This window comes from Salarias fasciatus, chromosome 5 (assembly GCF_902148845.1).
Source record: "Salarias fasciatus chromosome 5, fSalaFa1.1, whole genome shotgun sequence".
Taxonomy (NCBI): Eukaryota; Metazoa; Chordata; class Actinopteri; order Blenniiformes; family Blenniidae; genus Salarias; species Salarias fasciatus.
This window is the reverse complement of record NC_043749.1, coordinates 27,248,250-27,319,651: the sequence shown is the minus strand read 5'-3', so window position 1 is coordinate 27,319,651 and position 71,402 is coordinate 27,248,250. Positions and strand designations below refer to the sequence as shown.

The window sequence follows — 71,402 nt, the reverse complement described above, 5'->3', positions numbered from 1 at the left end:
TTCTCTCCAAATTCCAGGAAAATCATCCGTAATACGGTTAAGGTGGCTCACATGAAGGAGCCCACTGTTAAAACTTTCAAGTAGTTTTTCAGTAAAATACAGAGGTGATGGCTTTTCCTGGTTTCTTTTAGAGCTATGTGAAGGAATCCTCGAGTGGCACAAGAAAAACAACATTTCAGTGAGGATGAAAAAAGCTACTTCAACCATTCACAACATGCAGTTTCTGATTTGAAAGGAGAAAAGGCTGCGATGACTTGATGAAGACTGAGATCTGAAAAGAAAACTATTTCTGCTGAAAACACTGAAGAGGCTCTTGTACTCTACACATGAGCACACGGAGTAAAAGACGAAAAAGGCACAACTGAATCTTGCATTTCATATGTTGTACGTTTGTCTTTGAAAGTTTGGTTCTTGGAGAAAAACAAAGTATTTCCTTTGGTTTAAAATTACCTGATGAACACAGAAATGTAAACCTGATCTACATGAAGTTTCGAGACCTTTGACATGTTGGTTTTCCCTTTTGTTGGCTGCTGACTCGAAGACACTAACTCAACTCCTTTCCAGCATGAATCCTCCTGAAAACACGTCTACGTTTTACAAAGTGGCATAGAGGGACTAAACAATCAAACATTAGAAGATAATAAAAAGAAGCACTTGGTGGACTGGAAAGGCAGCTGGACCACTGAGGCCAGTTTCAGTCACTTTATGGGAATAAAGAGGTCTGGAAGGTTGAGAGGAGGATATTAAAGGCATACAAGTTGGCTTCATGGCGCGTTTAGAAGGCTGAGAAATGACAGAGCACTTTTCATGACTGAAATAAAGTCAATAAGAAGCTCCAGATGACAGAAAGAAGACCACATCAGCTGGTCTGTGGAAATGATCTGTCCATGCAATACAGGCTGGAAGGTGTCGACATGTTTCCACTCAGCTTCAGGTGTGCTGCTGCTGCAGGAACATCATGTTTTACCTCAAAAGCAAAAACAAACTACTGATCGAGACAATCTGGAATTTCTCATCTTGAGTCCAAAAGCAGATTTCCAGTTTTGCCAAGTTGAAAAATGCGGCAGCACGTCTGAAGCGGAGAGCAGCTCCTCCGTCCTCTATCCGGTCTGGTGTGGCGGAGCCACGTAGTCCGGGTTGTAGGCGGGCTGAGCCAGGAAGTCCGGGCCGGCGGGGGGAGCGTTGGCCTGCGGCTTGGCGGCGGGCTGTAAGGGGTAGGGAGGCTGCCCGGGGCCGAACGCCGCCTGGCTGTAAGGCGCCGGATGGGAGGGATACATAGGACCGACTGCCAAGAGACAGACAACATCCGGGGTCAAAGGTCTCAGAGGGTTTCACTGGGGCATGAAGGAGACACAACACAACTAATTGTGGAGAACGGAGCAGTGAAGCTCCACACTCACTGGCTTCCTGGTACGTTGGTGGAGGTCCTGCTCCGTACGGCTGGCCGTGGTAGGCTGAAGGCTGGGCTGGGTAGCCGGGCTGCACCGGGATGGACTGGTAGGGAGGCTGGTACTGCCCCCCCGGGTACTGCTGGGGGGGCGCGTGCACCGCCACAGGCTGCTGGGGGTACTGCTGAGGGGTGGAGGTCACCACTGTGGTGTGGGTGGTGGTGGCAATCACAGCTGGAAGGAAGAATGAGATGAAAAGAAGGTGTTCACTTTCATTTTTGAGGAAGAGGAAATATCTGTTCTCACGAAACAACTCAGTTTTAATTTTGACAAGCTGAGAGCAGGAAAAGTTTCAACACAACAACTCGACAGGGAGTTCCAGCAGGGGGCTCCAGTGTGGCCTCACCACCGAGCCAATTATCGAACTTTCACAGGAAATTTTGATTTTTGAACAAGTTTCTTAACAATAGTGGACACAACACCAAGACCTCCAGCATCACAAGGTTTCATTAAAATTTGCCTCATCTTGAGATTCTCGTCATTTTCTACTGTAACTGTTTGGGTATGTGAAAAGTTCAACATTTTCCTCATGAGTGCTCTGCACCACAACAAAGAAAATGTTCAAATTTAAAAGTTATTTTGGCACCATCGAACTGCTCTGGTCCAATTCGCATGAAATCAAGCTGTATGGGGCTCCTGAATTCAAATGTGTTTGACAACTAACGTGTTTGTGTTGTTTGAAGTGAGAAAGGTTAATGTGTTAAAAGACTTCCTTGAGGGAGGCAGGAGAATAAATCTGTACCAAATAATGAGAGCAGCACGTCAACAATTTCACCAGCATGACCACAACCACAATGTGTGCAAGGAAATGGAACATCACACAGACACAGAGTTTTCACCACCAGCAACAAACCTGAATTTATCCAGCAGGAGGATCTGAATGTGAGACGCAGCAGAGAAATGCTCCAATAAAGTTTATTTAAAGTAACTGTGATGGGAACAGGAACTTTCCAGTTTCCTCCTTCAGTCTGAAACATTTCAGGGTCAAGTGGTGACTCTGCGTACGTGCGTGTGTGTTCAACTGTTTGGATCAACTTCATTTAGTGTAGCAACAACACAAAAATCTTCACATTTTACCACAATAACACTGTCTCTTATGGAAATTAGCCAAACTGAAAGACAGGATGTGGAGGCGACAGTTTTAAAAGCCCTCAGATGTGTGTCAGTCATTATCTGACTGGACGTGATGGCGGCCCACCACTTCCTGTCAGTCATGTGGGAGCGCCTCTGGTTTTCCCCCTGCGTGGTTGAAACAGTGAGTCATGCGAGGTGGAGCTCCCACATTCCTGGATGTGATCCTAGCGAGCGGCGGCCCAACTGGAGAAGTCGCATTACGCAACGCGCCGGCGTCTCAGCCTCACGGTGAACCGGCAGACTGGCATCGAGGCCAGGAGGCCACCAGCTACTGGTGGTTTTCTAATATAAACCAGAAGGGCCAGCTGGGTGTCAAACGTGAGGCCTGTGGGCCAAAACTGGTCCGCAAAAGGTATCAATTCAGTCACCAAGCCACATTCTAAAAAAAAAAAAAAAAAAATGTTGACGAAACCAACAATACATTTCTTAAGCGTAGCGGAAACAACAGAGCCACAAAGATGCTCGCATTAGCCTCAAAGTCAGGCTGCCAGGGTGAGTTTATAAAAACATGCATAAAACAACAGCTATAGTTAAAGCTTTATGGACATTTCACTGTATTTTGCACCAGATTGAATGGTTAAATCTGTCATTTCCCAAAGTAATCATTTGATTCTGTTACGCCACTAATGTGTGGAAACACAACTAACGGCAGTTTACCGTTCTCACTTGTTGTGTAAACACTGCCTGCATCTCTCCCCCCCCCCCCCCCCCCCCCCCCCCCCCCCCCCCCCCCCTTGGATAATCAGAACCCAGTTGTCACTCCCAGTACTGAATAAAATGTCTCTGTCAGAGGTCGGAGATTTAATGTGAGACCCTCACAGGAAATGTTGCGAGGTGTGACGGATGACAGGCAGGGTAACAACCCCCACCGCTCCATCAACTCTGCTGCTCAGACGCACATCTGCAGATGCGTGTCGTCCGCAGCTTGGCAGAAACAGCATTTCAAAAGAGGAAGCAGCGAAACAAAAGGGAAGCAGAGGTGGTTTTTCTCTTGTGGGACTGATTTGGTTCCGACATATGACGTATTCACAGAGAACCTCTGCAACACATAATGCTCACTTAAATGAAGATTTGCATTGTTACAGCTGGATCTCAGCTCTGATTCGCAAATGGGAAATGGTTCTCAACGGGTTTACTTTGTTTCAAATAGTTTAAAATGTTCATTAAAATGTAGCAAAAAAGTCGATTTTCTGAAAACGCTCCAGCTCCAACTGCGTGTCGAAAGCAGAAATGCTGCATCATCGACATAAATCTTTCTTCCGCACATGCTCATTACATGGAAAATTAACTTCTCCCAGTCCATAACTTCCTGGACTTGGTAGTTTTAGGGTTGACAGGCACCTGGAACAGTAAACCATCTCGGTCCTCCGTCCATACGAATGTCCGTGCACTCCCATTGTGTGTTTATAGCGTACTGCGCCTGCTGGTCTCTGTCTTGTTGTTCCTTTGCCGTTATGTGTGAGGCTGCTGAATACTTAGAATATTAAAGTCTCTATCTTTCGATCAGGTTTGCAATCCTAAAAATGGCAGAATTGTGTCGTGAAAACAGGAAACAAGTTAGAGCATGTTCTTCTCAATAAAGGACGCACAATAGCATTTAGGTTTGACAAAAACGCCAAACGGCCAATTATGTGTGCTGATTTGAGGGAGTCATCAGGCTGCGGGCGGCACGGCTCGCCACAGAGGATCAGTGAAGAGAGGAAACTCTGCACAAACACCAAAGTCATGAGAAGAACTGCTCAGGTCTGGAGAGCGCTGGTGAAACGTTACAGCGATCAGGGAACATTACATCAGCCGGAGCTTTGTCTGTGTTATTAGCAAAACCACTTCAGTAATGAAAGTCATGTGGTGGGTGGGCCGACACTCCTCGGAGGAGTCCGTCAAAAATCAGACTGGCTGTCCGTGCTGGGAGAACGCTGCTCAGTTCACAAATGTTTCAAAGAAATCCACAACGTCGTCAACAATCAGATGGAATATCCATCTACGTGTATGGAGACGGGGCTTCTACATTCAGACTTATGTATTCGAGTATTATAAGCCAAGAGAATCCAGATTCATGATTTAGGAGGGCTGCTGCTTTTTGAGTTGCATAAAGTTAAAACTAATCTATAATCCAGATGTTTCTCTTCTGCCAGTTCAACTCTCAGGGATGAACTTAAATCCAAAGTCCAAACAAAAAAAAAAAATCAAGTGTTTTCATTGAAATTTTCACTGCTTGCTTGGTGGTTTGACGGGCCATTCTGGAGTCTTTGGTGGGTCAGTTTTGGACCCACGGTCTTTATGTTTGACACCCCTATTCTAGATAATTCCATAGAATTTATTGGACAGGCATGAATAATCCACTGGCTTCAGTCTATTCTTTCTCTTGGTCAGTTAAAGTAAACAGTGTTTTGATGTTTTATTATTTTGTATTTTTTGAACTCTGACCAGAAATAAATCATTCATCCAAATGTGACTAAAACAGAACTACTGTTCATATCTGTGTTAGCTTGACACTTCATCTGAATTTGTCTCAATTTGCTCTAATCTAATTTTAAAAAATGTTATAAATGTAAAGTAAATGTTGTCTCCATTTCACTTCAAACCAGTTCAATTTTAATAAATAGTTCAATGATAAATTGATTTACCCTTTACTTGCATTTTTTTCATGATTTCTTCTCAAAAACTCATGAGAAGGCACCCACTCTCACAAACCAGAGAAATTATTTCCTATAAACAACTGAACTAAGTGTTGCATCTTTGAATGAAAGAATGTGTTATTTTCTGTATTTTTCAAAGAGAAGACATGAAAATAAAACATTGCAGATATGATGGTGAAATCCTTCTTGATACAATATTGAGGGGAAAGAACATGAAACAATAAGCTGAAATGTCAAACAATTATGAGGAACTCATTAGTTGCGGGGAAGTCCGCAGAATGCACGATGTCTTAATCCATATCAGGCAGCTTCAGTGACGTCTGCATTTTCATGTTAAAAAACTTCACTAGACAATTCTATTATTGGCTGATAAGCTGCTTCATGACAGTTTTCACAGACGTTAAATCTCTTCCTCTCATCCACATGGAGCCTGAAGTGTTATTGTACTCACGTCGTGGCTTGTGGCAAATCTTGTAGAGGCAGCAGCAGGGACAGACGCAGCAGCAGATGAAGATGAGCAAAAGCACAATAACAAACGCCACTCCAAAGATCATAGGCAACGTTTCACCCATGTCTGACAGGGATTCGCTGAAAGAGAGAACGAGAAACAAAAAGGAACTTCCTTTATACCGATATTGTTTGGCTGGTTTGTAAAAATGCAAAAACGTCTGATCAAGGTTGATGAAAAGGATTTTTAGGAATAAATCTATGAAAACAAAAACCTGGGGATCATGGTTTCTCATGCGATAGTTTGACGCTGATGGTCGTGCACAGGAAGACACTGCTTCCTGTCTGACTGCATAATCACTGTGCAGACTGCCTAAACCACATGGTTCTGTTGTAATGAGACTCTGTTGCTCTCGATATGGAAATATTCCGCAGGGGTGACTGAAAGTGTTCCATTATCAGATTTAAGAAAAAGAAAAAAAAAAACCATACCATTCGTCTTGCCGATCCTCTGAAAGTCGCCAGGCTGAGTCGGTGCAGCAGTATCGATTATTGCAGGTGCCACAGCAGAAGCCTATGTAGCATCGTCTGGAGTAATGGTAGGTGCTGGAGAGGTCTCTGTATGCCTGGCAGTCCTTGTCATCGGCTGGGACAGAACAGAGACAGCACAGGAAAACATCAGTCTGACTCTTCAGGAGACAAAGACAATACAGGGCACCCGGAAAGAATTCACAAGGCCTCAATTTTTCCACATTTTGTTTTGTCTTTTCGAATATGATGCCACTATCCTGACCAGCACCTATCCCAACCACCTCTAAGAGGAGTCCTGCTGGTTCTGAATTTCCTCTACTTCCACATGATGGAGGCTCAGCCTACTAGGCTCAGTCAGAACTTAAAAAGAGCACAAACTTTTCTGAATCCTCCTCCAGATTTGTGGCTGAGGACAATCCTGTCTTGTAGGTCTACAGACAGTCCCTGACTTCATGACATGTACTGTGATCCACTGTGAGATCCAACACAGGTGTGTGTCTGTCCAAAACATTTAGAAATATCACAGCTGGCCTCCAAAGAAGCTGTAGAAACGGCTTGAAGACCATCAGCGGAAGCATGAAGAACCTGAGCTCAAATTAGTTGTGAATAGTTATGTACATGTGATTTGTAGGTTCTCATTAAATTCCAATACTTTTCCCACATTGTCATTTTGCTGTATTGAGTGAATATAATAATACCAGACCGCGGCTGTGGTTTCAATGTCTGAGAAGTTAAAGAATCAAAGTCTAGTGCTTCACAAAAAATGAAACATTAACCTAAAAACCGATCGTACATTGGTAATATTAATAATAACAATAATTACAGCAGAGAGTATACGTTTTTAACTGCTAATCTCACCAGTGTTGTATTTCTTAATTATTATTAGTTATTTTTACAGTTTTTGCAATAATAATCTCTCTTATCTTGCATCTTTGTAAACACATTCAGAGAAATTCAACGCCTCAATTTCAATTCCATTTACAAGCATTTCTCTCCGGGATTATCGAAGTACTCATTACTATACTATTTTACATATTAATTTCTTTTCCCTTTAGCCTGCAATAAAATGGGAATGAACTGATGATAGTAAGTACACGGATTAAAGTGAATTTGGGAAAGTTTGGGACATGTGAGTAGAAACAAACGGGCCATCTCAAATCGTGCAACAATGAATCACCAGTTTGGACCCACCACAGTTCCCCCAAACAGAAATAACCTCAGAGGTTTTGTCAATACTTGTTTCACCTTACAACATCTAATGTCTAAACAATACAATGCTGTCTTGCTTTCCCACATTATTTCTGCTGAAAGTCATTAGATTGACATAAATGACTCATAAAAACCGAAACGTTTCATTCTAAACCAGGCTGTTAGAAGCAAGCGAAGCCTGAAATCAACCCAATTTGAAATGGAGATATCTTTAAAGTGTTGAAAAACTAGTTATGTTCGGTTAATTCGTTTATTTGGAGCTATTTAAATGTGTTTTCTGACTGTGTGTAGCTTGTTGTTGGTCGCTTGACGTCACTGCTTTCGCCCTTTTTTCAGGCTAACGCCAGCCGCCGAGCTATAGCTAAAAACTATTTAATTTAAAAGAAAATCGAGGACACGAGAAAGAGACAGGTAAAATAAATTAATCGTGACTTACCTGACGCGTACGAGCAGAAAATTACACATAAAGCCAAGACGACAACACCGGAGAGGCCCGACGACATGGCTTCTTCCAGTCCAGGAATCAGGGGCGGAGTGGGGAGGGTTAGTTCTGCTCCGGGTGATGACGACCGGGGTTGCCGGGCCTGGAGACAGGGTTTGCGTCAGGGGTTGCCAGGTTTTAAAAGAATGGTGCCACAAGGATTGCCAGGTCGGAAGAGAAGGTTGCCACAGGGTTTGCCAGGTCTGAAGAGAGGATTGCCACACGGATTGCCAGGTTTGAAAAGAGGGTTGCCACAGGGGTTGCCAGGCTGAACGAGTGATTGTGGGTTGTCATGGGTTCAAATACCACCCCGGCTTCCTCCTCCAGTCTCAAAACATACATGTGAGGTTAATGTATCACTCTAAATTGCACCCAGTTGTGAGTGTCAGTTGTGAGTCTTTGCCTGTTTGCACTGTCATGCAGTGGAGACCTGTCCAGGATGTATCCTGCCCTCGCCCATAGTAAACTGGGATTTGTTCCAGCATCCTGCAACCCTGCAGAGGAAAAGCAGTACAGAACATAAAATGATGCCATTGACATCCACTTCAAAACTACTTTGTAACCTGTTTTTAAAAGCAAGGACAGACATACATGCAAATATTCAATGACATGTTTAAAAATTCAAAGCCTGACCAAAACCACATTCTAAATGTTCTCTGATGAGTTATATATGCATCCAAAATGCTAAACCCTGACCTACTCATACAGCTTTTAAAACTCATCTTAAAAGCTACTTTTAACTATCTTTCAACCTAGCAGGACACATTGATCTGATTTTAATTCATTTCACTGTTTTTCTGCTTTTCTCTGTTTTTCATTTCATTTTCGTTGTACTTTAAATAGTTTTCTTTCCTCATTTTGTCTTAAGTCTCATGTTTTAAAGGGGGAGGTTGTTTCAGCTGTGGTTTGGACTGTTGTAGGTACAAAAAGACCACACACACACACACACACACACACACACACACACACACACACACACACACACACACACACACACACACACACGCTCAGTCTTGTATTTCTATCCTTGTGGGGACCGTCCATTGACTCCCATTCATGTCTAGCCCCTAACCCTAACCCTTACCCTAACCCTAACCCACACCACAACAAAGCCTAACCCTAAAGAAATGTTTTTGCACTTTTACTTTTTTCAGTAACAACAACATGGTCAAGAAAACACTGTTTCTCCTACTTAGGACCGGAAAAAGGTCCCCACAAGGCACGTCGTTCCACGTTTTGCTATCCTTGTGGGGACATTTGGCCCCGACAAGGATAGAAATACAAGAACACACACACACACACACACAAACTCAGTTCTGACTTTTCTTTCTCAGAATTCTGACTTTATAGGTACATGCAGAGGCCCTAATCCACTGCCGCGGGGCTCTGAGGAGAAATGGACGAGTTTCACTGGGTCCACATCATCCAGGGCATCCGATCTCACACAGCTGTGTTAATGTCACAGCAGCCAGGCGTCTATCTGTCTGAAGAGTTTACTTTTCATTTTGCCTTGGTAGTGATGGCGGTCAAAGAAAAGCTTTGTTTGTTGAGATGGTAGTGGGTGTTGTTGGTGTGGAGAGCAGAAGTGTTCACATGATACCCGATTATCCTCACACAACCCAGTCTCCCCACCTGGATAATCACCAAAAAGAACGATCAGCTTTCTTACAGTGGGCATAATTTTAATCTTATAAGGTTTAAATATTCATGGTAACACAATGAAAATCAACGATTAATGTCTGACTTCCAGCAGACTTTGTTCAAGAAGTCAGCAGAGGGCAGCAGAACACAAGAAAAGCAAACAAGCACATTTTAGCTTAGGGGTCATAACCTTTAAACTTAAACTTTGCAGAGAATAATGAAAGTGAGACTAATGACTAAATAAATAAATAATAATAATAAATAAATAATAACTAAAGAAAGACTAATGAAAGTGTCAATTTTTCCTGAAAACCAAAACACAAAGTGCAATATACAGTGAAATGTCCAAAAATCTTCTTCTGCGGCTGTTGAATTGTGCATGTTTTTTGAAACTCGCCCTGGCAGTGTGTCTTTGAGGCTGATTGTTCCAGCAGTAAGGAAGCTATTCTTCTCCAGCAGCATCACTGACATCTCAGCTCACTGTGTGCATGGATAGGGACTTTCTCAGTAACAGACTGCAGCATGTCAGGATGGGAGGCCGCACATCCTCCACCCTCATCCTGAACAAAGGGATACCACAGGGATGTGTCCTCAGCCCCCTCCTGTACTCCCTCTTCACCCACGACTGCATTCCCATCCTCTCCACCAACACCATCGTCAAGTTCGCCGATGACACCACTGTTGTGGGACTCATTGCAGACAGCGACGAGACGGCCTCCAGGGAGGAGATCCAGCTTCTGGTACTGTGGTGTCACAATAACAATCTAGACCTGAACACCAGCAGAACCAGGGAACTGATTGTGGATTTTAGGAGAACCATGGAGCACTCGGCCCTCTGCATCAATGGAGAGGAAGTAGAGACGGTGCAGAGCTTCAGATTCCCTGGTTAGCACATCGCGGCTGACCTCACCTGGGCTGTTAACACTTCCTGTCAGGTGGGGAAAGCACAACAGAGACTTGACTTCCTCAAGAAGCTGAAGCAGGCTCGCCTGACCAACAACTGCTCATCCACTTCTACAGAGCCACCATCGAGAGCCTCCTGTCGTACTGCTGCACAGCATCTGTACAGCGGTGGACAGAAGCAGAAGGAACCTTCAGTCAGGGCAGCCGAGAAGACCATCGGGACCGCACTACCCCCCCCCCCCCCCCCCCCCCCCCCAATGCCTCCAACATTGCAGGGGAACCCACACACCCAGGCCACCTCCTGTTCTCCCCTCTCCCCTCAAGAAAAAGATACTGGACTATTAAGTGCCACACAAACAGACTCAGAAACAGCTTCTACCCCCAAGCTGTGAAAGCCATTTCCCCACCACCACCCCTCTCCCAGCCTGTTTATCCTACTAACAATTAATGCATCAGATTCAATGCTTTCAGTTAGAAAAAGATCAACCGTGAATATCTGCAGCACATTATTTCATCATTCACACATTACGGGCCTCTTTGGGGCAGCCTGGGTTGAAGAGAAGTTATTTCATTTTGATAATGAATGAGATTTTTTAACCTCTCACATAAACACACTGCAAAACATTTGCCCTACAGAAGCATGAGTGACCTGCAAATCATGATAGACATGACATAAGGTGTCCTCACTGAGGACAAGTCCTTCATCCAGGAGCTAATTTAGTACACTTTTAATGTGACAAACTAGAGCTGTTGTTTCTTGGCTGGTAAAATCAACAAATTTATTTTGGAAGTTATACAGAAAAGTAATTTTCTTCAAATAAGGAGTATCATTGATTGGGATTAGTGTGTGTTATGGGTTTTAATCCTTCGTAATCATGTTCACCTTCAGACCCAGTTAAGTTATATAAATGCCTATTTTTGGACTTCTCTACAGTACAAATATGTGTACAAAGTTGACTTCTTCATGGACAGATTTTCTGTATGTGCCTCTTTTTTAACACCAGGGGTCACTTGAACACACAAAATTTCATCAAAGCTTGAAGTCCAAACAAGCTGAAGAGTTCTTTATGTCAGTACTTTCATCCATAAATATCATCTTAAAGCATAACCCTGACAGAGACATGCTGCAGAAGAGATGGTGGGACCTTCTATGTCTTTCTGCTCAAGAGTGTCAGTCGAGGTTACAAGTAATATTCCCGAGGAAAGACTTGTTTCTTGGCCAGACAGTAATAAGACCTGAAGAGTTTGTAATCACAACACAAAAGAAAAGTAATAAGTTAATAATGGGGCAGGATTGATTGAAAAGAACTGGGAGAGTTGTGTTCTTACAGAAATGGTTAATCGCTCTGTGTCATGTTTTCAGTCATGTCAGGTCAGGTCTCTGGTTTCATGCCCTTGATCGTCTCCTTGAGTTAGAAAGGTTCCGTAATCAGAACAATGTCAGCTACGTTTTGTAAAGTATAAATAGCCAGTGAAGGCCTTTATTTCAACACCATACAAAGTTAAAAATGATAGTTAATAAAGTAAGGAATACCAAATACACCACTGTAGGTAAACTTTATGAATTTTTATTTAAGTATGTAATTGTACTCGTATCTACACAGTGTAATATAATTTACAAATGTGACTATGCCCACAATATTAATCATTCTGATTTGTGTGATCATTTTGTCATTTTGTTTATTCCTAACAATGCAAATCTATAGCTATTCATTAAACAGATTACTGTAGTTTAACCAATTACAATTTCTTCTTTGTCTTCAAAATGTGTTTCAGAAACAGACATTTTACTAATGTTAAATCAGTCTTATGTCTACTATTGAATAATGTGGCTTAGAGGTCAGTAATAGTTGAAGTAGTTTTCTGTTTCTGTCTATCTAACAATCTATCTATTTGTACACACATACACACATGTATAAGCCAGGTGAAATACATATACACAAAATAATCTCCTTCCAAGTTTACACCCACTCATCTAGAAAAACTTTAATTCAAAATGTCTAAATCGCAGCAGGAAGAATCAACTGTTTATGATTTACCGGTATTACATTTTACAGTAGCAGTAAGGCTTCACTGCACAGCCTCAGTACTGGTTCCACCTCCAGGGCTCCTCTGGCCTCCTCTCACTCTTTTCTCTGCCTCCTTCACTACTTCCATTGCTCTTCTCTGATGTCTTCCTCACCTCTTTTCTCTTCTCCTCAGCACACCAGACCTGAGGATGGACTCTCATCAGCTCCTCTGCTCTGTTTAAACTCATCCATCCTGGTCCAGTTCAACACCCATATTCTCAAAGAAAGTGCATAAACAGAGAGTTTTCTTTTCACAAGTTTTGGATCACGTTACAAAGCGCTTCTCATCAGAAGTTTGAAGCTTACAAACAATCCTCTTTTCTTTCCTCGTTCATCTCAGACTGAGCAGGATTACTGTTTCTCGTCGTCAGAATGATGTGTGAATTACATAAAGATATTAAAAGGAATTACAGGATTTCTCAACCTTCTTGGGAAGTATACAGAAAATATATTCCACATATCTGAATCAGTGCTTCCCTGATCCTGTGATTGCTTTAAATCTCCAAATGTGTTGATGAGCTTATAACTGTGTCTTAATTTGCTTAAAGTTTTTAATATTTAATTAATTGTTTTGTATTGTTTTTTTTCAATCAATGCAGGAACAGCCAGTAGAATCTTTCAGTATCACCATATAGGATATTATAGTTTTGTGAGTTAAATTTCAAGCATTTAATTGGATGATCAGTGAATATCTTGGCTCTGTGACTGTATATTCAGTTTTGTTTCTCATGGCATGCTTTTGGAGAATGGAGAATTTGTATTTTCCCATATTTCAACACAGTAGTTGAGGTATAAGGAACATTAGTGGGTGCGTAATAATATATGAATAACCTTTGGGAATGTACACTAGAGAAACAGGTTACTGGAGGAGGATGAGTGTTTGATGATTCATAGTTTAAACAAGCATTGTCAACAACTGAAGAACATACAAAGATTCAGGAAGTAGGAAACCAAACAGGACCAACAATAAAAAAGGTCAGAAAATGAAAACAAAAACATTTATCATCATAATAACAATGGCAAAGATAACACTGCAATAATAATTTAATTGTATTTATTTTTCCTTCATTTAACCAGAAAAAGAAAACTGACTGAGATCGAGAGCTCTTTTACAAGGGTAACCTGGCCAAGAGGTTCATAACACCAACTTCCACCAGCTGGTTTTATTTAAAAACCAACAAATTTAAGAGTATACATCAGTTAAAAATGATAACACTCAGATTCAGACTAATTATTATATTATATTATATTATATTATATTATATTATATTATATTATATATTATTATAATTATTATTTTATATGTAAAAAATGAGAATATTATACAGAATTAAAAGAAATTAAGCCTAACTGTGAGGGACAGAAAAGAAACCCAAGGGAGGTTACTCATCAAGAAACATTACTAAAATGAATATGAAGATAAAAAGGATCAAACAATAACAAGAGGAGAAGGAGTTAATAAAAAAAAGCAATCACAACACAGCAGCTTAGAGTGGATTTGTTGACTAAAGATAACTCAATCATTTTGTCCAAAAGGTCAATGTGCTACACATGTACAGCTCCATTACTTCCTGAAGTTCAGACAGCACCTTTATTTCCTGTGTTTCATGATAGGATGAACTGATTAATCCAGGTGTTTCTGACCTCATTAAATGGCCAGACACACCTGGATTAATCAGTTCATCCTATCGTGAAAGACAGGAAATAAATGTGCTGTCTGAACTTCAGGAAGTAATGGAGCTGTGCATAAGGAAAAAAATTTAAATAACTTGCCCATAGAATCCCAGAGTTGATGAAAAGTTTATGCTTGCTGCTTTGGAGGTGGGAAAAGTGGTAAATGAAAGTCTTTAGGATTGGGTAGGAATGAATATCTGGTGATAAGTGGAAATATCAGTGAAATGTGTCTTGAAGGTTTTGTCTAACTTTTCACTGTATTTACTTTCCTTTTATGTCTTTATCACCTTTTGCTTCTGAGCCATGCTATGAATTTGCCTTTGCCTTTTGGCCAAGGTGGGGGCACATCTTATTTCGTGTCTATTAGTCGTTATCGCACTGACCGGATATCGCATGTGCCGCGGACTGACTTCACATCGCGTGACAGCTCATGAAGACGCGGACTCGCGCGGACTGAGCTGACCCTTGACGTCATCTCGTGAAGTCTCGCGAGAGTTCAGCGTGCCGTGTGTCATATAAGCGCCGGGCTCGTCCTCGTCCTCTCCGTTCGTCCTCAGTGCAGGATAACGACGCGACGCGCTGCTCGTCTCCGCACACAACACCCGAAAAGAGGGATTTCACCATCAAAACTCGTCTCAGGTTTTCGTCTCCGCGACTCATCCAGACCCTTTCGCCTTCGGAAAGACATTATTTTCAAATCGGTGAGTGTCATCTTCACCGAGCATCTTCCACTCCTGTTAGCACGGATGCTAATGCTAGGGCCGGCAAAAAAGTGGCCTGGGAAGGTAAAAAAAAGATAAATATTTAGATTTGTTGGAATAGGTTATTATTTTGTAATAGTAACGTTATAATTAACAGTGAATGCAGTCAAGTCGTGACCTCTTGTCAAACTGAGCTAACAGCTCGGAGATGAAGCGGCTGAAAGCAGCTTAAAATGTTGAGCTTTTAACCGCAAGCTGTCAAAAAGGCTCAAGTCAACGTGCTTCTATATTTTTTCTACACATGGTTTTGTTTACGTTAATTCTGCTTCCTCTAGATATTTTAGTGGAGTAAATTCTGATTTTGATAACATTTACTATTAAGTAACGCGCCTTGATCACCACGCGACCATAATCCTTATATAACATTAGTAAATATGGACTTGGTCATGTGCAACATGGCTTTTTTTTTAATTAGGTGAGAGGTTGAGAGTATTTACTTAATCGAGGAATTCATGAACGTGATACAAGCGTGGGCAGATCATGTCACGGAAATTTGGTGAATGTGGTTGACCACACCTACAAAATAAAAGTTTAATCAGAGACGTGATTGCCTTGTAGATTGATGAAAATATCCGAGTAACCAACTTTTGAAACCATTTTATAATAGGTGTTACATTTTATTTTAAGTAAAATCCCCATTAATAGGCTTTCATGCCACATGTGGATTGTTTAAATGTGCCCAGAACAGTTCAATTGAATAAAAAAAAATCAAATTGAAAGATATGAAGAAGTTTTGTTTAGGCGATAATGTCTTTAAAACATCACCTCAAGCCACTATTACTGCCACATGTCTTCTATTGTCACTCACTGTTCCTCTTCTTTAAATCCATTACATATTTGTAATAGATTAATATTAAGATTTTTTTTGTTTGCAACAACATTAAAGGTACAACTTAATCAGCAAATCTCTTTTTATTACTCTCTAGTTGTCCAGTCGGCACTGTAGGTTTTTGGTAACACAGAAAAAGCCTTATCTGACCACTGTGTGTTTAACTGAAATTTTTTATTTTTTTTTCCAACAGAAGTTTGGACAATCATCATTACCACTGCTGACTATGGATGTGATAGTGCGTCGCTGTCCTTTCCTGACCCGTGTGCCTCAGGCCTTCTTGCAGCAGCCCAAAAAGTCTCTGGTGGCGTACGCGCAGCGATGCCCCATCATGATGGAGCTGGCAGCCAAGCCCATGGCCCCCTCAATGGCACGGGCACTCTGCTCCTCCTCCTCCTCCTCTTCGTCCTCTCACCAGACAACCGAGGACATCATGTCCCCCACCGAAGGTGAGACTCAACACGTTTGTAAATTTTTTTTTTAACATAAAAGTTGGAATAAATCCTATAAATGAATTCCAGTGCATTTGACATGTTGAAATAACTGATAATACTGTTTTTGTCCACCTGTAGCTCCTAACCAGAAGGTGGAGTCCAAGCTGCCAGTTGGGCACCCTCTGCCTCCTCAGGGCCAAGCAGTGGCCTCCAAATGCCCCTTCCTGGCTGCAGAAATGGGCCAGAAGAACAGCGGCGTGGTCCGTCAGGTTGGCATGGAGTTCCAGGAGGACGTGCAGGAGGTCCGCACCGTCCAGAAAGGTGGGATTCATTAAATATCTGCCACAGTTTTCCACATTGTTTTTATATTTTCATACTAATGTGTTTTTGCCTGACCGTTTACAGAAGTGCTGAAACAGCCACCCATGGCCAGCGCCCCCAAAGCAGAGGAGAAACCTAGTTTGATCAAGACGCTCCTGAAGCAGCAGCCGAAGAGAGTCACTCACTTGCTGCAGGACAACCTGCACGGAAGAAGTAGGTCTTCATTAGCAGTGTCGTGTGTGTGTGTGTGTGTGTGTGTGTGTTTGTTTTTTAAATGTAAACTAGGTATCTGAGTTAGTTTAGACCTCAGAAATGGACTGAGTCTGTTCCGTTGAAAAGTTGCTCCATTCATTACATAACTGCCACAACGGTGAGTCGCGTTAAGCAAGTGTCGTCTTCCTGTTCTGCAACAGTGTCCCACTTCCAGTACGATAAGTTTTTCGAGAAGAAGATCGAAGAGAAGAAGAGCGACCACACATACCGCGTGTTTAAAACGGTGAATCGGCTCGCCAGCGACTTTCCGATGGCCGACGACTTCACCGGCTCTCTGGATGAGAAGAGGGAGGTCTCCGTTTGGTGCAGCAATGACTACCTGGGCATGAGCCGACACCCTCGGGTCGTGCAGTCCATAATGTGAGTGACAGGAGGTGTTTACTACATTCATTCTCTGTCGGGGCATTCTGGGTTCAGTATATTCTTTTCCCCATCTGCTCACTTCACTGATTGTTTTTGACCTTTAACTCAGCAAGAGCTGAGCATAACCTGACACCCATGGGTGATCCAGGTGATTGTTTGTGTGGGAGTGCAGGGTTACCAAGCCCTAGTTAACACCTAAGCTCATTTGTCTCTGGAAGGTGTGTTTCCTTTATGTATTTTTTTACTCAGCCTGTTTGAGCTTGCCCTCACTCGTCCCTCAGCTGTAACACCGCCCTCAGCTTCCTCAAACATTCCTGATTTTATTCTTTTATTTTGTGGTATCGCCTCTTTTTCATACTCTCATCATATTTGTTCAATATTATTAACTCGATCTGCCCTTGTGTTTCCAGAGACAACATTAAAAAGCACGGTTCAGGAGCCGGAGGCACCAGGAACATCTCTGGAACCAGCAAGTTCCACGTGGAGCTGGAGCACGAACTGGCCGACCTGCACAAGAAGGACGCGGCGCTGCTGTTCAGCTCCTGCTTCGTCGCTAATGACTCCACCCTCTTCACTCTGGCCAAGATGCTGCCAGGTAAACAAAACGTACCGAACTAAGCAAGACAAGCGGCTCCACTGCAGAAGTTTCCTCGATCTCACCTGCCTCCTTTCTCCGCTGACTGATTCCAGGTTGTGAGATCTACTCCGACGCTGGCAACCACGCCTCAATGATCCAGGGGATCAGGAACAGCGGCGCCAAGAAGTTTATTTTCCGTCACAATGACGTGGCTCACCTCCGAGAGCTGCTGGGAAAGGGAGACCCCACAAAGCCGAAGATCGTGGCCTTCGAGACGGTTCACTCCATGGACGGTCGGTTTGAACTCTGTCTTTAATGCAGATTTGGACTCGTCTTCTTCCAGTTTGCAGTGAATTAAACAGCAGCTGTGCTGAAACAGGTGCCGTGTGTCCACTGGAGGAGATGTGCGACGTGGCCCACGAGTTCGGTGCCATCACCTTCGTGGACGAGGTGCACGCCGTGGGTCTGTACGGCGCCAGAGGCGGGGGCATCGGAGACCGGGACGGCATCATGCACAAGATGGACATCATCTCAGGGACTCTAGGTAAGAAACGAATCTCTGGCGGCATGCTGGGACTGTTGGCTCATGTGAAAACGTGAAGACGGGCGGCCGGCTGCGGCGAGACGCGCCACATTGCCGTATTTTCCATTTCAGACAAATCCTTCCAGGTGTCGTGACTCTTTTAGACCATGTTTTGCTGTTGCGCTGAGGATCAGGCCTCAGCTGTGTCACCCAATACGCCGGAGGGCTGAAAGAAGCTGGAGCAGCTCTGCTGTTGCTAGGCGACCGTAGGCTCTCGCAGCGCTCTTATTGAATTACTCTTGTCGCTGTCAAGCTGAGCGAACAATTATTTCTGACTCGCAGCTCTGCAGCTCCCGTACAGCGGCCATTTCAGTCAGACCTGTTTGGTCTTCTGTTGACAGTGTTCGGATGTTTCCCAGTAGATAACAGGTTTTTTTGTTTGTTTGTTTTTTCCCCCCCAGGCAAGGCCTTTGGGTGTGTCGGCGGCTACATCGCCAGTACCTCATACCTGGTGGACACGGTGCGCTCCTACGCCGCCGGCTTCATCTTCACCACCTCGCTGCCTCCGATGCTGCTGGCCGGAGCCCGGCAGTCCATCCAGGTCCTGAAGGACGAGGAGGGCCGGGCGCTGAGGCGGAAACACCAGCGCAACGTCAAGCTGCTGCGGCAGATGCTGATGGACTCGGGCCTGCCGGTCGTTCACTGCCCCAGCCACATCATCCCCGTCCGGGTGAGAGCACGTCTCGGTCGCATGGTTTCATTCAAACCGGCGCTTCTTCCTCTTCCTCCAGCTCTCATCACGTCTGTGTTTGGTTATTTTTAGGTGTCGAACGCCGAGAAAAACACGGAGGTGTGCGACCTCATGATGAGCCGCCACAACATCTACGTGCAGGCCATCAACTACCCCACTGTAGCGAGAGGAGAGGAGCTGCTGCGGATCGCTCCCACCCCTCACCACACCCCCGAGATGATGAAATACTTTGTTGGTAAGCGAGCGTTGATGATGATGATAATGATGATGATAGTGCTTAATGGGCATCGTGTTGGAACAGTCTTGACGTTGTTCTTGCGCCGGTATGAAAGTGACCCTCCTTCTCTCCGTTCGCCCTCCCCAGAGAGGCTGGTGCACACCTGGAAGGAGGTGGGCCTCCCTCTGAAGCCCCACTCGTCCGCAGAGTGCACCTTCTGCCAGCAGCCGCTGCACTTCGAGGTGATGAGCGAGCGGGAAAAGTCTTACTTCAGCGGCCTGAGCCACCCGATCTCCGCCCGCGCGTAGCGACGCTCAGCATCGCCGGCCGCCGATGGCACATACACACTTAACCCCCATTCCTCTATCACTGTCATAGAATGTATTAACTATCTTTGATAAGTCCACACAAACATTATTTAAAATTATCTATGTCCAGATGTTCTATATGCTCCAAATAAAATGTGTTATAAAGACGTTTGTGTCGGTCTGCTCTGTATCAAACAGCTGATTCACATTATTAGATTATTACTGACATCTAAGTTTTAATTTCACTGCATGCCGACAGGAAGTCGACTCCACTCTCAGCCTTCTAGGAGGCGGGGCGGGGGGGGGGGGGGGGGGGGGGGGGGGGGGGGGGGGTCAGCGGAATGTAAAGCAGAGCTTCCACTTCTCAAGTAATGAAAATGAAACGATTAAACTGACACTGTACACATCTGAGTCACTATGAAGTAAATCTTGGTCGGATTATCCAAATAAAGATGTTATGTTTTGAAGCTACAGGAGAACTGAGCACAACTGTGGAGAACAGAGACAGAAGTCAGTTCTGTTTTACTTTATAGCAGAATTACCTGTTGATGAAAAACTTTTTATCTTTCTCATAAACCTTTTACCTAAAGTTCAAATTCAGTATATAAAAATATAATTATTCATTTACTTCACTGTGAGCCACCAAAACTGCAAGGTAACAACTATCTGTTCTGCCAGACTCCATATAGCAAATAATGGTGTAAAAACGGCCAACAAACTCACTCATTTTGACCATTTTAAATGTTGTAAAGCTGATCATAACGAGGCAATATTACATGCACCATGTACAGTAATTCAGCTGATTCAGATCCCCGGGCCTTATGATGCCCACATCTGGTCTGAATGCCATCTGCTCGCTGGTTAAAAGCTTCATGTCAAAAATGAGAAAGTATCTCTGTCATCGGTGACAAACATAAGGCCCGTGGGTCAAAACAGGCCTGCAACAGGCTTCAATCTGCTCCACAAGGAAATTGTAAAAGGCTTTTTAAATTCATTTCTTCAGGTCATGGTCTCACATTTCATTTTGTCTGCCTCACATCATAACATTCCACTTTTAACAAGCACAAAGCACAAAAAACATTCCTTTTAAGATAAATGGCGCTCATTTAAATGGGGTGTGTTGCCGAACCTGCTCACCCGACACGTATCGTGAAAGAGCAGACGAGTGACCTTCAGTCACGTGCGCTGGACACTCAGAGGTGTAGCATGCACTGGATACTTTAGGTGGAGCACAAAACTGGGTCACAACAAATGGTGTTGTGTGCCGATGACGACGACTTCAGCTATTTCGATCTCCTGCTCGACCTCATGAAAAGGGTTGTTCTATTCATTTGGTGTTTGTCAGAAAATACAGAAGACTAATTGAAAAAGAGCTCTTAATCTGACAAACTGATGATTCATGCACCGATCAGTCATGAGCACGCACGACACAAGCTGCACGGATGAGCACCGGCTTAGCACAATTCATGGTCTCATTCACCACTTTTCATTCTTTGGATCAATTTTGATCAGTACTGTAGTTTTAATGATGCTCTAACAGAGTCACCACAATCAAATCACTTTATTGTTTTTGTTTTTTTCTGTGCTCTAACCATTAGGACGCGCGATGTGCGTCCTGCCGCTCTGGAGCCACACGTGGCTCTTCAGCAGTCCCACAGTGGCTCCTTGAGCCTTTCACCAAATGATATGTGTATTTCCAGATTATTCCTATTTAGATTTCATTCATGAAGCTCATGTATTTACAGATAACTCAGAAAAGGTAAAAGGGTAAAACAAGCAAGCAGCTGAAAAAAATAAATAAAATTTCTGTGCAAAATGATTTTTTGTAAGTTAAATTCCATCCAACCAGAATTGCATCAATCATGATTGAATGGTTTCGGTAAACAAAAAAAAAAAAAAAAAAAACCACAGCAGCAAAAATCCCCTAAAAAGTCAACGAGATGACCGATTGTGGTTTTAGACTGAACCAATCATTCTGATTGGCTGAGAAGAACACATCAGTGACAGGAAAGGCACATGTCACATTTGGCCAAAAAAAAAAAAAAAAAAAGACTTCAGAAATGATACTATAAGGCCGCATAAGGATACGTTTTAATGCTCCACTCAAGTTTTATTTGGTGGAAAATGTCAAAAGTGACCTTGTTATCAGTGACGGTTATATTGTTATGGCTGATGTGTTTGTTTATCAGCTGTGGTGCTTTGAATGGTGGCGGGTTCACTTTGAACACGGGAATCTGGCATATGAAGTCCTATTTTTATGCATTTTATTCTTGGACAGAGCCGCTGGTGTGACACTGAACACTAATCCACACACACAGATTCTCACTGCAAACAAGAGCCGAAGCGTCACGCTGTGCCGCGTTATCAGGTGAAACCTTACGTATTGTGGTTACCTACTAACCCACTACCCTGTGAATCGGGATGACATAAATGTTGCTATGCGATGGAGGTCAGGTAATCACACACACACGCACACACACGCACACACACACACACACTCGTCCACCACAGTCTGTGTCACTTCACCACAAAAGGCTCTTGTGATTTACAGTCACTACTGACCAACAGATCACACCAGAGTTCTAGGAATCATTGCTCTAAATGCTCTAATTCCTTATTGCTTAGAAACGTCAAATGATCCAGATTACTTCATATCCTGCTCCGTTAACTTGCCTCGGACAGTTTCTCACAATCTGCAGAAGGACTTTTGGAATGGAAGTGAAAATCCTCTCAGCTCGTCAGAGTCGACGGTGACGCTGCTATTCGTCAACACTTCCACTTTCACACTGATTGTTCAGCTGTGCATCTCGTCACAAACACACACACACACGTACACACACACCCAAAGGGAATTTTTATCCCGACCTTTCTGTTTTATACGCTAGCTTCACTTGCACAGGGAGAACATGCAAACCCCACGCAGTCAGGCAGCGTCTTTGGCCCGTTTCAAGTGAAAACACGTCATTTTAGTGTTTTTGTTTCAGAAAAGTTGCACATTTACAAGGAAACGTTTCCAAAAATGTTTGTTTCAGTGGAAACAGAAGAAATTCTGAAAACATCAACAATGGCGAGATCCTGACGTTCGTTTGGACAGACGACCAAGTGGGATTGTCATTCCAAGGTGACTCTCAACTATTAAACTGCAATGTATTGAAATAGTTCTTGAAATGCTGCGTTTTCAGTGTCTCCCTGTGAACAGACACATCTAGTGAGTGATATTTAGCCGTCTTTGTTGTAAATAAATAGGACTTAATAATGTGAAGGCAATCTTTCACAGACGCGCACGAGAGAAATTCATAGTTTTCTTTGCCAGAAACAGTGAAACGTGTCTGATCAGTTTTATACTTTCTGTTAGGCTATTTCATTTAACAAAAATAAAAATAAGATACAGATATGTTGATTTGAGTCTTAAAAGTTTCTAAAAAGTCTAAGGATCTGTTGATGATGGGTAGTTTTAAGTCTACAGGACTGACATAAATTTTCCAGGAGATGACAGATAGGATTCTGCAGTATTTCCAGAATTGCAAAATCAACTTGTCCGTCAAAATCCCCAAGATTTCCTGCCACAGATCAAAACCATGTGTTTTATGATGGGTGTGTCACTTTCTGGACTTTCTGCGGAAGCAGGAACTACAATGATCAGTTCCAGCTACCTATTGATAAAGCAGTGAAGAGTGTGAATGGACCTTATAGAAATAACTAAAAGCCAGTTCAAAATGTGACCTTGTAAATCAGTCTGCATTTGCACTTTTCGTTTCCCATCAGCTGGCTTTTGCCTCAAACGAACTGAATAGCTAACAGGCCTGGACGCGTACATGCCTCAGTCCTCATAAACATCACTTCAAATAGAACGCTATTTTGATTGCATGAGTGTGAACACAACAAATGAGCAACAGTGGCAACCAAGCTGACTGTAGATAAAAAAGAAAAAAAAATCACACTGACCTCGATAAAAGGTAAAAAGAAACAACCCAGTTTTTGATCATCGACCTTTTGGGGTTTTTTTCTGAGATAGAACTGCTACTTGTCCTCCTCCTGACTCGTGATTACTACGATCAGAAAAACCAGATAATCACACAGCTGTGTTATTACACTTTTACACACATGTGTATTGATCGCACATGTCTGTGCTTTCGGTCCGAGGCTTGACTTGCCCCCAAATAACACAGTATCTTCTGGTTAATTGACTCCCCGGCTATTTTAATACTCTGAGCTATGTCAGCGAGGCCCCTCATAAGCATATAAATAAACACACGTGTGTACGAGCCTCCGTTACAGGATCGGCTGGGCCGGGCTCTCAGTGCGTTCACATGATCGGTGAGTTACTGTGAGGCAAAATCCAAATGTCTCCCTGGAGGGGCGATTCGATCAAAATATGCAACGAAAATACAGCAAATATAAGAAACAGAATAACCAAACAAACATGCAAACTGTAAACTCTGTTTACAATGAACATAAACCATATCCAGAGAAAGATTCCAGATTAGCTTCACTGTGTAGTTGCATGTTCTACCTGAGCCCATGACATTTCACGTGAAAAGAAATCATTTTTGCTTTTGCGGTTTACATTTCCACGGCGACATTTTGAAAATGATCGGTTTCTACTCGTCTCTTCCATTCTATTCTATTCATAAGCTCTGCTCTTCTTTTGTCAGAGAGTTTTATAGAAATGTGTTCCGTGTGGTATCAGCCTACAGACTCCTGTTTGGCTGCTAAACTCAAATGGCCAAAAGTTTAAGAGGGTCACACAGTTTACTTCCCACACCGACTGAGTCACTTATCTGCCGACACGCAACTCCAGAGCAAGAAACCAGACAGACAAGCTAACAGGACATTTCTTCAACAGATCTTCGAGCTTGTTTTTATTAGGCAGAGTTAATTGGTACTGAAAGTACAGAACAAAATGATTTATGGAGGTGGTTCTGCGCTTCAAATTCATTTCGTGCAAATGAGTATGCAACGACTAAAATCTGTACCACCTGCGTGTGCCGCCACTATCCAACTCAGCTTTATGAAGAAAACAAGTGAAATGAAGAAATGCTGACCATTTGCAGAGAATCAGTCGCCACATGAGCTGCAGGACTCAGATCAGGTGGAGGCATGTTGCTGGACCGGTCGAGCTGATGGAATAGTTAGGACGAGAAAATAAACAGCCTGAAAACAATAAGAGGCGGGCGGGTTGAAGAGGAAATGATCGCGGGGAAGAGACACCTGTTACTCAGCGAGAAAGGAACTTTTCCTGGTTTATTGTTATCTGACACACACCCCCACGCACACACACACACACACGAGGCAGGTTAGACTCGTCTATTATCCATTTATATGATAACTTTTTCAAGTAAAAATGCTGAACTTTCATTGTATTTTGGTTATCTGGTTTCACAACAACGGTCCTCAAACATCGACAAAACAATGTTTTCCTCCAGAATGTCATGACTCCTGGTCCTGATTCTTCTGGTCCTGGTCCTGGTCCTGGTCCAGTTTTAAAGTTGACAGTAACTTTATTCTCAATCCAACTCGGTGGTCTGATCATCTGTTGCTAATGTTTATAGTGTGTGTTACTAAAGAACAGCACCCCTAGAGGCCCAACATGAAAACTACATCATTTTCAGTGTTTCTGCCGTTTCCATGTAAACAGACATCATTTAAAAATGTTAACATCAAACGATGCCATTTTCTTTGAACCGTACCGGTAGTCGAGTGGCATGGACCTGGACTTGCACATGGAGAACATGCAAACAAGATCGTCTCGCTATGAGTGTAAAGTTAGGAACCGCTACACCTCTGAAATGTTTGAACCCCCCCAGCTCAGTGCTTTTCTCTTTCTGTCCACATCCATGTCATCAGGCGTCTGAGCGGCCGTCCAGCAGAAAATGAAGCAGCGTTAAGTTTCAAAGCTTGAGACATTCCTCAGGACTTCCAGGGAGCGAATCTGCTCTGCAGCTGGGTGCTTGAAGACAATACGTCCCCTCTTCAGTAATCTTTCTCCTCCATTTAATCTTCTTTTTGTCTGCTGACTTCACAGAATTAGCGGGGATGGAATTGAAGTTATATTGGAAGCATATCAGATCAGACAGACAAAGAAAAGCCCAACTCGACTGAAGAAGACAGAAAAAGTTCTGTTTCTGATGGAAATAGTTCAGTAATAAGAAAGGCTGGGCGGATATCTGTCCCGTCTCTGACATTGGCCTCGTTATCTGCCCCGCTGACACTCTCAGGGTCGAGATAATTGCGAGTCCTTGGGGCCTCCAGGAATTTAATCATGTGACTACTTCCCTGTTTCAGCTGGTCGGAGAGGTAAAGAGTGCATGTGTCTGCATGCATCACGTGCACTCATACGCCCACAGTTCGTGTATGTTGAGGGATACAGTCAGGATAGCCTTGTGTTGAAGCATAGCGCGTTAATGTGCAGCTTGTTTTACAATCCGGGGCGGCCGGGCCGTTCAGCCGTGCAGTTGATACAACACACAGACTGTGGACAGTAAACTGTTTGTACGCTGAGGCACGCTGAGCATAAACTGATCGAGCTGACGTGAATGAGGAAAGGCCATGTTTGATTTATGAGTTACGGTCACCACACTCAATGTGGAAGCAAGTTATTTTACACTGGTTGAGGAAAAGGTTGTTTTTTTTTAGCAGCAGGAGAAAAAAATGGAGAGTTTACACTACATCTTGTGTGTGTTAGCCCTTCTTGTGTGTGTGTGTGTGTGGTTCACACACTGTCTCGTGGTGTTTGTTGGACGGTTGCTTCAGCTTGAAGCGTCAAACCTTTTTTTAATGGACTTTTCCAACAAAAAAAGATTCATTCAGCTGTAATTTCTTCAGTGAAACCATATTGTGTGTAACTCTCATGATACACACTGTTTTCTTTTTGACTGATTCATTTTCCTCTTCAGCCTCCCACATACACGTTTGAAACAGACTGTTGCACAGCTGTCTCTGTTGTGGTGAAGTGGTCTGACTATTACTGCTACATGTCAGAGATTCTCAGGAAAATCTCAGTTCAAAAATCAGTCTAAGTTAAAACAACTGAATGGTATCAAAGTATCTGCCTTCTAGTTTTTTTATTTATAAGACGTATCCTTTTACAGTTGTGGGGCAAATGCTATGAGATATTATGTAAGTGCACTCATTTTCACCCATAATTCTTTGTTTTCTCACCACTTCCTTTGGGAAAATACAAACTTTGGTTGCAACATACAAGGAAACAAAACTGACAAAGCTGTGCTTATTTGCTGAGGGTTGTTTTTTTCTTTTAAGCGTTTCTTCATGAGCTTACGGAGGATTAAAACCGTGAGCGCTCAAAGGGAACTAAATTGACTGAACTAATCTTTCTCGCATTTGCTCTCGAGGCACGAGAAGGTTCTGGATAACACTGATGTCGCAACCCGACGACAGACGTGAACTGGCCACTGGACAGGTTCCCCAGCTGGACATTCCTCCCCCGCTTCGGCTTCTCACAAGAAAAGACCTCAATTCCAACATCTCCACAGGCAGACAAGGCCAAAACAGAAGAGGCACTGAAAATGACAAATTGCCTTTTTCGGTCTTTCCACGTCGTAAACGTGTAGCCGCTGTAGTAGTAGGAGCTTTCGAGTGACAGAGGTTCCTGTTATCTTTATTTGCTTGGGCAAACGCAGACTTTCGTAACCTTCACACAGACTTTCATAACCTTTGCACCCAGCTGATTCCGAGCCAGCCTGAAGCCACACCAGGAACGAGGATGTGTAAAGGTAACATGCCATTAAGCAAATGCCGCAGGGGCCGTCACACAAGGTTTCTGGTAACCTGGAGGTATTCAACCTGCAGTTTCCTTCCCACACACACTTCGTGATTGATTCAGTTCCCATAAAACTGACATGTTTCGGTCCAAACTGGCCGCAGTGAACTGAGTGCAGCCGCCTGTTTCAGCCGGTCAGACACAGTTTGAGTGCACCGCTGTTAAAGTGGTAAAATATCCTGTTTGTTTGCATAACTCAGAAAGTGAGTTAAAGTGTGTGTGTGTGTGTGTGTGCGTGACAATGAGAGGCTGATAAACAAAGAGCAGCCAGAGGCGAACTTCAATGAGGTTAGGCATTTCTTTTCCTCCCTGAAGGCCAAGAAACACAACAGTCCTCCACCTTTGATTGCGGGCCAGCAGATAAAGAATTCGCTTTAACTGAAAACCTATTACACAACACGAGTGTGATCGTCCAACAAAATCGGATTGGAGTGTACGCACAGCAGTTGTTTGACTTTCAGATTAGCAAAAAAACGTTTTTTGGAGCTGGTCAAGTGAACTGCGTTAACCTTTTGATAACACTCTGGGTGAGAGTTGCTGCCGCCGCCGCCGCCGCCGCCACCACGTTATGACTCAACTCTGCTGCTGTCAATACATATGTTTGCTTCCACTGGTTCTTACACCATGTAGGTACAAAGATCATTTACCAAAATTAGTTTTACTTCAGTGTACATTCGTCTCGTTTACTCAAACACCATCACAACAAACACAGTGTACATACGGTGTGTGTGTTTTTACAGGAACACCTTAGGCCCTGTTTACACGACGTTTTAACGTGAAAAAGCACCACCGTCTTTGGAGTCTTTTTCCATGACAACAGCGCTCCGAATCCAATTTGGTCCATATGAATGTCCCTGTACTCGCTATTGTTAATGTTTTGTTCTCATTACAGAAACAGACAACAGCACCCACTGTGCTGCATCCAACATGGAAACTGGATCATTGTCAGCGTTTCTGCTGCTTCTGTGTTCAGCAGACATCATTTTCAAAATATTGAATCTTAAATCTTTTTCTGAAACAAATGCGCAAAAACTAAGCATTTCTTCTTGAAATGTTGCGTGAACGGGGTCTTACAAGAAATTAAACCAAGCTGAAGATACGTTCATGGTTAAAATCGCACCAGTAGTCAATCATTTTAGTTTTTATTTGATTCAGCTTTATTTATGTAGCACCAAGTACAACGCAGCCACAGAAAGAGAGAGAGAGAGCAGTAGAAAAGTCTTAAGCCTGGCCTTGACAATAGAGACTGGTTAACCAATTGTTCAGAGCTTTATAGGTTCAGAGAAGGATTTTAAACAATGTTCTGGATTTAACAGGAAGCCAGTGAAGAGAATTGATCCGATTGGTCTGATGATATTGGGCTGATGTGATCTCTACTGCTGGTTCTTGTGAGAACTCTTGCTGCAGCATTTTGAACCAGTTGAAGACTTTTAGGCAGTTGTTGGGGCCTCCTGATAACAGGGAATCACAATAGTCTGCTATGGAGGCCTCTGATTCTGGAAGTTAAAGTAACACCTTCCAAAGTTCTCTCAGGTGTTTTGGGACAAATGTGATAACTTCTGTTTTATCTGAGTTTAGGAGCAGAAAGTTATGACTCATCCAGGTTTAAATGTCTTTCAGACAAGCTCGACAAATTGATCAGTCTGGCTTCATAGATTTAGCTGAGTTACAGGTTGATTTTCAGGTTGAGTGTGCGTGTGTGTGTGTGTGTGTGTGTGTGTGTGTGTGTGTGTGTGTGTGTGTGTGTGTAACTCTTAAAGACAAGACAGTTTCCTGTAAACACAGCTCGTCTGGATCTGCTCCTGTAACAGAGAGTTTAATCTTCCCACTTGTGTGGGATTTCTGGGCTTTTCTCCGTATGTTTTGAGGAGATCAAAGCGCCGTGCCACGGCTACTCAGCTGTCATTAAAACTGATTCAGACTGAATGGAGGACTGTGTTCATGCTGGTGGGAACTCAGAAAGTCCCTAAGAGGGGAAAGACACATTTCTCAGCGGGAAGAGAAAATGGAAACAAGGGAACCTCATGAAAATCTGCAGGTATCTGACAAACGCTCCTGTCATTGTGGATAGTTGTTGTGAACATGGTGAACAGTGTTGGGAAAGTAATGCATAACTTGTTCTGGCCAGTGTTGTGCAACCATTAACTGTAATATATTACTTGGAATTAATACATTACATGCAAAGCACTGATCATTGCAAGTAATAGTAGACCTTCCCTGCACTACTTGCAAACATGGTGGTTCAAGGTTTACTGAAACAGTTGACCCCCAGGTTGGATCAAGTGGTTTTAAAAGTGGTTGGATAAACATTTGTTTATCATGCCTCATTGAGAAATACTCACATAGATGCAGACATGTATTGATTGATGTGAAATGAGCTTTTCAAATCTCTCCAGTTTGACTCCTTTCAGATGGATTTTTAGCCGTATTCCAGTGACGAAAGAGTGCAGATGTATAGAAACAAAAATCCAAATGTTTTCACACAGAACATAGCAGAGGTCAGTTAATGTAGGTTAAACTGTTTCTACAGATTGAATTTGTAAATGATCATCTGACCTTTGAGACAAACATTTACAAGAGAGACCCGTTGGACAGAAGAAAACATTTAATTCTTAAAGTATAGAAACTCCTGTCAATAGAACTGCAAAATTTAATTTAATTTTATTCTATGATTGAAAAAATAACTTGATCATTTGAAATAAGATTGCGTGTCACAATACAGTTATTTAATCATTCATTATTAAATGAATTACGGGAATTTTTAAAACCTAATTACAAATCAGCATGACTGTGTTCTGTGACTGACATGCTAAAAATAGAAATTAATCTGCTCTTCAGGGTATTGTTCTATTCAAAGATGAGTTGTTTTGACCTTTAAACAGTTGCATCAGGGGTTCTCCAGTGATTCATTTTCTGTGATACTTTTACTATATTTCAAAAATAAGCAGGAGTGTTGATGAACATTGCAGGTGAAAAGGTTTTTATTCCAGAGACTCCAGATTACAGTCACGGAAACAGAAATGGTCAGGGACACAGACAAGTGGTGCATTTGAACCTGGCCAACAGGAAAAAAAGTCTTTTTGCATTCTTTTCCACCACCTTCAGCCTCCTGTGTCCATCTTCCTCACGCCAGCTCCTGCATGTCCTCCCTCTCCTCGTCCATGAAGCTCCTCACTGGACTTCCTCATCACCTGCATCTTTTCCCTGACATACGTACATGACCAAGCCATCTTCATCTCCTTTCTCTCAGTTTTTAGGTTGTTAAAATAAAAAGCCTGTGTGTTTATGGCTGTGTCTGCAGGCGAGCTGTGGTGTGTTTTAGGAATCACTTCCTGTTTCGCATTCTTTCGTTCTTGTTGAACGAGGCGACGCTTTATCAGAAGCGATGGAGCAGATCGGTATGCTTCAGTGGATTTAGAAGCTGCTCCATTTCCTCATTTGTGGTACACACAATGAGCGTCTAAAAATAAGCCCTGTTAAACACGGTTTTCATAAATCAAAAGTTCCCGTAACACATTGTTTAGCTCTGCAAGGCACAGACAGACATGAGGTGTGCGGGAGAATGATCGCTGTTGGGGAATATTTCTGTCACACAGCCAGACTGTTATGTAAAGACTTACTGACAGTTCAACATACTGAAGAAGAAACTCCTATGACTTTACAATAACACTTTGTGGTGAGGTTAAAATAAAACAAGCACATCACCTGTTTGAGTGACTCAGATGCTGCAGTTTGTGACACTTCAGACCACAAATCTCACCTCCGGCGTGCTGTCGTCTGGAGAAATGCAGAGGACAAACACCCAGCCCAGATAATTATTCTCAAGGGAGATAAGTTGTTGTGAAAACACAGGCAGTTTCAGGGGAGCAGAATGCAAAATTACGCCGCGTGTTGGACATTTTCTCAGCCGATGAAGGAAACAAGAGACTCAGGCAGCGTTTACGTTTCAAGTGAAATATTGACTCAGATTTAAACCAAAGTATTCCTTTCGAGAGCAGACAGCGCTGCTACTGAGAGAAAATCACTGCTGACTCACAGAAAACATTCAAACTACACGCAGAAAGTGAACTGAGCTAACCACTGCACCACTGTGTCGCCTCAATCGATCCTTGGTTTGACCCCGGTTCTCAACTCCACCATGTGTCACGTTGCATTGATACGATCCTTCACTCGTCTCTACCTTCATATTTAACACCGCAACTCATCCACATTCCATCATCTTAGGTATTTTAGGCTCTCAAACTGCAAAATGACTGAATTTATGTTGGTTGAAGATAGCCTGACATTCATCCGTCAGAAAAGCGGTGTCAAACATAAGGCCTGTCGGCCAAAAATGGCCATAAGTAGCCCATAATACGACCAAGCAAATTAAAACCACCTTTTTGAAAGCTTTTTTGTTTTGCTTTTTTACGACTAGCAGACAGAACACAGGATTCAAGCTGAGACAGCAGCAGCCTTGATGCCAGGCGTTCAGGGTGAGTCTGTAAAAACATGCATGCAAAATGCTGCAAAATGTCACGGTTATTAGAAATGATTATCGGACCTTTCACTGTAATTATCACCAATAACTATCATTAAAATTGGCTTTATTTCCAGATTGAAGTAATTTTTGGTACTAATTGTGAAACATTTTGCAAAAACATTGTCATTTCGACAAACATTTTAACTGTGTCAAGATTCATACTGATCCATGAAAACAGACATGAAGCTTTTTTTTTTTTTTTTGCAAAATAGTAAATTCAAAAGAAAGTATACTGTCCATGAACTACGACAAACAAAAACAGGAAACATGTTGTGACCCCTGGTAATACAGTAAAGGGAGATAAGATTACAGGTGACTGAAAGACTGAATTACTTCCCCCTGAACTATTATCGGACTTCCGCTTAAAAGAACAATAAATGTGAATTTTACAAGCGGTGGGCACTGTCTTTAGATAATAACAACAACTGTGTTATCATTTACTGCTGTGTGATCTTCAGTTCAATCAGATGTGGTGCATTGCACAGTGAGGATTATCTGGGTGTGTTTTACCGACCCGGGTGTGTCAGTGTTGACGCTGAACTGAAAATAAAAGATGTTTTGGTGTATTCGATTCCTGCTCTTTCATCTGTTTCTCTTCCTCCTTCCTTATGGCCGATATATAACTGGAAATGAAGATCTGGGCATTTACCATCATATCGCGTGAGGACAGGATCGTATTTTATTTGAAAAAAGAAGAACATTCAAACGATGTATTTGTGTCTGTCTGCATAGCTGGAAGCTTTCAGCTTCTTTTATTGCACTAACAAAAGGAATGTTTTAACTGAGCTTTCAATGCAGTTTTCTGCGAGAATTCCCAGACTGAAAGAATGAAAAGGATAAGTTACAGTATATGAGTTATCTTTCACAGGAGAAGTAAAAACAGAGGGATTATGCTCAAACAGAAAAAGATATTGGTTAAAGATCCCTGGTTAAAGCAATATGGATGCATGGAATTATTTGAATAAAGGATAATGCCTCATGTGTGCACATTTTAAGAACCATGTTATTCCTGTCTTTCATTTCTGTTTTAAATCAACATATCTTGGGTTTTCAGACTTTTTGATGTCTAATTTCATGATTCCCAAAACAGAAGCATGATTACATCTGACATAAGCTTCATAATTATGACTTCAAATGCTTGACAAATCCACACAGACTACAGCAAATTATTCTTGTGTTTGTGGTTTGAATTGTTCATCATCTGACAAAACAACATTACAGCTGAGACAGCCCACAAGGGATTCACGTAAAGCTTGAGTTGACAATGACTCAAAGCCAGAACAGATATCCTATCTACAGTGTGAAATTTAATTTCTCCTAAATGAGCTTTAAACCTTTGCAGCCCCATGATGATGTGAATTATTATTTTATTTTAGCCTCACTTACTAATTTACTGTAGAGAATAGCTCTACAATAAACTAGATGTGAAATCATGTCACTGGGTGAGGAAACACCTGGTGACAACACATATACACGAGGCTCAGAGAGGGATTGCCGACGAACCGGTGTGTCCAAAACCACAGAATCATTTAAGTATCTCAGCTGGATGTGCTCCATCATTACAACATCATGAAATACCCCAAAGCAGATGAATAACTGCCTCATTGGATCCTTTAGTCAGGCTATTCAAAGTCTTATAATGTACTTAAGCACCCCACACTTTCTGATATGCAACTGAAATTTTGCATCTCATTTTTTGACTACTTATGGTGGTTGTCTATGCATTTGTGATAATTAATTTTACTAATTTTGTGTCACTTTGTGGTAGGTGTCCTCACTCTGATGATATCTTGTTTCTCTCTGTGCTTGTTTTGAGACTTCTGTGGTTGGATAGTTTCTTGGTTGGAATGATGCACTGTGAAAACAACCAAAGAATACAAAAAATCTATTAAATTGTGTTTATTGTGAAGAATATTATTCTAAAACTAAAAAACACCCATATATTGCATATTCATCTAATATTTTGCATCAAACTTTGCAAATAACAGTTGTTAGATTTTGAGTTTTGTCTTTTCTATTTTAGTTTTTGTCGCTGTGAGCATCTGTTTTAGCATAACTTGATCATTTTGTGCATATTGGTGATGGTTCGCATTGTATTGTGGAAACATTATGCTCCTTTGTGTGTATTTTTGGATTTTTTTTTTTTTTTTTTTGAGTTGTGTAGGGCTGAATTTGTGCGTCTTTGTAATTGCACTGTAACATTCTGGTATCTTGTAGGTTATTGGATCTGTGGGACAGTAGTTCTGTTAGATGACCCTTCCATGACTCTGCAAGGGTAATACAGATCCACAGATAGAATGCCCTTATCTGACTGCACCTTTCACCCATCTTTTTACATGGGAATAGAACCTCTGTCGCTTCTGTGAGCCTTTGCTGACACCTGCTGGCGAAACGGGGTTACTACATATTTTAAAGGGACACTGTCCCTTTAAGAGCGGCTCAGCGCCATCAGCGGCGCGTAAACTGAACTAGCTAACTTGGATGCTAGCATTAGCACACAGGAGAGCTAAAGGGAAGCCCCTGTGCATAGTTTCTCATTCAGACACTGGATTGGAGTTTAGTTTTACATTTTAAGTAACTGTTAGAAGAGGAACGACTTGTTCTCACCTGGTGTTTAACTCCCATCTCTGGAAAAATGACTTCGGCTCTGGTGAGTGCACTTGTTACCTGAACCGCTACGAGAGAAGTTCGTTTCTCATGTGTCGTTTCCTCACTAGCTCTCTATCAGAAAAAGTTATTTGTGGTGATTTATTATTTTAGTATTTTTCAAGTGATTTGGAAGTATCTTGAATGATAACTCCATGCCTCTTGTCAGTGCAATTCAGTGCTAAATAAACACCACAACACCACAACAAACCTCTACAGTTATTACCCTGTAAGGTGAATGCACTTACAAAGGGGATCTCCAAACATTTAAATTCGGTAATAAAGTGAACAGTGAAACTTCAATAGAAATTACAGATTGTTTCAAACTCATTAGTTTGTTCTTCTGCTGTAGGTAATGCACATGAGATTGAATTGTGAATATTTTATTTCAATATGAAAACACATCCCCAAACCCAAACGCGCTTCCTTAACACAGCTGTTTTATTGACTTATGTTGTCTAATATATAAAAACATATGTAGATTATAAAATGTAGAAAATATGATTTAAAAAGTCGTTACTATGTACATGCAGTGGCTGAAAAACAAAAACAAAAGTCCTTAGTGAAGTTGTCTCAGCTCTCGACGCCATAGCTGTCGAAGTGTCTGAGGATGACTCCCAGCTCCAGCTCCACGGTGCCCATGGCCTCGGTGTGCAGTCGGTATCTGTCCGCCCCGCTGTGGATCAGGTCCGGGCTGCGGAGCTGTGGACCACCGCCAACAAATATCTGCGCTAGCTGCTCCTGCCAGGAACCGAGCGGCCTCCAGGTCACGCAGCTTATCCGGTGGTGTCCGGGGCTGGACGGGATGTGGCAGTAGCCGTACCCGTACAGCTGGCAGCGGCCGAAGGAGTCCTGGTGCCACACCTGGAGGTGAAGCTTTGGCCAGCCCTGGAGTCCCTTGGTGGCGTAGTGCAGATCGATGGGGTGGCTCCAGTACGCCATGTCCCCCGTCTGGGGGATGTCCACCTGGGTCTGACCGTTCTTCAGTCCCGACAGGAGCCGCCATGCTCCTCCCGCATGAACTCCCCATTTGCAGAATAGGCTGTTATTCGGGAAGCCGCTCGCCCCGACGATCTGTCCGATAATGTGCACCTCTGCCATGGTGAAGGCGCCCTGTGGAACCGGGACATGCAGCACCGGGAGCCCCCGTCTCCCTTACCCCGGACGTAACGTCCCGTTTACGGCTAGCAGCTAGCAGCAAGCTACACCCTGTCTCCTTGGTAACAGCCTGCCCCGCTGCCTGCCTGAGTGAAAATCAACCCTGAGGCAGATAGCCTCGGTTTCAACTTCAAATCTCTTTTTCTCACATATGTCATACCTCCGAAAATCCACCGTGAAAATATCACCAACCGTATTTAAATCATAAGAGCAGAATTATACGTGTTTCTTTGTGTACAACGCGGTAAACTTTTCTTCCCGGCAACCTCTTCGCCTACAATTTTTTTTTTAAACATTGTTTCCTAAAATGGAACCTGTAAAGTTAAATTAAAATGTGTGTTTTTGTGATGTGAATACTAGAATTTAATACGTTATGAAAGATCACGTTTCAACTGTTTACAACTTCGATTAGAAACATAAAAACGCAAAAACGCACTATCAGCGCGAAACAGTGCCTCCGCATGGTGAATTACCGCCACTGCATTTAATTAATAAACAAGTAGTAGGTATTAGGATACATATTAGAGTAAAATTTTAATGGAACACTTGATGTTTATTTTAAGTTGTTATCGTATATTTGCATTGTTTTATAATAAAATAGAATGTAACTAGTTTCTTAACTATTGTGTCTGAATGGGAAACTCGCTGGCTCTTTCGTATTGTAGTTTAGTCATATTAATATTTCTCATTTACTGGTAGATGTCTTCTATTTCTAATTAATTAAATTGCAATTTGTGACTCATGATGAGTCTCTTCTGAAAATGAAATCCTGTTCTATCTGAGTGAGATAACTTGGATAGATAATGGTCTAATAATAGGTGTGTGTTTTCATGGTTCGTTTTCATCCTGTTTGAAAACTTCTTCAATGTCCCGAGGATGACAGGTCGTGGCGGAGGAATACTGGCAGTTTATAACAAAATGCTAAAGTGCAAACAGTTAAAGCTGTCTTCCTCTTATTCCAGCTTTGAGCTGTGCGTATTTGAACTGAGTCGCCCTCTCCATATCCTGTGCGCAATAGTTTACAGATCCCCCAAATACAGTAAGAACTTTATTGCTGACTTTGCAGACTTTTTAGCTGAGATAGTGCCAAATTATGATAAAATCCTTATTGTTGGGGACTTCAATATTCATGTCTGTTGCCTTGATAAGCCGATGGCCAAAGACTTTTTAAATCTTGTAAACTCGTTTGGGTTTGCGCAGTGTGTTTCTGGTCCGACTCAGCAGCATGGTCATACACTTGATCTCGTGCTGGCACACGGACTCCCTGTTGAAAACCTCGAAATATGCGACGCTGTGTTTTCTGATCACATGCCTGTTGTTTTTAATGTTGATGTGCCGTGCGTAATGACTACTCCGTGCGCTCCTGTGCGCCGCTGTCGGGTGCTTAACCCTTCCACTGCTGTTCGTTTCTGTGCAGCCTACGCTGTCCACGCCGACCGGTCTGTACACGCGGACACTACTGACACTGAGGTTTTACTTTCTAGTTTTCATTCGGTCTGCCACACTGCACTTGAGTCTGTTGCTCCACTCAAATCTAAAACGCGTAAACTTAGATCTGAGCCCTGGTTAAATGAGGCGACCCGCACAGCCAGACGTGCATGCAGACAAGCTGAACGAAACTGGAAAAAGGACAAACTGGAAGTATCGTGGCAAATTCTGAGAGAGAGTTGGCGTTTATATCAGAGTACTGTAGAAACTCAAAGAAGGATGTATTTCTCAAATATTGTTGCAACAAATTGTCATAAGCCTCATGTTCTTTTTAAAACCATTGATTCTGTTTTAAATGTACCTCAGCCTATATGTTTAGAACCATCACCAGAGATGTGTGAACGATTTCTGTCATTTTTTGTGAACAAGGTTGACAGCTGCAGAGCGCTTATTGAGGCTCCGTCCCAGGACCCTTCTGTATATGTTCCTTGCTCTGCCAGCTTTGAACAGTTTGAGCCTGTGGGTATCACTCAACTTAAGGACATTGTGACACATATGAAGGCATCAGGTTCTCCAAAAGATCCATTACCCCCTCGTCTTCTTAAAGAGGTTTTCGACACTTTGGCTCCTACTGTCCAAAACATTATAAACAGCAGTTTTTCTACCAGTGTCGTCCCTTCAAATTTTAAACATGCTGTTGTGCATCCTCTGCTAAAAAAACCTAACCTCGACTCATCTGACCTGTCCAGTTTCAGGCCAATTTCAAAAATTCAGTTTCTTGCAAAGGTTATGGAAAAAAAAAATTGTTTTTATTCAGTTGCAATCATTTTTAGAGGAGCACAACATCACGGAAACTTTTCAGTCTGGTTTTAAGAGTCTCCACAGTACAGAATCTGCTCTGCTGCGAGTTTTTAATGATATTTTTATGTCTACTGATGCTGGGAATTCTGTTGTACTTGTGCTGCTTGATCTGACTGCTGCATTTGATACTGTGGACCACGAAATTCTTCTCTCTCGGTTGGAGCACTGGGTTGGAATTCGTGGTGCAGCCCTTTCATGGTTCAGGTCATATTTAGCTGATAGGACTTTTTGTGTTGGTTTTGGTGACTATGTCTCTTCCTCTGCACCCCTGTCATATGGTGTTCCCCAGGGCTCAATTCTTGGGCCCCTGCTTTTTTCCCTGTACATGCTCCCTCTGGGCACCATCTTAAGGAAATATGACATTGCTTTTCATTGCTATGCTGATGACAGCCAGATCTACTTACCGTTAAATAAGCATGATCCTAAGGCTATCAAACCTCTTTTAGACTGCATAAATGAAATCAAAGCATGGATGGCATTGAATTTTCTTCACCTCAATCAAAGTAAATGTGAGGTTATTGTTTTTGGTCCCAGTTCACCACACATGTCCTCCTCTATTGACCTTGGTTTTCTGGAGCCATTAGAGAAGCCCATTGTTTCCAACTTGGGGGTCAAAATGGACTCTGAGCTTAAACTGGATCAACAAATCAGTGCCGTTGTTAAGTCTAGCTTTTTCCAGCTAAGACAACTGGCCAAAACTAAACATTTTCTGTCGACCAAACAATTTGAAACGGTGATCCATGCATTCATTACAACCAGACTTGACTACTGTAATTCACTGTACTTTGGTGTGAGTCAGAATGTGCTTAGCCGCTTACAGAGAGTCCAAAACTCTGCGGCTCGACTCCTCACTGGAACACGCAAATATGACAGCATCTCACCTGTATTAGCATCACTCCACTGGCTTCCAGTGGCTTTTAGAGTTGATTTTAAAATCCTCTTATTTACTTTTAAATGTTTGCACGGTATGGCTCCTTCCTATCTCACTGACCTGGTTCACCTATATGTCCCGTCTCGATCTTTAAGATCAGAAGATCAGCTGCAGCTTGTGGTCCCCAAGACAAAACGCAAGCTTCGTGGGGACCGTGCATTTTCTGTCACTGCTCCACGGCTGTGGAACCAGTTGCCTTTGGAGATTAGACAGGCCGAGTCTTTGACTGCTTTTAAATCTCTTTTGAAAACACATCTTTTTTCACTGGCTTTTAATCAATGATGTTCTTATTGTTATGGATTGATCATTTGTTTTTGTTTTGTTTTTTTTTTGCACTGTCTGCTCTTATATTGTATTTTGTGGTTTATATTTGTTTGTGTACAGCACTTTGGCCGGCTGTAAAGTTTTTAAAGTGCTTTATAAATAAAGCTGGTATGGTATGGTATGGTAACTGTTCAGAAGATGGATGTTCTGAACTGTTTTGATTTTTCTGTGATTCTAAGAAAAGTGGAGGCGGTTTTAGTCATTTGGAATGAAATGTCTCACACGCAGTGGGCGTCTTTCACAGGAGATATTTAGACTCGTTACATTACAAAAAAGAACAGTGTTACTACTAACATAAACATTGACTTCCTTTTCTTTCAAGTGTCTCAGTGAGAAGTAGCAGTGAACTGATTCCCAGACTTGAAAACTGAAATGGGTCATTAAAGTTGACCTGGCTTTAACTTAAAACTTGCATTTTTTTCTGATGTGATATGCCTTCCTGTGTTTTAATTCCTTTAATGACACAACCAGCTGTTTAATGGTTTCCTAAAGGTTTTAAATACATGTCTTCAGTTAGATTTTACTGTATATTTCTCCGTTTTCAGCATCAACCTACTTTATTTATGAATCTGTGTCATTTGCTGTACAACCTCTTGACTCATTGAATGAAGTAACAGAGATATTGTTTTTTGTTTTTTGTTTTTTTTGTCTGTACTCAGTCGGACCCGACCTTAGAAAGACATTTTAAAGGTCACAGGGACACAGTGACCAGCGTGGACTTCAGCTGCAACATGAAACAGATCGGTAATCTCTACGTTTTTTTTCAATGTTTTTCTTAATATTTTGGAGTCGCTCACTCCGCTCTGCTGCTGCTGCTGACAGCCACAGGTTCTCTGGACACCTGCGTGATGATCTGGAACATGAAGCCACAGATGCGAGCGTATCGTTTCGATGGACACAAAGACGCCGTCACCTCGGTTCAGTTTTCACCCTCTGGACATCTGGTGGCCTCGGCCTCTCGAGACAAGACTGTGAGACTGTGGGTGCCCACCATGTAAGTTTTTCGTGTCGGTTTTAACAATCACGAAGCTGTGAGTCATGAAACTCAGTGTTCTCTCAACACAGAGGAGTAGCCGCACTGCTGAACACCTACTGGGTTTTCTTTGTGTTTCGTGATGTGTCGTGTGCGTGCAGGAAGGCTGATTCCTCCGCTTTCCGAGCTCACACTGCCACTGTGCGCAGTGTAAACTTTTCCGGTGACGGACAGACGCTGGTCACGGCTTCTGACGACAAGACCGTCAAAGTTTGGACCGTCCACAGGCAAAAGTTCCTCTTCTCCCTCAGCCAGCACATCAACTGGGTCCGCTGTGCCAAGTATGAACGCTTATATTGATCACATTTGTCACCAGTGTGGTTCAATAAACCGTACAAATCATTTACTCTTCTTGCAGGTTTTCTCCAGACGATCGTTTAATTGTGTCTTCCAGCGACGATAAGACGATAAAATTGTGGGACAAAAACAGCAGAGAGTGCATTCATTCTTTCCATGATCATACAGGGTAAGCCGACACACAGCCTCAGTGGAACAAGCTGGGAAAAAAAAATATTTTTTCGATGTTTGAGAGGAACAAAGTCTTCACCTTCACAGTTCAACATGCATGTGATGTGAATATTATTTGTAAAGTTTTCACCCAATCTGAGCCCTAGATTTGGAATATGATCTAAACCTTGTCATTCATTACTCATATATTTAGTCAGATTTCCATGCTTCCTCTGTAAATATTCGTAAAACTGATTTGTATGAAAGCATCTTGAGTTTTCCCAGTTTTCTGCCTGTTCAATTACTTCCCTTTAATAACGAAGCCACATTTTTTCCAGACGTGTGACGTGTTGTTTTTGTCTCTATTAGTTATTCAAACCAGGTGGACTTTCATCCCAGTGGGACGTGCATCGCCGCTGCTTGCACTGACCACTCTGTCAAGGTGTGGGACATCAGATCCCACAAGATGCTGCAGCACTACCAAGGTAAAGAGGGTACATTCATGGTAGTTCAGGCAGTTTCTCCACTATCAATATTATCAATCTGTGCATCTTTTCTTCCATTTTATCCGTCATATGGTTGAGTTGGGTGAAGGCCGGTTACAGAGACATTAACAGTCACACAATCCAAATTTAGAGCAAATTAAATTCAATAATTTGTTTTTGGAGTGCAGGAGAAAACCAGAGTACCTGGAAGTTAGAACATGTGAACTCTTCACAGTTCAAGCCTCTATATCAACAGTCTTCCTAATGACCACAAAAAAAATTAGCCGTACTCTTGCTGAGGCATAAGTTGACTTACAGTTTTGCGCAGTAAGAATTATCTCTTGATAAAAAAACATATTTTGACATGACTTTTATGAACTTAAAAAGTGACTATTTTACATGTGTAAAAGCCAATGGGCTCTATGCACAACTCCACCACTTCCTGAACTTCAGGAGGCTCCTTGTTTCCTGTCTTTCATGATAGGACGAGCTGATTACTGCAGGTGTGTCTGGCCATTTACTGAGGCCAGACACACCTGGATTAATCAGTTCATCCTATCATGAAAGACAGGAAACAAGGAGCCTCCTGAAGTTCAGGAAGTGGTGAAGTTGTGCATAGAGCCCATAATAGCTGTGATTTTGTTTGATTGTTGTTTATTGTTTGGTTTCCCATCAGAGCCAAAGGGCCACATACGGCCCCCGAACCTTATGATGGTCTGCTCTGCGCTGAATACATTTATTGAAAATTAAATAACTAAAGTGGAAAAAAACAATTTGGAAGCTCAGATATTGTTGCTTTCAGCTCAATTTTTAGTGGATAGTTTGAATTGACACTGAAATCATCTCATCCGAACACGATCTCCAACACACCTGAAGTAATTGTTCAGATTTTAGGCTCGTGATGATAAGCTGCACTCAAAACAAAGGTGAAATTCAGCTCTGAAGCTTGTGATTAGTGCGGTAATCAAGATTAACGATATGTTACATATTCAGTAAACCCAATTCTGCTGCCGTTTTGTCAGCGTCGCACTCAGGCTGATTGTTCTAATCAGCAGGCCTAATCTGATTTCAGCCGTGAGATTTAATAAAGGATAATCACATCTGTCTGAGGCGGTTGAGCATGAAGATAAAAGCCTCTTCTGTCCTCTCCTCTCCTCTCCTCTCCCACCTTCTCCTTTTCGACTTAACATGCTGAAGTTGATTTACATTTTAACAACAAACAAATGCGAGAACAAATCTGCTGCCAAAATTAGACCTCATTATTGCACATGTATGTATGAAAAATGTTTTCCAGCCTGGCTTTGCTTTAAGGATATGACAATAGCAGAATGGTGTTCCTCATTGTTCCTCATTGTTTATATATTTATCCTTACTATTTCCTGTAAACTGCCTGTAGATGTTAATATGTTATAATATGATCTGCTTCTCCTTGTTGGCCCTCTGATGGCCTGTCCAGGGTGTAATCTGCCTTCACCCAGAGTCATCTGAGCTGAAAACACAGAAGGATGGTTGGTTTTTGTAATTATAAAAGGAAAGGTAATACCACGTGTTAGTCAGCAGGGGGAGCCATTGCTTGTTTAATGTCTTGTCAACACATTTCGCCCCAGTTCACTGATCTTCCAGGCTGCTGCTGAACTTGTAATACTGTTTGTTAATAGAAACTGGATGTGAAGTAATTTTTAGCCAAACTGTGAGCAGAGTAGCAGCGGCGCTGTTCATCTTTTTAAAAAGGTGTCTCATTTATTTGTGTATTTGTTTCATCACTGACAGTATGACTTTAATGTAAACCAATTTTAGAGTCACCATTAAACCTGAAACACATTTTCAGACAGCGGGGTTGAATTACAGAGGAAATGCCAATACACACACAGGGAGAACATGCAGCGTCACAGTGGAGACCAGGGCTCTGCAGCATTTCCCATCAATAAGCTGTTTTTGTCACTTTCCACCAGATCAAATTTAACTGGAGACTCATTAAGCATTACAAATGTGAGGCGAGCACAGCTGAGGTTTCATGTAGTTTTGATAAATGAGCATAAACTGTGTCTTATGTTGCATTTGTGAAATTTCAATTGCAATGTAGGATAGAAGGCATTTCATGACTGTTTTAGTTGTTTTTGGATCTGATTTTAGAGGTTTCAAGCTTCTTTTTCAGCATTTTTGACATTTTCACAGTTTCAGCCATTTTAGCTCTTCGTGTGTGTGTGTGTGTGTGTGTGTGTGTGTGTGTGTGTGTGTGTGTGTGTGTGTGTGTGTGTGTGTGTGTGTGTGTGTGTGTGTGTGTGTGTGTGTGTTTCAGTCCACAACGGAGTGGTGAACAGTTTGTCTTTCCACCCGGCTGGTAATTTCCTCATCACTGCGTCCAGCGATATGTGGTGTATTTTAGTGCTTGCCTGGCGAGCGTGCGGCCCACTCACAGTGACTCATCTCGGGGTTGTTGGAAGGAAACAGAAGTGTGTTCCAGCCTCCGTTCCTCTGGATCCTCCTTTTCTTCTTCTTCCTCCTCTTGTTTCCGTCCCGCCGTCGTTCTCAGCGTGCCGCGGCTCTCATCGCCACCGTCACCGTCGGCCTCGGTTTCCCTCCTCGTCTGGCCGGACAGCTCGCCGACTGTACGCGTGTGTGTTTGAACAGCTGATGGACTGGCTTCGCTGGCTGCTGGTGGAAAGCGGTGGCTTTGCCAGTACCACATGTGGTCCATCTGTTTATCTATCCCTCTGCACACGCTGCCCGTCTCTCATTTTGCCTCTTTGTCGGCGTCACCTGCATTTCCCTTCAAGTAGCCTGCCAACCTTCTCTTTGTCACGATAAAAAAAAAGACCCTACATAAAAAACGCGTTTTCCTCTTCTCTCTTCACACCTCCAAATTTGTCATCTCCTCTCCCGCGTCTCACTTTTTGTTGTTGTTCTTTTTGGCTCGGCGGCGACTCCACCAATCTGTTGGTGCTGGGAGCACTCGGAGCGCTAATTGTCTCTCCAGTTGCATAGCTGGAGATAGGAGACCCCCCCCATCTGTTCGGTGTGGGTGTGCAGGTGTGTGTGTGGGTGTGCGCGCCGTCGAATGTGTACGCGCATGCACTCGGTATGAAAACCACGCGAGTGTTTTGCAGTTGGATCTGGGAGACGTGTTGTTTACCCGGCCTCAGGAGGACTTTACCTGGCTGGGTTGAATCGTGCTAAATTAGGTTAATTTGTCTCTCTGCTCTGCTGTCTCTGCTCCAGAACTTCTGACGAATTCAGGCCTCGGCGAATAAGACGGCCTGAACTTTTAAAGACCAACGACTTTCTGCAGCTTCATCTGCACCTGCGTGAAACGTTGTGAGAGCCGAATCAATTAGAATTGCTTTCAGATGTTACAAAGAAGAAGTGACAGAGAAGTTAATCAACACTACAAACACCGCAGAGCCTCTCAATGTCAAGGAGACACCGCAAACACAGAAAACAAAGAGAAAACAGAGCGTTGCTACGGACGGACGGTCCGGTGCCTTGTGTGTGTGTGTGTGTGTGTGTGTGTTTATTTGTTTGAACATCTCCACAGGACACCTTTGGTATCCATTAAGTCCAGTCAAATTTGCTCATCAGTGCAGATTTGCTTAAAAAAAAAAAGTTTCCAGGCCTTGGCGTATTATCTCTGGCCAACTCCTGGCACATGGACGACACATGTGCGAGGAGTCGCTCGGTTATTTATTGCTCTTTAACTTATTCTGCAGCCCACGTTTTGTTTGTTGGAGTGCGAATGTAAACTTCTGACAAGTGTGTGGTAATCAGTTTATGTTTTTCTGTTGCCATGTTTTTCCCTTCAATCCATTAATCCTGCATGTGAGGAGAAAAGTGACGACGTTGTCTTGTTTTTTTCCCCTCATGCTGTCAGGCCGGTTTTTGTATCCAAGCCGCCGCATGTTGACGTTTTTATTGATGTATATTGCAAATTTTAATTAGCACAATCTCCCTACTTAAAAGGGAAGCGTGACGCTTTATTGCCTTTGAAAATCTGTGATTAGGTTTTATTTGTCTGGATGTTAATCTGCTTCTGGCCGACATGTACTCCCTGTTTTATGCATTTGTTTAAAGTTGGGATGTTCCTGGTGACTAATTTACTTGTTGATTAAACAAAGATCTTATTGAGACTAATCTGAAAAAAGAAAAAATGCTGCATATTAGAATTTCTAGTCAAGGATTTTAAATATTGTCCCTGGGAACATGGTCTGTATTAAGAGCATTTTCAAGGCTGTTGAAACCATTTTTAATAATTATGTCATATTTTCAATACTGCCGGAGGGATCTGGAGGATTATTCAAGCTCAACATGAATCATGAAGTCTTTTTACTTTAAAATATGGGCTCTGCTGTCTGACGACTCTTTAGCGCCGCCTACTGGCAGGAGGCTGCATGACAGCTGAGCAGCCTCGTACATGAACACGACAGAAACAAACCACAAAATGGTTTAGCCAGTTTGATTTCACGTGCGGAAAAACGAGGAGGCGGGCGTTTAATTGTTTCACCCACTGACAGAAGAAGAAAAGGCATCCAGTGATTGACACGACACATTTAAATTTCCAAAAGCAGAACGGTGCACACGCTTCTCCCATCAACTCCACATGTAAACACTGAATTCTGGAGCATACAAAGCACCGGTTTGTACGGTTTGTTTTTTATTTGAATGTCACAACAAGCTTAAAAGATCCTTATGTTGTATATTTTGGTGCAACACAAGAAGGAAAGTTTTTTATAAGGGAAGAGTAATGAACACTAATAGAATTTCATTATTGTTGTTAGTCATTCCTTGATGAAATGCACTGTGTTGGGGTTGTGTGGATTATTTAACCTCCTGTTCATTTATCGGTGTATAAACTGTGCCAGCTGAGATAGGTTCAGTGTGAGTGTGTGTGTGTGTGTGTGTGTGTGTGTGTGTCTGGCCATGGCGAGTGCCAGCCTGGCAGCAGGCATTAGTCAGAGCAGAGACAGAACATGCTGTCTGTCAGGCCGTCGCGTTGCCATAGTGACACTGTCTGCTTCTCTCAGGTGCTTCTGGGAAACCATTCCTCACCCAAACCAGCCTGTCTGGGTGCCAGCCGCAGGACACAGCTCCTATTTTTCCTCGCAGCGGCTCCCTGCCCGCTCCCTTCTCCACATTTCTGTTTCTTTGTTCTTTTTCCTCGTCCGCTCGGCGAACATGGAGCGCTCGGGTCATAACCATCGACCCCCTTCTGCACTGTGAAATGCTCCCAAAAAGGACAAATTAAGGCTTAGATCTGGGATTTAGACACACAGGCACACACACACTCACACACACAGCACTATGCTAACAGGTGTGTATTTATTTCTGTGTCTTCGATGTGGTGTTTACCTCCTCCATGTTTATATTCACACCTACATTTTCACTGCTTCCATGTTTCCTGGCAGAAGGAAAACTGATTAATTATGAAGTTACAATGTGTAAGATTAATGAAATACACAGGCTGCTCCATTCTTACTTTCACTGCTTTGTTTTTTTTTTTTTGACAGATATTTCTTAAGATTAATCTCAAGCAGTGCCGTTGTTGGTTTAGTTACTCGTGAAATTTAGTTTTCTATCTGAATTTGAAGTCTTCACCTTGAAGTGCTTTGGCTAAAAGTGGTTTTTACAGTATTATTACTTCAATACTAATTATTTTGTCCCTCTTTTGCTCCAGGGTCCAGTCACCGGTGTGGCCTTCTCGAGGTCAGGAGAGCATTTTTCCTCTGTTGGTGCCGATGAACAGGTGACGACTGCTTCTTCCATTTAAACCTTATATATAACTCTATAGATTTTTAGGAGAAGTGGTTGAAGAAAGACATCATGTGCCGTCTCAGAATTTTGTTTTTTTAGTGTTTTGCAATGCAATTTCTATGTCATTTTTAGGTAATGGTGTGGAAGAGCAACTTTGATGTTTTTGAAAGCGAGAATGGTGCCAGAACTGCTCCCAGCTCGCAGGGCCGGCCGGGCGGCTCCAGCAGGGCCCGCTCTGCTCTCAACACGGCTCCATCTGTGCTCCAAAGCCAGGTAAGTCCAGGCAGCGAGGGACCAGCGCAGCCAACTGGAAGCTGCTCCGCCGATATTGTTTCTGTGCGTTACGTGTCCACTTTAACTCCTCTCACTCACAAATTACAATCCTAGACATAAAATCCATCGGATCCTTTCTCGTGCTCAACGCACTGATACCTTCAGTAAATACTGTGTTTGGCACACAGGCACAACTTTTTCGTTGAATTTAATAATTAAAAAATCAAATTTCCATTTTTACAGTAACTTAATAAGACAGAAGGATTATCTATTCTTCACATTTCGAGCTCCATCGAATGCTGGAGGACTTATAAAGTCACAGATATAGAAATGAGACTGCTGCATCCATGTTTTTCTTGATTTAACAATATGGTTTCATTGACAAATACTGTACTGTACTTGCAGTCATTAAAGTGCTCCAATGCCTGAAGCTGCCAGCTACTGGTATCGACTAATCAGCTGCTGCATGCCAGCCATGCGTGGATTCATTATTAAAAACACCTGAGAAAAAAGTAAAGCGGCTAATGGGTGATCGGATTGTATATAAGCAATTAAAGGGATAAATGGTGATAATTGTTTTCCCCTTCACAGGAGAAAAGATGCTAATTAAATATAATTCTAAACTTCTAATTTGAATTTAAATTTTCATTATTCTAAAAATTACATTTGAACTCATCTCAGTTTCTAAAGTGCTCCAAATTGAATTGTGTCTGTGTGATTAAAAGTATTGCAGGAAAAACAAGTTCTTCAGCACTGCAAGTGAACATTAACTAAAACCCCTCTGACTTAATTAAGTGACTTTACAAATGCACATATATACACATATCCCTTAGATATTTTTCCTGTGCACTCACATTAGCCTGAACACAGATTGAGAGTAGTACCAGCTCGTATTTTCATGCCTGCATCCTGCCTGACTGAAAAAAACCACGTGGTCAAACTGAAGCCCCTCGGCCTGTTTCCTGCTTCATGTCCTTCCTTTGAAGTTTGCAGTGAAGCCGACGGCTACAGTCAGATCTCACATGCAGGGTGAGAAGTGCCTTCTCATTCATACTTCAGAGTTGTTTCATCTCCTTGGCCTCTTGAAATGGGTGAATAAAAACCCCAAAGTTGAGCTTCGAAATGTTTGTACTAGTAATAATGTCTGTGCCACGACTTTCTTTGGTCGCAATAATGAGTCAAAGATGAACCAAGGATCTGATTACATCATGCTTCAAGTGAAAACACGTCTTTCATGCATGTTCGTTTCATAAAAGTTTCACGTTTACAGAACAATGTTTTGAAAAGTGTCTGTTTACACGGAAAATGCAGAAATGCTGGAAACCACAGTATGTAGTTGGCATTTCAGGCCACTAGTGGGCGCTGCCGTTTGTGAGTGTTTTTATTGGAATAGGCCATAAGAGTGCATCTATCATCAAGACATAAAGATAAATGAGGTGCTTTACACAGAAACTACTTCTCATTGGCCGTTTTCAGAGTGGCCTGTGGTTTATTTTTACTCATCTTTTTTCATTTTTATCAGATTTCTGACTGAATAATACATTAGTACTACTTCTAATGACATCATGGCGAAGGAGACGCTGCACTCTCCTGGTTCATGCTCTTTTGATTTAATTTAACAACTGAGGGATTTTGGGTAATATCGTCAGAGTCAATCACTGCCAGAGTCAGTTAAAGTAAAAACAAAAAAAAAAAAAAGAAGAAGAAGAAAAAGGAAGATGAAATCAAGGCTTACTGACTGTTAAAGCTATTTGGTGGCAGCATCTTCTCCAGTTTCAGGAAGGTAATCTAATAGAGGGTTTTTCTTCTGCTTCTCACCACACCCTGTCTGTGCATCTCTGCCAGTGAAGAAGACACGGTTATTAAACTGCTAAACCTTTCCTGACTCAGTTTTAAGCATTGTCTTTTTCGTGTGTGACTCACACTGGAGCTCACTATGAAAGCCTGTCTTCAGGCTCAGCTGTGTGTTTGCTAAATCTTCGCACTGTTGCACTATACGCAGCTTTGGAAGGAAGTGAAACTGAATGGCAGCAATTGAAAGGTTCAGAATGTTTTAATTGTTGATCAAAGTGGTAACTTCAGTCACTTATTTGCACATATATTAAATAATTCACAGCTTAACGTCAAATACGATCATTTAAAAAACATTCAATGTCTCATTGTCCAGTTATCACAGGTGGAGGAGGAGAGAATCAACACAGACCCAAAAGTCTAAATAGGTGTGGAGTTTGCATGTTCTCCCTGTACATGGATAAATTTTTGTGTGTGTGTGTGTGTGTGAGTACTCCAGTTTCCTCCTACAATCAAAAAAGGGCATTTGAGTTTAAGTAGCAAATCCAATAACAGGTGCTATTGGTGCAACCAGATTGATCAAGTTTTAGCTAAAATGGATGCCGTCGTCATGTAAACGCCCCACAGAGAGGGGCTTGAATTGCTCCTTTTATTTTAAAAAAAAAAGAAGAAAGAATTGAAAAATAACCTTTAAAAAACATAATTGAATAACAAGTGAAATCTGTCAGAGACATCGCTGTTGGTTTTCTGGACCCAGCCTGAACACAGGGCAGAAGAGATTTAATGGACTGACTTTTAAAATACGTGAAAGTAAATCACTCAGAACAGACTGGAGAGTTTGCAGAAAAAAAATAAAAAAGCAGATCAGTTGGGCTGCAGTCATTATTCCATCAGGTCAAACATTACTCACGTCTGCGCTCCGGACCAGATTAAACTCATTCACCCGATCAGGTGAGATTAAAATCCTTCAACCGGGAGAACAAGGAGCGACGCTTCAGTTCGGGGACGGCGAGCACGACGAGTCTCTCAGACACGAAACTGAATGAAAGGATGAAAACATGGGAAGAGCAGAGACGTTCACGTATTAAGACTTGGGGTGTGTGTGTGTGTGTGTGTGTGTGTGTGTGTGTGTGTGTGTGTGTGTGTGTGTGTGTGTGTGTGTGTGTGTGTTCTCGTATTTCTATCCTTGTTGGGGCCAAATGTCCCCACAAGGATAGCAAAATGTGAAACGACGTGCCTTGTGGGGACCTTTTTCTGGTCCTAAGTAGGAGAAACAGTGTTTTCTTGACCATGTTGTTGTTACTGAAAAAAGTAAAAGTGCAAAAACATTTCTTTAGGGTTAGGCTTTGTTGTGGTGTGGGTTAGGGTTAGGGTAAGGGTTAGGGTTAGGGGCTAGACATGAATGGGAGTCAATGGACGGTCCCCACAAGGATAGAAATACAAGACTGAGCGTGTGTGTGTGTGTGTGTGTGTGTGTGTGTGTGTGTGTGTGTGTGTGTGTGTGTGTGTGTGTGTGTGTGTGTGTGTGTGTGTGTGTGTGTGTGTGTGTGTGTGTGTGTGTGTGTGGTGGAATGGTTTAGATTTCGACCTGTTTGACTCCTACTGTGTTACTTTCATCAAGAAGGGCACAGGCAAGGTCGTCTCTCTCTCTCTCTCTCTCTCTCTCTCTCTCTCTCTCTCTCTCTCTCTCTCTCTCTCTCTGTGTTTCTCTCTCTCTCTCTCGTTTTTGTTTGACACACACTCGCCCTCAGTGTCTCCCGTTTCTCTTATTGATCGCTCTGCTTGAAGTTTAAATCGACCCGCCCCGCGATGCAGCCTCTCTTTTATACTGGAGGATCCGGACTGAAAATGAAGCGACGCGTCTCGCAGCTGCAGAGGCGGGCGGCCGCACAATATCCTCACCGCATCCAGTAAATTACTCATTGATCACGGTTCTGCGTTTTCTCACCAAAGAAGAGTTTTCTATCCAAAAAAAAATATTAAACTTTCACACGATTTAACAATGTTATGCACACAGATGTTAAGTGGCAGGTCTTTCAGGATTACTGAATGAGCTTCAGGGAAAATTATTCTCAAGTGTTTCAGAAGCACTGGTGATGTAAATGTGATTATTTCTAACAAAAAGTGCTTGAAGAGTGTGTCTGCAGTGTCCTTTAAACACCTTCATTTGTACCGGCCCTTCAGGCCTCTTTTCTCCTGCTCAGTCTGGCTGCCTTTCTCTTTTTTTTTTCCCTCCCCCTGTCTGCCGTGAGCTCAAGATTTTAAATTGATTTTAATAGCTGCTCTACTTGACAACAGTTATTACAGATGTGCCTGAAAGGGTGATTACAAAGTGGGCAGCTGGACCATGCTGAGAGAGATGATTAGTGCGATGTCTGAAACATATTCTCTTCTTCTGAGAAGTCCTGTTCTTACGAAAACCTTTTCACTGGGAAGTCTGTCTTTTTTAATGTAGCCACCTGAAGGTTTAGTTGGAAAAGAAATCCTCTGCGTGTGATTTATTGGGGGCAAAAAAGACAGCAGTCTAACCTGCTAAATGCCGGCGTTTCTGAGAGACACACGCATGGTAGCTGATGTATTACTGCATTTGTGCTTTATTGACCAAACGGTTGATGTGTGCGTGTTTTGGCAGCGGCCGATTCGCGACTGAAAATTGTGAAAGCCGCCCATCGAGCTCTGGCACGGCTCTCGGTTGTTGTCCGAGCCGGTCGGCCTCGCTCGTACTTCCAGTAGCCGTGGTACCTGAACGTACCTGGCAAAGCAAAACAGGAACATCTCAAACGAGAGAGAAATTCGACTGGTTTTATGCTCTTCTCTCTCTCATTTATGTGAACACACATAAGCTTTAATAACGGTCAGCGAGCGTTTTGATACAACTCAGGTGGTTGAATCATTTCTGAGTCTTGTTGAAGAATCCATCCATTTATGTTCTCTACAGTTGTGAAGGTCAGATCCAAGTCTCTGTATGACCTCTATTTTCTTTAAGTTCAGGTCCACAGCTGAAATTCAGTGTTTGAAGCACGTTGAAAGTGCATTTTAACAATGTTCACCGTGAAGGTTGAGCATTATCTGCTTTCACTTATTTCTAGAAATATCTCGAAATTGTTGAAACCAGCTGAAGCCAAATTTCTTCTCTCAGAATCGAACAGTAACGGACGGTTAAAAGTAGTAACGGCAATTTAACACAGTGGACACAGAGTAATATCGAAGCTCGACAGCTTTATTTATAACCGTGCGCTCAGTGGGGATATTTGTCGGCAAGTATTTCGACCATTGTTTCCCAAAATGCGTGTACGGAGAGCCGTTCGGAGCCTCGATGCTGCTGAAGTCAAGGCCCTTTGCTCCAGCAGCTCTCACCATCTTATCAGTTTGCTTCCCGACATTCAGGCTCAACATCTTTTAGTGGAAACGTCTCTCTGTTTCTGTGACGATCTGCATTTTTTTTTTCTCACAGCGTTTCACGATAACTCATGCCAGATTAGCCAGATCGTGGCAGGCTAGCATCGCGCCATGCGGGTTCATACCTAAATGCTCGATGTGGGCGGCTACACGAGACGTTTTCATGTTGTCGATAAAATCTGGACAAAAGAATCTTGATAGTTTTGCGAGGGAATAAGTCTCAAGTACTGACTAATTTAACAGCTGACGATAAGGAGGCGATGGTGTAATTTATAAAATGACAATTCATAACTTTTACCAGTTACTCCTGTTCTCAACTGTAGTTCATATTACTTTCCATGTGTTGTTTATTTCTTTTTTGTGTCGGACATTGTGAAGAAAAAAAAAAACACTTTATTTTCACAACATCGCCTGACCAGACACTGCAATCACTGAATAAACAACAACGTGATCTAATCTGCTCATTCACACATTAAAGCTTGAAGATTAATGTAACACGTCATGAACTGACTTTCATTCAGCCTTTAAACATCTTTACTCGTGTTGTTGTTCCAGTAGAAACACCCATAGAAATCCGTCTCACGAATCAAACTGAAACAGCAATTAAAAACAATAATTCTAAAGAGATAATTATCTTTCATTCATTTGGATTCATTTCCTTAACGTGCTTTTAACATCTGCCAATGTTCAATGAATGATGAATAAATAAAGTAGAATAAATGTTTTGACTGCAAAGCACACACACACACACACACACACACACACACTCACACACACGCACATGCTCACTCTAACCTCATTAGCCTGTGTGAGTTCCTGGCATTGACATTTCTTTCATCCTTGTTTATTAGATTGTCATCTGCCAGTTGTTTCAGTTGGAGAGCCGGGGAGAGCTGCACCTGGAAGTGCAAGCTTCCTAGATTTTCTCCCTTTTTCATGTATAATTTATCCATTCATAATTTATTATTAATACGCTCCCTTTATCGCTCGTATACTGCCGCGAGTCTCGCGCACGTGTCGCCAGGGAGGAAGCAGAGGCGGAAAAAAAATGTCAAGCGGCTTGCCTAAATGTGATCAGTTACTTCTCTTGGAAGAACGATTGAAATACTTTATGAGGGAAAGAAAAAAGAAGCAATATACTGCAGGAATGTACAAAATAAAGATGTGGGGTGTGAGATTCTGGATGAAGGCTGGACACACCGTGGACGAAGCAAACAGACAGTTAAACAATTTAAATGAATCTCAAACGGGTTTTTGGACTGTAAGAGGAATCTGATTACTGGAGGACATGGAAACGCCGCCCTGAAAGATCACCAAGATATTCTCGCTACGAAGCCAGAGAGCTAACAGCTACTTCATCATGAAAAAAGTTGTTTTCTACATTAGAAAATATAAACAGCCTTCAGCTAAACTTCAGGTTTGACTAAATGATGCTTTCAGTGGTTTGGACGCCCGTTACGGTGTTGCTCCTTTCAGCGCTCGAGACACCTTCATCTGAGAACGAGGTCGGAAGACCTTGTAATTCTGTGTCAAGCTTTTCATGAAGGTAAATCAAAGCTAATCATTGTGTAATGTCAAATAGGTGTTAAAACCATCCCTTCTTGTGCAGCTGAACATCCAGTAATACAGGATATTGCCTCCAGCTGTAATTCATTTCCTCAGGAAGAAATGGGCCGAGGAGACGGTAACATTGTGTTTATTCATACAGAGGCAAAGGCCACGCTGGCCCACTACCCTCTCAGAAACCAATCCACTGGGATTTCATAAGAAGCTAATTTGATATGCTTATCCTTTAATGTACTTGGATGCGATTCTCCGTGATGATTTGCCGGTGATGGGCACTGTACCAGGAACATGTAGGCCTGTTTGTGAAACACAATGAGCCATCTTTAAAATGAGGTCTGTGTGTGTGTGTGTGTGTGTGTGTGTGTGTGTGTGTGTGTGTGTGTGTGTATATGTGTGTGTGTGTGTGTGTGTGTGTGTGTGTGTGTGTGTGTGTGTGTGTGTGTGTGTGTGTGTGTGTGGTTCAGTCCTTCTCTGCTCAACACAGCTGAGAAAATCTTAATTTGCTGTTTTGTTGTTGTTTTTCTGAGAGCATGAAAAGCATTGATGTGTATGTATGTGTGTGTGTGTGTGCGCGCACAAGCGGCAGCCATTGCTGACAGGCAGATCAGCTCTCTGTGATCACATCCCCCCTAATCCCCCCCCCCCCCGTCTTTCTGTCTCTAGCTTCACATCTGGGTCTTTTTCCCGCTCACGTGTGCAGACAGACGAGCTGCACGCTCGCAGCAGGCTTCCCTTCACAGCTCCACACACACACACACACACACACACACACACACACACACACACACACACACACAAACCACTGCGCTCAGCTCGAGGATGTGGAGCGGAGCGAGCAGGGAGGGAGTCCAGAGGCTGCAGGAGCCGGATGAACTTTTATCTCTTTTACCTTTTTATTAAATTACTGTTAAAGAAGAAGTAAAACCAGTTGTTACCGATCAATCAAGGTTCCTTCCCGATGCAGTGTCTGCAGCCGTGTGTGTGTTTGCGTGTCGGGATGAACAGGCAGGTGGTATTGTTCTGACAGCAGGAGTTGAATGCATTTGGCAGCAGGGGATAGAGGAAAGGCAGGGGGTGTGACATGGGAGTGTTGAAGACGGCGTAGCAGCAGAGTTAAAGAGAGCCTAATGGTCTAGTGGAGCGAGAGAGCATCAGCGAGGAGCCGGCAGGGGGGAAGAGTGAGCGGTAGGTAAAATGGGAGGATCGGGGTGAGCATACAAGCAAGCCAGTCAACATGAGTACACCCAAAGAAAGAGCGGGAGAAAAAGAAAAGAAAAGAAAAAAAACAAGTCAAGCAACATGATAATGAAAGGAGAAAATTTGAGAGCCATTATCACACACCTGCTCATACTTGTTCAGAGAAAGATTGAAGGAGATGTCGATCAGAAGAGATGGATGGCGGGAAGAAAACAGAGAGAGACAAAAGACAGAACACTGAAATGAAAGTGGGAGGCGGCAGAGGGAGGGAGCAGTCAGGGAGAAACAGAAAATGAAGGGTTGAAGCGCCGTCATCCTGGTCAATACTGAAATATGTTCACTTCTGTTTGATTCATTCAGCATCAGTCAGAACATAATCGCCTGACTTTTTATGAACATTTACTTTTCAGTACCTCAGTAAAATATATATTGAAACAACAGTTCCACGTTTGTGGTTTATAGAGGAAAACCTCGACTTTACAAGGAAGAAACCTCCAGCTGCACCTGTTTCTAAGTCTTAGTCACGTCCCAGGGTTGGAATGGGGGAGCATGGGAAGAAAGAGTACAACAAACCATCAGCACAGTGCTAAGAGAAGACACACATAGCAGCATAAATGAAAGGTTTAAGGTGGACAGCGATGTTTGCCATCAGTCTCATGACACTCGGTCCATATTCTCCTGGCACTTGGTAATTTCAGAGTTGACAGCCACCGTAATAAGAGATCAGATGAAAGTAGGCGTTTCTGTATAACAGTTAACTGTTCTGCAGCGAAGAGAAGCACACGGTAGTGTCTGCTGTCAGATCTGCTGCCTGGCCTCGTCCTCATGTCGGGGTTGTGCCAGCAGTAAAACGTACAGTCCCACACTTCGGAAATGCATTTCCAAGTTTAACTTTGGAACTTTTTTTCAAAACAGCTGCGAGCAGTAACCACATCTTTACCTCCCAATTATAGAAATCCATCATTATTGTCAGCGTTTACCTGCTGTTCCTCCTAAATTGAGATTTTTTATTATCTGTTTTCATCCACATGAGGCTGAGGATGATTTTTATTATCACACGAAAACTGTTTGTGCTAAGAAATTCAGCTCAGAGTTAATCGTTTCTGTTAAAAATAACTAATCAGTTCACCAACAACTCTGTTTTTTGGCATTTTCATGTGTCAAAGCACAGGTATGACTAATATCAGTAACATTAATGGTGGTCGGGTTACGTTGAAATGTGCCAGTGAGTCAGCGTGAGGAGTGGAGCGGCTACGGGGAATTCAGCCGCCGCTCACGTTATTAGTTACACCTGTGTTTGACAAGTCAAAGTGACCACTCGAATACAGACCTGCAGTCCATTATCTGCAGCTCGCTACATACGTGTTGCATACAATGATTGACTCGCACACCCAAACTGCTGCAATCAGTGCTCGTGTTCACAGATGAAACCCAGCTGAAAGTCGTGCCAGGACGTCCAACGCAGAGTGTGAGTTGATTTAAGGCTCCGACTGAGGCCAAATTTACATTAACAGCTGTTAATGTTTCAAGTGAAAATACATCGTTTCTGAAAAGATGAGTTTTCAGTGGCTCCGAGGTCTGTTGTCGTGTAAACGGACTCCCAGAACGTCGAAAACTTTTCCATTTACCGACCTAAATAGAGGACACTTGTTGACACTTGGAAGTGAAAAATTTCAGCAGAAGAGTGTTGCTAAATGATATTTGAAGACTGTTTTGTTTGTGGTTTACTGGACTCATCCTAGCGAGACACACTTTGCCACAGTATGGTGTGTTAGCTGTCGCTGTCACTTGCTTCATGTACAGAAATTATTTTTTTTGTTGGTTTGTTTCTGTTCTTATTTTTTACATGTTAAGTGCATTAATTATGTGAGATGTTTTTGGAAACAGTCGGGCCAGACATGATGCAGTGTTTCTGTTACTGTATGAGAATTACTCAGTTAAGCTTCATTTGTCACCATTTTCACAAATTACAGAAATCATTCACAAGTGTCATGGAAGTCAATGTTGCGAATAATTACTTGAGTTTTCTGTGACTGTTACCAGTTTGTCATAAATAGTTTGAGGAAAAAATGGAGAAATATAATGAAGTTACAATTTTACCACCCTTTTTAGTATAAATGCTGGTGACAGAAACATTAAGAGAACACGCACAACTCCATTGAATTTTCTTCACATTTTGTGTGAATCACAGTCGTACATCAGTAAAGACGCCAGTGGGGGAAACGTAATGTAACGTCTTTCTATAAGAAAGCGAGAGCTGAAATAAGTCGTTTTAAATGTGGTGAGGTGAGTTTAGGGACGGAATTGCGTCTCTGTGTCAGTGGCTTCAGGAAGTGTTTCAAGCAGAACATTTAACACGGTAATTCAGAACGCCACTAAAAACACATGTTCCAGGTCAACTGAGGATTGGACACAGCGCTTATATCGGTCTTCTTCTTCCGGCTACAGTTTTTAAGAGCTAAAAAAAAAAAAAAAAAAGAAGTCCTTGGACTGAATTAGACCCACAGATGGAAAAGTATTTGAGAAAGGCAACTGCCTTTTTCTCACCAATTCTCATCAAGCTCCCTTCGACAAGCCATTCTGTTTCAGGAGTTTGAGCAACAAAAAAAAAATAAAATAAAAATGTATTCTCTTTTAAGCATCTCTTGATTGTATGTTGTCCATCAATCATTAAAAGGGTGCAAAGAAGACTTTATCAAGAGTAATATCCAAAATCAGTTTGTATTTGGTTTATTGGAGTTGACTCTCTCTCTCTCTCTCTCTCTCTCTCCCTCTCCCTCCCTCTCTCTCTCTCAGCTTGCAGGCTACATTGATAACTGGCTGTGCCACACTAAAGAGTTAATTTGGACCTCAGGAAATTTTCCACTGTTGGTTTTTCCACTCCAGGTGATTCATTAGAGGGGTGGCTACAGTGTTTGCATGCACGTGTATGCACGCTGGTACATAACAGGGTGTCCCCCCCCCCCCCCCCCCCGTGTCCCACCTTAACAACAGTGGTGAATTTACATGAGTAATTATTGGAAAACAAACCAAAATGATATAATTTTACGTTTCCCTTTAAAAGTGAAATATATTGAACTGTAGCAGTGAGTAGAGAAGATAACGGTTTTTTGGGATGTTGTTGACCAAGCTCAGGCCCTCTTCACACACGAATGATCTGAGACAACATTTACACGACAGTGTCGTCAAGTGAAAGCAGAAAGCTGCCGTTGCATTTTAGGGGTTTGTTTCCACGGCAACGGTGCTCGGACCCACCGAAAACAGCTGGACTTTATTTTTTGTCATCTGGTTACCTGTTGATACATCGTCGGGTGTTTTCACACACAAAGCTGTGCAATTTGGGACCAAAGCACAATGAAGAGTAATGCAAAGCAGTTACAGAGCAATTACGAGTGATTCAAACGTGGTTAAACGGTCGATAAACAGTCAGAAGAGTGATTGATGGGTTTGTAGACATTTCAAAGGGGCGGCGTGCGTCTTGTGGGTTTTTTCACTCAGCGTTTCATAATTTTACACATATGAGCAACACATGTATGCACATTTGTCTCCGTTCATATTTACCTGGGTCTTTGTGCGAGCACGTGGTGCCCAGCGCTTGGTGTGTGTCTGTGTGTGTTTAAGCAGCTGTTTTATACAAAGCTGTAAGTCATACACTCAACAGGAGTTAATCCAGTCTTGGGAAAGGTTGTAGACTCAGCAGAGCTGCTCTATTATGTCCCCGTCCCCCCTGTCACTCGCTCGCCATTCAGCAGACCGCTAACTTGTCTTTTCTAATATATTCTCATGGAGTCTCTGCCGAACTGAAATGTTTGGTCTGATTTCAAGGTTGTCATGTTCGTGACAAATAATGGTGCCGGTCAACAAAACTGCATGGCTTATAAAACACCGGAGTAATGATGTGATGGGAAATTATGTAACGTAGTGCTTCTAGGAAATGAGTTTTAAATTAAAGTAGCTGCTGGAAAACTCATACGGGCCATAAAGTAATGCACCACATTTAGAAAGTTTCATAATTTATTTCTTGTATTGATTTATGGCTCTATTATCCAAGTGCTAAAAACAGTTTCACATTTTCTCCTTTCATTCATACTTACTTTGAACACTTGGCCGTGCAGAAGGTGGACAACGTGACATGAATCCACTGTTCACTCTGGAGTGAAGGTTTTCTGTTTTTATTTCCAGAAGATGACCAGATGCTCTCATCATGAAATATAAATCATTGTCCCGTAAAGTCACTTTAACTTTAGAGGAAATATTTTATAGAGATCCACCAAGTAAACCGACATAACTGTGAAATCCTGAATCCAATGAAAATTACTGTTATTATTGACTTAATTACATCTAAAACGGTCACATTTTGCATCTTATTGACCACTATTGCATTCTTGGTTATGTGTGGCATCTTGGGTAACACAGTGACGAATTGTCACCAAATTAATATTTCACAGTGTACAGAAAATAAAATGAGTTTTTATTTACGTATTGCTAAACTTCAAATTTAGAAAAATTTAAACATGATGTCCAAAGACTGGGACTCTGAGAAAAACTGACCCAGAGCAACAGTAGCTCAAAAAAAAAAAAAAAAACCTTTTTAAAAGTTCTTTTTGTAAAAGATAATTCTGTATGAGCAAAAGTTCAATGAACTCCAGAAAATGTGAGTACTTATGTAGTTGTTTTTCAAATATTTAGGAAAAATGGATCGATGACCTGAAAACCCCTAAATGTTTTTCTTTTCAAACTGCCATTACTATGTTTTTACACTTAAATGTATTTGAACATATTCACTGAGTACAGCGACCCTGGGTGTCCTGAAAAGCGCAGATAAATAAGTTCCAGTGAGAAAATCACTAACGTGACATTGCGATATGTTAATAAAAAGAAGGCTGAGTTTAACCTTGAGTTCATATGTAGCTTTGAGGAAAGCAGCTGCAGCTCAGTGTCAGCGCTGCAGGTACATTTTGCAGTTCAGTCAGAGACACTGAATAATCTCCTTTTTTTTTTATTTGTTATGAACAGAATTGCTGTAACCACTCTTGAGCTGTGTAAATAAATCAGCGTTGACTTGATTTACTTTCAAGAGAAAACATAATTCCCTGAAATGAGCAGTTTATTTGAACAATTTAACCACATTAAGACCTGAAGCTTGTGTGTGATCCGGGGTGTATTCTCTCATTTTCACATTGTTTTATTGGGCCGCCTGCCAGAAATAAGTCATGTTGTTTGTAAATTCTTCTCACTTTCTTCTCGCAGGCTACAACTGTAAGCGCTTTCTCATGTCAGTATCTTTTTTTTTGTTGTTTTTGTTTTTGAACAATACCTCTCCTTGACACTGGTTTCTGCTTCAAACTGTCAGAATCGCCTAAATAAGACACTGTAACTGAATCTTATCAGGGAGCGTGTCACAGCTTCTTTGTGCGTGACTGCAGGGAGCCGCCAGCCGCATTATTTCCGTGGCAGTCTGTGTTGCCTCCGTGTGCGGCTGACGGCGCCGCTCATGAGGCTCGGCTTGGAAACGACGGCGCTCGACGCCGTGTTCGGCAGACTGTGAATAGGTTTCCTGTTGCGCGGTGACGAGTGAAAGAGCTGTTGTCTTCCAGGGAGCGACGGAGGTTACGCACAGCCGCCCTCATCATCACGCACAATCACACAAGGGTCTGCAATGGAGAACAAAAAAAAAACAGAAGCAACCTGAGGATGTGTGCTCTGCTTTAGTCACACAGATGTGGGGATGGGGAGACGTGGTCACTCACCATCTTGGGTTTATGCTCCAATGAATTAATCATAACACGTGCAGACTGACGGCAGACGTTTGTGTCTGTGCCTCATGCTGTAGGGAAGTGCTCGTCAGCAGTTTCTCTCTTTTGAAGCGTCCATGTTTTGAGTTTTTTTTTTTTAAGTTATCGCAGTCGTTTATAATGTACAAGTTGTTAAGAGGGATTGCAGCTAAAAGAATTAGTTAAATCTGCATGTTTTCAAAGAAATTTGGATATTTTTGAAGAAGCAAAAAAGTGGCTTTAATTCTTCTTTTCATCTGTCAAGATTCTAATGAATGTCTCTTGATCTTACAAACTCAAAATCAGTGCTTCTATTAAGAAGTTTCTTCTTCAGTTTGAAGAAGATTCTGAAACTAGAACCACTAATATCGATTCATTCATCTTCCACACCTTGATCTGATCACAGGTCCAACACGGACACACAGTCACATTCATTCATATTCCCTCCTAGAAAGAGAATTTAGACTGAAAAGTTTCAAGTGTCGACGAATGGAAATAGTGAAATAAATCGAGAAATGGTTGATTGAGGACACATCCAAGTGTCTCTTTACTAAACACACAACAGTGACTCTGCTATGGAGATGTGTACATTGGTTTTTAACAGTCCTTCGCCCTCTGCCCTCTCTGCTCTCAGAGCCCTGAACCGGCCGAGCACCTCGCCAGACCGGAGCATCAAACCGCTGCCCACACTCACAACAACAGTCGTAGTAGAGCGACTCATTCCCACGCCTCCAGGAAGCCCAGCAGCGGGTCCTCTTCCACCTCCCGGACGCAGACCCGGGGTCTCCAGCAGCCTCCGCACGGGGAGGGAACGCAGAGCCCGCCCCCAGACGCAGGGGTCTCGCCAGGCTTAGCCTCGACGCTGGAGCACATCATAGGTCAGCTGGATATTCTCACTCAGGTAAGCAGAAGACGTGTTAATCTTTCCTCACAAACATCACGTTCTGTGCTCTGGATGTGCCTGCCTGCCCGCCCGCCTCCCACACTGTTCAGAACAAAAGCTTTTCCTTTCCTTCTTTCCTTTTTTTTTATTTTACTGTTCAACCTGCAGGCCAGATATGGTTTCAGCTACACACACACACACACACACACACACACACACACACACACACACACACACACACACACACACACACACACACACACACACACACACACACACACAGGAGTATTCAACAAATATTCACTTCCATTTCAGTGTTTTTTTGGGTACTTCATAGAACTCAATCTGCACAGTTGTGTATTACTGGTGTTGTTTGAAATTTGAGAGCTTCCCAGAAGCCTTTGCTGATTCGAGCTGGGACATACTGAGATATGGTGAAAACTGTGAGATGAAGATTTTTGAGTTTTTTATTAAAAAAAAAAAAAATCTGTCCACTTCTGTCCACTTCTGTTTTGCTTCACCCCGTTCTGGGATGGATCCCAGCTCACTGTAGAACATGTAGACTGCATACACCCAAGCTCAGCTTGAACCAGAGACCCTGGTCAGTGTGAAGTGAGAGTGCTAACCACTGTTCTACTGTACGGCCATATTTCACACATATTCAAATTCCACTAATCTCTCCGAGCTGGAGGAAAACTAACATGTTTGTAAGATGAACAAACCGCTTTCTGCATTTCTTTATTCATCCGTTTTTTTATTTAAACTTTTGTGCTGGTGTGATCAATTCGAGAAAATCTTCAAAACATTTCTGAGGCAAAAGCCAGTCACACTGCTGATAGTGTGAGTGGTTCGTGACGACCAGATACAGTTTATAGTTGGACCAAACCGGAGCCTGCAACGACAAAAATAGATTGCTGAGCAAAAACAGTAGAGAACAGCAACCACTTTAGCCCCTAAAAGCTCTGCTCACGATCAATTTGTGTCAATTCTCATATTATATTTTTTCCCCCAGATTTTAAAATGTGATTAATATTAACCACAGGCGGTGGTTCTGTTCGATAGATGCGAGGCTGAACTGGAAGTGTGGGTTCTGAGGGTGTTGAGGTTCACATTGGGAGTGATCAGAATGAACCGGAGAACATCAGAGGGACAGTTTGATGGGAAAGTGAGGAAGACGCAGGAGGAAGCAGGAGTGTTGGAGGAAGACGATCCACTGATTCAACACAGAATAACAAATGATGAAAGACGAACACACACATCTGATTTCTTAAACTGACGCCAGACTTTGCTCTTGTCAGACATGCTGTAAAGGAAACATCCTTTCCTCGCTGAATAGACCAACTCCTGGGTACATTATTGGTTACCTGAAGCTGCAGAGCTGCACTGTTTACAAAAAGGCTTTTGTCCATTAGCATGAAGGTGGTAACAGCGAGGAGAGCGGCACAGCTGGTCTCAGCTCAGCCAGTAGGTAATTCCACTCAGACGTATTACGACGCATGAGTTCTGCACTCGTGCATTAATATTTGTCATTAGTGTAACATTTGTAAATATACTGTGTCCCATTAATGGCCAGAGCAAAGCGTAAGCAGAAGTCTGGATGATTTACTCTGGAGAGTCTGAAGCTCAAACCACCACTCACATCTGGATTTAATCCCCACCAGATAACTCTATGAACAGTAACAATAATGTGCAAATCCATCACCTACACCAATATTGTACATATCCCTGCCTAAATACCAGAGTCCCTTCACTTCTTTGCCTAACCAGGGTTTATTGGGAGGATCAGGCGACATCTGTGCACGTTAAACGGATCCTGCAGGGAAACACCCATTAGTCTCGAGCTCATTGCAATCCTTGTATAATCACATTAAACATTCAAACTTCATTCTGCATGCCAATCTAATGCCTGCTGACTGGGGAGTGATTAATCAAAGGTGTTCATTTTCAGTACAGACCATTTTCTTTTTTATTGTACTGCATTTTCTCAAAGACTGTTGAGCTCAAGATTGGTGAATATCTGAAAATAAAGGGATAGAAATCAGTTCAGGTACACTAGTTACACTGACCTAAAACTGTTGTAGATCCAGTTTTAATGCTGTTTGTGTTATATTTCATTGGAGATGGATGGATGGATGGATGGGTGGATCAGCTTTGTACCATCATGTAAATAAGTGCCATTATAATCCATTTTATCGACGATATTTATCTTATCCATCATTTGAATACCACAGTAAGGAAAGACTCAAGTCTCATTCATCTCCTTTGTTGCCTGGTAAAAGTAAACGTGTCTGAGACGGCGGTGAACCAAGGAAAACGGTTTGGGGATCGAACAAAAAGGCCAGTGAGAGAAATGAAATCACGCCGTCGTGCTGCGAGAGGCGAAGATTGAGTCTGAAAGGCAGAGGCCGAGGAGCAGGAATGGCCGTCAGAAGGTCACAGAGACGGACAGAGCTCCGAGAGAAGGAGCACAAAGAGAGCACAGAGAGGTCTGCCCTGTGAGTGTGTGTGTGTGTGTGTGTGTGTGAGAGAGAGAGAGAGAGAGAGAGAGAGAGAGAGATACTGTGTTTTAGCTGCAGGTTTTTGTGCCCTGAGGAAAACACATCATTCTTATAAGAATACCAGCGGCAGTCAGCGCCCCGCTCACTTATATTAAGTGTGAATACTTAATTGTCTTGTAGAGACACAGAAACTCTCCTTCTTTGTTTCTGTCAAAGGTTTCCCCCCAGACTGGCCGTTTCATGTCCCTCTTCCTTGATCAAGCTGTTGTGAAGCATGTGGAAGTGTTTTATTTTGGCGCGGGGCTGCCAGGCAGCTCGCCGACTCCTCCCAGGGGGCCGTGCCAGTCTTTTCCTTTCAAGCCTGAAGTACCCCCACCACGGTACCAGATGGACCACCTGGATCCAGTTTTATTCTGAGGCCTTTAATGTTTGTTTTCATTCCTCACTGGTGGAAACAAGGGAGATGACTTCTCCACGCCGATTCCTCAGATTAGAACGTCATTTAAGGGAAATTCTGTCGATTCTTTCGCTTACATTTTGTGTTAACACGCAGTTCTAATCACCGTTAATGACATGTATTCTACTGGAAAAGGAATTGTTCTCCCCTATGTGGCTTTGCAGTCATTTCCAGATCTTTCAGAGCGATTTCTGGTGTTTTCCTGAACCTGTAGGCTTTCATGAAAGTTTCTGGGTCGCAGCAGCAGAACCAGCGACTTAAATGCTTTAAACGTCTCTGACTGAGTGATCGGTTCCACCATCGATTGGCTGCAACTTCAAATATGTATTATAATGTTGATATACACCGATTATGTCATCAAATCCCATCGTGCTTTGTGCCGTGCACTGTTATCCCACATCCCTCTTTACACAGAAGCCGCCAGTGTTGAAAGTGATTTTATTAGCTTTACATTGGGACTGCTTTATCTTGAAATAGCTGCCTTTGTGTAATGTTGACGAAAACAATGCAGACCCTCTTTAAACTGAAGTCTGACTTGGTTAAAATACACTGAAACATTTGTCAGTGTTCTTAAATTAGTTCACAAAGTGGAAACGAAGCTGCATTTCACTTCCCAAAATACACGCTTTGCATGTATGGTTTTTTAAATACAGTCTACTGTTTGTGTTTCTGAGCCTACATCTGTTTGTTTTGTTTCCAGGATGTAGTTCTTGTCTGGGAATAAACAGTCTTTTTCTAATTGCTACCCGTCCTTCAGAGACTGCACTGATAAAACAATATTTATGCCTGCGCTATATTAATTCTCCTTTATGAGGCTTTTCTCCAGCATTGTTTTTTCGCGATCGCGTCTCTTTGTAACACTAATAGTCGAGGAGACGGCGAGAGAAGGCGATGAATTATTCAACGTTAAACCGAAGCTTCCAAAGCGTCGGTTTGCTGCGTTAGCTCCTTCAACATATGAACCTTTCGCTTTCCGCTCTCTGCCGCTCTCATGTTAGTTCTTAAAATACAGAAACCAGGTCACAGTCGCATGTCGTGGCACACGTTTCCCATTGGAAAGACATTCCAACAAAAGGAAAAAGGAATCATTTGAAATGATCATTATTTGGCTCATACACCAAAAATGTCGGTTTATTTATCGCGTCATTTTCACTTTTCTGACAAACCTTGTATTTTATTGTGGTTATGGAAGATATAACAGAGGAGTTAAACTACATTGGTGTTTCACCTCACATGCAACATTTCAATGCTTTATTCTTCCTTGGATCATGTTCATTAGAAAAAAAAGTTTTGCACACGTTCGGATCTGAAAACTTGCATTTTTAAGCATTTCTGTCGCTCTCTCTAATGGAAAAGACTTTCCATTCTCAGCGCTCACAGCACCCGCTTGTCTTCCACCAGCCTTCGGCCTGTCGTAGCACATGGGTCATACCAAAGCTGTGAGACTCTGAAACAGAGGCCAGTAGTGCTCAGGGCAACGGGGAGTATAATGTGTTCTGGAAAGAAAAGAAAAACAGCTCGCTCTATTTTTAGGAGCATAAAGATTTGGTTTCCACTCCAGATGAAAACCATAGGCCTGTATAATGTTGCCGCTGCCTGGGGACACGTGCAGCATCACACACACACCGAGAGCGAGCCGGGTGGAGGAAGAGGTAACCCTATCAAGGTGGTGCCATGAGCAGGGCAGCATTGATCTGGAAAACAGGAACGGGCAGCTGGAGGGAGCGAGAGAGGAAACACAAGTGAACACTCACATGAAGCATGAAATGGCAGGAGATGATATCTGGGCTGATGACCCAGAAGGAAACGCCGCTCATCCACACATCCTCGGACCCGTCCCCGATGACAGACCGTCACGTTATCTCGGGAAGGTAATAATCCTTCTCTCATTCATCATGTTAGTGTGTCAACAGGAAGTTAACTATTTAAAGAGCACACATCAAGATGTTCAGAAATCACAATTTTTTTTGTCAGTTTTTCGTTTTGTCCTTTCATTTTCATCCGAACAGCAATGAAGTGTGCTGATGCACAGATTGAGACCATTTCTCCGTGTTTAGCACATCCCTGTACTCACACTGTGGCCCTTTGAACGCAGCGTTTCAAGTGAAAATGCATATTCTTTGTGTTTTGGTTTCAGAAAATGTTGGAGTTTACATGATTTCCGTTTCCATGGAAATGACAGAAATGCTGTAGATAATAGATAGATAATAATAATAGATAAAAAAACTATTAATCTCCCAAGGGAGAAATTCCGGTGTCCAGCAGCACACAGATCATTCACATGCAAATAAATAACAACAGTACAATAAATACAAGTGCTCGGGCTGTAAATGATGTAGTTTTCCTGTTGGGCCACTAGTGGCCGCTGTGGTTTATTTTTGTAATGAAACTACCAAGTCCCGGAGAATCTGAGCTGGGAGTCTTGACACTCTGCAGGAAAACATTGTTACTGAAGAACTATTTTCTACAGCCGTGGTGCCCATGCGAAGTTGCAGCGTTTCAGAAAAGTTGCCTTTTCCCCTGTTTCCATGTGGCTCTTAGCCCTGCTCTCATTAAAACCGACAACTTAACATATAAACAGGGCCTATACTGAGTGTATAATATTTGTAATTTGTGAGAACAAATTGAAGGCAAGGCAAGTTTATTTGTTTCGCACCATTTGTACACAATGCAATTCAAAATGCTTCACAGAGAGAAAGACACGCATATAATTACATTAAAATCATAGAGAAAAACAAGACATAACAAAATGAAAATTCAGGACAAAAGGGAATTAAGAGGCAGTTTATAGTATTACAGGCAGAGCCGTCTTTACATCAAGTTGATGGTGAAATGATCAGGAAGAGACTGTCCTGGAAGAGAAATGAGACGGGAGCTGGAAAACCTCGACTGCAGTTCAGTGATGAAAAGATGTCAGGACTCACTTCCATATCTGCCCTCAGTGTGTGATATATGCCGTAATGATTTACACTCCTCAGCGTTTGAGTGTTGGAGTATCCCCCCCATCCCACCTCATCCTCTGCTGGAGCACTTGTTGAGTGACTCATCTCGCGCTGCTTTCTAGCAATTTCCAAGCTGCCCTCGTCGGCACAAGCCGTGAATTGCCGCGCGACGGCAGGTCAGGACACGCTGACACACTTCGGTGCTCTCGCTGGCCCGAACCCGGAGCGCCGGGTACGTCTGGGGACGGAGTGTTTACTGTTTACTGAGCATTCCTCCCCCCTTCTCCAAATTTCTGTTGCCAGACACGACCATTGAGAAGCGCTCCGGCGCTGGGATTGTGTTTGTCACCAGGCAACATTAGCTCAGTGAAACAGTTATGTCAGAGATGGAGAAGCAACGGCTGCCACTTCAGTGCCTCCACAAAAACAAGACTCCGAAATTAGTGTCATCTTGTTTTTTTGTTTTTTTTTTAATGTGTGCCGTTTTATTGAGCTCCGGCGTCTTTTGAGGCGTGCTTTTCGCATTTGTTAATAGTGCTCTGGCCGTTTATGGTGCTTTATCTGCTCGTTTCGTTGCTTTTCTTTCAGGTAAACAACAAACCACATGAAAATTCAGCTTAATTTGTTCCTCTTGGCTTTGAAGTTTGAGCAGCGAGAAAGAAGGAAAAAATGAAATATCAAGGCAAATGTCTTTATGCAGACATTTTAGCTATTATTACAGCTAATAGACTTTAAATGACATGAATTAATCAGAGGCAGAAGAAAAACCTTGGCTTGAGGTCAATTTGAATTGGTTAAAGCAGCTGCCATCAAGAAAATTGCTCCTGTTCAGTCTCAGAATGGCTTCACAGTTAATACTTTCCAGGAATACATCAATCTGCTCTGCTTTCCCGGGACTTTTTGCCTTAAGGTCTGATTTTGAAAACAGACCTGTAATTAATTAATCATAAATGACCTCTATAACAGTTTTTTTCAAAATGATTTTAACTGTCTCAGCCGCAGGGAAGGAGGGGGGGAAAAACCCGATCATATGCAGCAGTTTGAGTGTGTTTTTGGTGGATGGAGGAAAAAGGAGCATTGTGGGTCTGTGCTGTCCTCTGCTCTGGATGCTCCACCGGTTGAAGCTGCTGTCCTCGGCCGGGGAGCGCCCATTCCAGCCCAGGTCTGCTTTCCGCAATCCTCCTGATTCTCTGAATCTTAGCTTGTTTTGAAGTTGGGAAAGCTCTTTACATTCAGTCTCACTGAAAACAAGTTGTCCTCTGACTTTCCTATAAGCAGTAAATGTGGTGTATTGTTGCTCGGCGTACCCACCCGCTAGCGTTCATTTCAAGGTCAAGATTTATTAGTCAGAATTTCTTTTCCTTTTATGCTGCCTTGCCTTTAGCAAAGACTTTCTATTCCCCCTCCAAAAAAAAAATCTAGAGAAAATCACGGGTTACCCAAACACAAAATCATATTTTCACCTGAGGCCACTTCAGCGGTTTATTAACTGGCGGCAGCAGCGTTTAGCCCCGTTCACCCCTGTGGACCCTGTACTTGAACCCATGTTCAGCTGCAGCCCACCATCATCTTTATAAGGTTACGGAGCAAAGAGCCGTTAGCGGCGACCCCGTCACTCTGCTAATGTGATTAAAATGCATCTGGCATTTGTTTGTGCTTCGCTTCAGTTTTGGCAGCTTTGGTGCAGAATTTTAAAACATGTTTAACGACGTTAGCTGCTCGTTTTTAACAGAGGCTGCTCAAAATATTGCCGATTTTATCTGACAGAGTGACGTCAACACATGCAATACGGATACGGCAGAGGATAAATGATGTGTGTGTATTCAGAATGACACCGTTTTCAATATGGAATAAAAGTGCGATTGATTGTTTGGTGTTTGCACGGTGATGTTTTTGGTTATATCTACAGTTTTGATGCAGCCAACCTCATTCCATGGTGTGTTTTTTTTTTTCCTGGGTTCTGAGGCCTTTTTGTTTTAGCAAAAACTCATAATGTGCTCATTCTACTTGGTTGTTAGCTTGAATAAAAATATAATATTTTTCATCTTAACAATGAGAATCTGATCTAGTTATCGCCTCGACGCATCTCCTGAAGCTACGACCGAATGAAGCCAGTTCAGACCTCCCCTGTCTTTTCATTCCGACTCTGAAACCCCCGAGACTTCCACCTGCAGGCTCAGACGGCACAGAGCAGCACACACACTCAACAAACGCCGTCACTGTTGGAGGATGCTGGGAGGAAAAGTATGTCGCGCTGTGATCTCACTACCCACACACGCCGTCCTGTGTCGGAAAGCGACTTTCTTGTTGTGTTTTGTTTTTTTCTGTAAGTGTGTTTATGCAACCGTGTGTGAGAGAGGACAAGACGGAGAGCGTGCCAGACACAGAGACTCGAGTGTTTTCAGCTCATGCAGCAGATTTCCCTACAATAATCAGCTGGATTGTCTTACATGCACAACATCTGTCTCGAACACGCGCGCACACACTCACACACACATACACACACACACACACGGCCATTATGCAGTCATTACTGTCAGGCTGACTCTGTGCAGCCCTCTCTAACATGCTCCTTCTCTCTCACACATCCCCTTCCTTCCCGTCCCCCCTCCCTGAATCCAGACAGTTTCGATCCTGGAGCAGCGGCTGACGCTGACGGAGGACAAGCTCAAGGAGTGTCTGGAGACCCAGGTGGAGATCGGCCTGCACCTGCAGAGGAGAGAACACGAGGCCTGAAGATGGCGGCCGGGCTGAACGTGGTCCGGTCAACACAGGCAGAGGTTCACGCTGTTGCTGTTTGAAACGTGTGATCACACACATGCGCACACACACACACACACACACACACACACACAGGCATGTAATGCGTTAGACGTCTTGTCGTGGAAGGATTGACTCCGCTCCGAGTCTTACTGCTGATGTGCCGTTTTTGGCTATTTTACCAGGAGACATGTAAGAAGTGAAAGAAGTGAATATTAGAGAAGTCCCTCTTCAGCAGTGCTGAGCGCGCAGTCCCCGTTTCTGCTGACAAAGGACATGCTGCTACCGGAGTGAGTGTGTGTGTGTGTGTGTGTGTGTGTGTGTGTGTGTGTGTGTGTGTGTGTGTGTGTGTGTGTGTGTGTGTGTGTGTGTGTGTGTGTGTGTAGGGGACTTTAGTGCTTGCCTGTGCACTGTGCATGGGTTGATTTCCATTTCGGTCCGTCTCACACGGGGTGGCGTCACTGAAACCTTCTCCTTCACCCGAAGGCTCGTGGACGTAAACACACACCCGGCAGTTGCTGTTACACATTTTCAAAGCCGTTAAAGTGAAGTTTACTTTCAGTCTGGTTTTATAAAGTATAGCTTTATATTGTCTGACTGAGTTGAGCCCGGATAGTGCCTTTTTTTAAACGACACAAGAAGAAACTGTTTCTTCTGAAGCTTTTTAAGGCCACACTAAAGTATCATAAAATACTGACACAATGGATCCTCATATCTTTATATCTTTGATTTGATCTTGGGACCTTTTATTTGACGCTCACGATCCCGAAACCTCTTCCTCATGATGTTTTCCCCTCCTTCAATCTGTTATTAATACACTACTGTAAAGTCAGATGTGTTTGTTCGAGGCAGCTTTTGTTTAGCTTGAAGTTGAGTGAATTCTGTATTTTGTTTACGAGTTATTAAAATCTAATTGAAGCAATATTACAAACGCGTTGTGTGTCGTCAGTTTGAGATCAACCCAGGGAA

General features: G+C 42.6%; 4 protein-coding genes across 6 annotated transcripts in view; 2 read left to right on the top strand and 2 right to left on the bottom strand.

The window, feature by feature from the left end:
* Positions 1-8,017, bottom strand: part of LOC115388956 (protein shisa-5-like) — a 24,966-nt gene extending 16,949 nt beyond the window's left edge. Inside the window, exons 1-5 of one of the 2 annotated variants that reach the window (XM_030092291.1) lie at positions 7,845-7,997; positions 6,161-6,314; positions 5,673-5,809; positions 1,401-1,622; positions 1-1,285 (exon numbers count right to left, since the gene is read on the bottom strand). The exon at positions 1-1,285 is cut by the window's left edge and continues 724 nt beyond it. In XM_030092291.1, the coding sequence (XP_029948151.1) occupies positions 1,101-1,285; positions 1,401-1,622; positions 5,673-5,809; positions 6,161-6,314; positions 7,845-7,911 (765 nt within the window). In that variant the 5' untranslated portion in view covers positions 7,912-7,997 and the 3' untranslated portion in view covers positions 1-1,100. Of the gene's footprint in view, positions 1,286-1,400; positions 1,623-5,672; positions 5,810-6,160; positions 6,315-7,844 lie in introns of both variants that reach the window. The other variant, XM_030092292.1, reaches the window with a different exon arrangement.
* Positions 8,018-14,714: 6,697 nt separating this feature from the next.
* LOC115388911 (5-aminolevulinate synthase, nonspecific, mitochondrial-like) lies at positions 14,715-19,701 on the top strand. Of its 2 annotated transcripts, none has more exons than XM_030092219.1 (11): positions 14,715-14,877; positions 15,963-16,215; positions 16,339-16,521; positions 16,606-16,734; positions 16,935-17,154; positions 17,568-17,752; positions 17,848-18,027; positions 18,114-18,278; positions 18,719-18,987; positions 19,081-19,243; positions 19,373-19,701. In XM_030092219.1, the coding sequence occupies exons 2-11, from the start codon at positions 15,993-15,995 to the stop codon at positions 19,531-19,533; spliced, it is 1,878 nt and encodes a 625-aa protein (XP_029948079.1). In that variant the 5' UTR covers positions 14,715-14,877; positions 15,963-15,992; the 3' UTR covers positions 19,534-19,701. The 2 variants fall into 2 exon arrangements, with proteins under 2 accessions (XP_029948079.1, XP_029948078.1); XM_030092218.1 differs by having other exon boundaries at positions 14,716-14,877; positions 15,960-16,215.
* Positions 19,702-34,433: 14,732 nt separating this feature from the next.
* LOC115388464 (POC1 centriolar protein homolog A-like) lies at positions 34,434-70,409 on the top strand. The gene is made up of 11 exons (XM_030091628.1): positions 34,434-34,485; positions 39,843-39,927; positions 40,006-40,177; positions 40,318-40,497; positions 40,575-40,682; positions 41,033-41,233; positions 43,748-43,757; positions 46,817-46,885; positions 47,026-47,166; positions 61,528-61,794; positions 70,296-70,409. Exons 1-11 carry the CDS (start codon positions 34,471-34,473, stop codon positions 70,407-70,409), a joined length of 1,362 nt encoding a protein of 453 aa, XP_029947488.1. The 5' UTR covers positions 34,434-34,470.
* On the bottom strand, positions 34,898-35,675 carry LOC115388605 (B9 domain-containing protein 2). Its single transcript, XM_030091804.1, has one exon. It carries the CDS (start codon positions 35,580-35,582, stop codon positions 35,055-35,057), a length of 528 nt encoding a protein of 175 aa, XP_029947664.1. The 5' UTR covers positions 35,583-35,675; the 3' UTR covers positions 34,898-35,054.
* Positions 70,410-71,402: the final 993 nt, after the last annotated feature.

Coding starts and splice junctions, on each gene's coding strand:
- LOC115388911 (XM_030092219.1), top strand. CDS start 15,993: ATGGATGTGATAGTGCGTCGCTGTCCTTTCCTGACCCGTGTGCCTCAG. Junction 16,216..16,338: donor CATCATGTCCCCCACCGAAG/GTGAGACTCAAC, acceptor GTCCACCTGTAG/CTCCTAACCAGAAGGTGGAG. Junction 16,735..16,934: donor GGACAACCTGCACGGAAGAA/GTAGGTCTTCAT, acceptor GTTCTGCAACAG/TGTCCCACTTCCAGTACGAT.
- LOC115388464 (XM_030091628.1), top strand. Junction 40,178..40,317: donor AGACTGTGGGTGCCCACCAT/GTAAGTTTTTCG, acceptor GTGTGCGTGCAG/GAAGGCTGATTCCTCCGCTT. Junction 40,683..41,032: donor TCTTTCCATGATCATACAGG/GTAAGCCGACAC, acceptor TGTCTCTATTAG/TTATTCAAACCAGGTGGACT.
- LOC115388605 (XM_030091804.1), bottom strand. CDS start 35,582: ATGGCAGAGGTGCACATTATCGGACAGATCGTCGGGGCGAGCGGCTTC.